Source organism: Sorghum bicolor, chromosome 5, assembly GCF_000003195.3.
Source record: "Sorghum bicolor cultivar BTx623 chromosome 5, Sorghum_bicolor_NCBIv3, whole genome shotgun sequence".
NCBI classification, from domain to species: Eukaryota; Viridiplantae; Streptophyta; class Magnoliopsida; order Poales; family Poaceae; genus Sorghum; species Sorghum bicolor.
Genome location: NC_012874.2, coordinates 34420063 through 34492151, shown reverse-complemented (window position 1 = coordinate 34492151; position 72089 = coordinate 34420063). Strand labels below are relative to the sequence as shown.

Below are 72089 nucleotides of genomic sequence, written 5' to 3'. Positions count from 1 at the left end.
AGAAAGCACGGAAGATTATCCGCGACCTTGGCCTCACTTACATTAAGATCCATGCTTGTACAAATGACTGTGTGTTATTTCGTGGGCCGTTTGCTGATTTGGACACATGTCCAACATGCGGTGAGAGTAGATGGAAGAACAACGGAAAAGCTGATGAGAATGGTGAGTCTAGTGAAAGTGGTGGCGCAAAGAAGAAGCGCACTCCTTGCAAAGTTCTAAGGTATTTTCCACTTATTCCTCGACTACAAAGATTGTATATGTCCAAGAAAACATCATCATTGATGCGGTGGCACAAGGAAGGATTGGTCTGTGATGGGAAAATGCGGCACCCAGCAGACTCATTGGCATGGCAGCATGTGAATAAAAAGTATAAGAAATTTGATTCGGATCCACGTAATGTTCGGTTGGGACTTGCATCGGACGGCTTCAATCCATTTGGTATGTTGAATGTCAATTACACTTGTTGGCCTGTGATATTGATTCCTTATAACCTGCCTCCTTGGTTATGTTTGAAACAACCTTATTGGATGATGTCAATGTTGATACCTGGGCCTAAATCTCCTGGACAAAATATTGGTGTATATTTGCAGCCTCTCATTGATGAACTACTTGAGTTGTGGGTTACAGGAGTTGAAACATGGGATGAGAAGGAGAAGAAGAATTTTACTCTACATGCAATTCTATTATGGACAATTAATGATTTCCCCGCATATGCGATGTTATCTGGTTGGAGCACGAAAGGCAAGTTTGCTTGTCCGTATTGTCACAGGCATACTGATTACTTATGGCTAAAATATGGTTCAAAGCATTGCTATATGGGACATCGCCGTTTTTTGCCCTCAAACCACAAGTGGCGAAGGAACAAGGTGAGCTTCAATAATAAGGTTGAAACCAACGACACAAGAGGACGATGAGAATGGTGAGCATGAAAATGGAAATGTGTTACAGCAGGTAATACTATTATTCCACTATGTTCCAACTGATATTGAGCTATGTACCTTGAACTTTTGGTAAAATAGATTAAACAATTTACTGTTTTGTAGACTCAGCCTGGAAGTGTTGTCACCTTACAAGGAGATGCACCTACTCGTACTAGTAAAAATATTACTAATCTTAGCAAAAATCTTTTCCAAGAAAGCACTGCAAATGTGGCAGCAAATAAGACATATATCAGTCAACAACAGCTGTTGAATAGAACAAGAAATGGCAAAAGGAGGAAGGTAACAACTGCTATATGACATCAGCTACTTTCAACCTAAATTGTGCTCACTTTATCATGACTCTATTGTGGACAGTCCTGCACTAACACTACCATGTCATGAGCAATACATATGATTTGGGAGCAATTCTTGTTTTGCTATGTTATTAAATACAGAGTGCACACCAATCTGGAGTTTATTGACACATGTGTCTACATTTATCCTTGATGTCCCGTCATGCTTATAACACAAAACTAATGCAGCAATGGTTTCAAATTAATGTTTTAGTTATATTTCAGCATTCCTATGCACTCTTGTATAACTAGAAGATGTAGTGATACATTCAATATATGTGCTGAAAACTGCAGCTTCTACAGTTCTGTTTTCATGAACTATTCCATGTAAATTGCCTTATCTCTGAACTATTCCAAACTTGTAGAGGGTTTAGATATGTTTGTAGTCATGAATTCAGATAATCAGATAGCAAAAATGTGCATGAACTGTACTGATCCTGCCTAATTACAACCATGTTATATTACAATCTCTTAACTTTTTGTTCATGAAGTAATAAACATAAAATTTTCTAATATCCTAATATTATTACTTTGGCAGTAGGTGGAAAAGGTTTGAACTTCAGGCCCATAATCAAGTGAGGACATAGCCAAGGTGACAGCATGCATCGATGATACAAAACTCTCCAGTGATGCATAGATGTTAGGAAGTTGCAATTTCTAGAAACTGATGGAAAAATGAGTGCATTGTACACTTGTTTATAATTGTACCAACTATTTGTGAACATATTGGATGATTGATTATAGTTACTATATACGAGTGCAATTGCTTTTGTTACGGTTTATTGTTTTTGCAATGATGAATTGTTAAACCAAAAAACAAATTTTACTAGCATTGCAAAGAAAACCTATACCCACGACTCTCAATGCGTGGCAATATGGTATGCAAACGAATGTATTTACATTGCAAATGGTACTATTGCCACGACATTTCAACAGTTGCAATAAAATTTGATCTCCTGCAACGATTACAACTTTGTGGCAAATAACATTGTCGCCACGACATATCCGTCATGGCGATAACAAGCAGACTCTTGCAACGTCTAATATTACGTGGCAATTGATGCTTTTGCAACGGCATAACAAAGGTGGCAATAACATATCATCTCTTCCAACAAATAAAAATCATGGCAAAAAGTAATATTGCCACGCCACAGAGATTGTGGCAATAACATGTCATTTCTCGCAATGAACGCAATTTCGTGGCAAATTATGTATTTGCCACGGTCTAACAGTCGTTGCAATAGCACCTTACGCAACAACCTTATAGCATGGCAACAAAATTCTTTTGCAATGATAACAATCGTTGCAATTACCATCAATTGTTATGAAGCCGAGCGTGGCAACTGGTCATCTTGCAACGTTTGTGAATGTTGCAACAACATCCTATTGCCATGATTGACAACGGACATCTATGGTTGCAACAAATGCCAACACTTGCAACGAGAAATAGCCATCGGTTGCAAGTACTTCTTGCAACGTACTTTTTTGCAACCATTGCCAACGAATGTGATTTGGTGGTAACATCTACTTGTTGCAACCAAATTGGCTCTATCGCAACGTTTTCTCGTCCTTGCACAAGGGTTAGAATTTAGTAGTGTATGTCTAACAAATCATCATACAACATTGAATTAAATTCATCCAAACTTGAATTTTGCAAAATTCAAGATTGGGGGAGTACTTTACATAAAAACATCCTTTGCCATGTTGCTATGTTGGTTGTCCCTACCTTTGAGACATGCTCAATTTGTTAAATACTAATCACACTACTTCATCTCCACTTGAGTAGATCTCTATAAATGCTCTCATGGTACCTTTATTTGCTTTAGTATATGTCTAGGTTGGAGTAGTTTCATTTATCTCTTAATTAAGCATGGTGCTTAGTTTAGGAATGATGATCTTACTTCCAAAGGATTTTAAATTAAGCATGATGCTTAGGTTAAAATTCCCTCCTAAATCAAATTAGACATGGTGTCTAGGTTGATCTTTGAGCCGATAGTATGCTATAGTAGATATTGGATATTTTGTTGGACTAACCCCTGCAGGAAAACTTTCAATATCGACCTGGGAAGTCCTGAGATAAACTCACATTGGAGACAAAGAGAGAGACACATGAAGTTTAACAATTTACACAAGGAAGACATAGCTCACAAGAGATGATCCATGGAGGGTGCCACAAACAGGATGCACAACCGCTAAGAAAGGAAAGCTTCCACAAGGTGATACTGTACCATCACTCTTCAAGTAAGGTAACATCTTAAGGTACTTGACTATCAATTTTATAAGCTTCTCCTTGGTTTTGGCGTTCACATAAATAAAAGAGACAAACATGTATGATTTACAACTCTAGATTAACCAACCCAATAGATTCAACATGTTTAGTCCTTCCACCTTTGTGATCCCACACTCCTAATATTATGAACTAAAATGTTGCACACTCAATCTTTGGAAGATATATTTTATAAAAAAAACAACATAAATATAGATAGATTATCTTTCCATTAGGTTGAGCGATTTGATCTGACAAATGTTTTAAATGCTACACTCATGATCTTATTATCCATCAAGTTTGTCTTGCTCACTATGCTTAAGGTTAGAGAAGAACAAATACACTTTTGGTTCTGTTGGTGTTTTCCACCAACAGGGCCCATGCACTGGATCTCTGCCTTGTCTCTATGAGTAGGTACACTTCGAGCAAAATATGAAGGAGTTTTACAACTCCCAGACTCCACCAAAGTGAAGAACCTAGATCTATGAGCACAAACACGCTGGAGATACTGGACACTCATGCAAACACTGCCCTGAGATGCTTGAGGATGTAACTACTGGAGTAACCCCGTTGTGGAAGTAATTACTGACCTTCTGCCGGTCAAGAGAGACAATCTAGGAGGCCCCGTCATCCCAATCTCCATCGGCATGGTGGACTTCCTAGAAGCACTCTGTGACTTTGGCTCCAGCGTCAACTTTATACCTAGGGGAAGCCATTCCTGAACACCTCGGGAGCTGTCATCTACGCTAGTGCTGCCAAGATCAGTTTCTACATCAAGGGGACAAAAGAGATGTTTTCCTTCAAGAAACAAGACTACACAAATCCCAGAGCAATCCCGACATAAACCAAGGAAGAGGACCAACAGGAGGAACAAGAACAAGCAAATGTGTACCGAGTCAGCTAAGATGGTCACTGCAGCTCAAGGAGGTCAAGATCGTCAACTCAAGTCACCTTTCTTGATCAAGAAGGATGACCCTGGTGTCCCAAGCATCGAGTGCACAATCAACGGATATTCTTTTCAGAAGACACTCTACGACACCGGATCTAACATCAACATAATGGCCGCAGCCACTTATCAGCTCCTGCATGGAACCATGTCCCTACAACCAACATACATTCAGCTCCGGATGGCAGATCAGACATTCTGAAAGATTAAAGGTTATTGACATGGGAGAAGACGAGTACGATCCACCCATCATCCTTGGAAGACCGTTCTTTAGCACCATTAAAGCAATCATATACATTGGAACCAGAGAAGTCCACATGCACTTCCCCTCAGAGAAGGTACGCCACTGTTTTACTGACCCTAACTATATAGTTGAAGACTCTAAGCAGGTCGGGACAAGAAGGAGACGGCGCAACCGCAACCAGAGAAGGCAAAATCATCAACGACGGATGGGTAGACTATGAAGGAGAAGTTGTAAGGTCTGAAGACATACAACTTAAACAGAATTGTCCTGAGGCGACCGTAGCACCGAGTCAAGTGTGGAGAGAGAAGATAGTTATACATGAAGAGCAGGCTCCACCGGAACCACCGACTACGCCATCCAGCGAATCCCAGGACGATTGAGAAAACGGAGAGTCCCGTTCGGAGGACGTAAAAACACCGAACGCCCTGCCAAGAGGTAAACTTGGTAGTTATCTTTTTCCTTTCAATTATTTTAGTTAATCAGGTTCATATCATCTTGAAAATAAAATAAAAATGTTAAGTAAGCCCCATGTGAGTATGCTCATGGCATAAAGCCCATAAGTACATTCACTGTGGTGGCATAAAAATAAAATAAATATATTCCTGTCCTATAAAAATAAAATTATAAAAATAAATTTATGATCCTACTAAAGAGAGTAACATTTATTGAGGAGGCTCAACATGATAAAGGGTAGATATTTATGCTAACACTTAACCAGTTCCACAAAGCTTTGTTGTCTATTTGAGCTCCACAGAATTCAAGGATCAAAGAAGACTAGCAGACGGAGGACATCCTAATCGCTGTCAGCCGACATTCAAATACACCTCCACCACCTACTAGCTACATCAGAAGAAATTACGTCAAAATCCAGCTTGGGGGAGAGCACCCCCATTTATCGAGCTAAGTATTCTACTCACGTTTATACTTTACTCTAATAATAAAAAGATGCATAGTCATAGAAACCCAAATAAAGATTTTGTGCTTATATATATCTTTGCTTAGTTTGCTAAATAAATGAATAAATAAAGTCTGCTATGAACCATTATGATAAGCTCTCACATGGAAATGATGAATAGTTGCTCTGCCATGACTAGTTCTCAAAATTGAAATCTCTCTCTCAAGTTTAGGCCTGGCTGTTATTAATTTGCTCTAAACCTGAACTTGTGGGAAGAGTACTTGATCTGAAGTCTAAGTCGTTAACGGATATGATATGGGAAGGTTGAGCTGCTGTTTATCTGTTCCTAGAGATGCTAGAATTCTGGAGAATTTTATCTTTGAAAATCTTTAAAATGTTGCATGATGAGTTCCTGTATGATGAGAGTTTAAATTCCTACCACAGCCATATATACATGCTTGCTAGACTTTGAGCCACATATTTACTTTACTGCTTATGAGCATTGAGTGTGGTCAAGCTGTGTAGACCCTTAGGAGCTTGTCATGTGGTTAAATCAAGATTCACTTGCACGTTCACTCACACATGCTGCTTCTGCTCTGGAAGTACGCATCCACATATATCCACCCATTTCCATCCCCAGAACCACCCAAAAATATTCTACTCCTAATCCGGGAGAGAATAGCCAAAAATATTTCTATTTTTCCCCTATGAAATAAATGCTCAAGTTATCTTGTTACTACCACTTGCTATATTATCTCATGAGATGAGTGCTCTAATAAAAAAAAAGAGAAAAAATATATATAAATACGAGGAAATAAAAAGGGGCAAGTGCCCGGAACCTCAAAAGAAAAGAAAAAAAAGTGAGACGAGAGGTAAAAATGGACATGTGTCCGACAGTAGAATTAGGGGTACAAGATACCCACCAGAGAGAAAAAAGAAGAAGAAAATATAGAGCATCTCATTCTCCCCAAAAGTTTCAAAAGAGCAAGGAAGGTATGTATCCCCTCAAAAGAGCACAAGTAGAATTAGACTTTCACCATTGTTAGCACCATCATCACCATTGTTATCACCATTCATTCGCCACACATGCACATCTTGATTTGACTTATTGACTTGTTCTTCTGGATCCATGGTTTGATCATGCAATAAATGTCTTGTAAGTATGTATTAGTTGTCTCCCACCTATGAGCTCCAGATATCAAAAGCCTTGTTAGAGTAGGGTGAGAGAAAAGGCAATGTCACTATGCCTCATACCACAAATACCACATACTTTGAGAGAAGGCATACACCATTAATGCCTTGGTAAGGATCCAGAAATACCACAAAAGAGAGACTAGAGAGAGTCATACAAGGAATCTCTGAGTTTTATTTGAAAATCTACAAAAACTCCAGAGCTATAGCTGATCAAGAATAAGAGACATGGTGCTTGACTAGACCGTTCTATCTTTTAACTACTCAAGACAGAAGTGACGGTTACAAGTCCCATGGTGAAAGGTAAATGAGTAAGTTTTAAGTCTTAACAGTTTACTCTAACCAGAGATGAGATCTTGTTTAAACGCATGTGTATCTTTAAGTTATGAAACCACTGCAGAAACTCTTGAGTTCATCTTTGCTCAGGGATGAGCAAAGGTTAAGCTTGGGGGAGCTTGTTGACGGTCCTTAATGCTCACAATTAATCATCAACTAATCATAGAAAAGGATCCAAATGCAACCAACACCTAGTCTTAGGGTTTATCTGACAGAATTCCATGAGTTTTGGTGTTGGTCTATTTCTGTAGGGGGTTATCAGGAAATACGGAGGAAAGGCCCACACGTAAGGTTTACATAGAGATATTAACGTGCCGCGCAATTTTCTATCATCTAGAAGACTCCAGAAGCCACGGGAACAAAGCGGAAGACGAGAGGCCTCAGGGACAGGGCGCCCGCCCTAGTCCTGAGGGCGCCCGCCCACCTGTTCTGCCCAATTAGGGTACAACTCGAGGATCATGCTCCACCGACCTAATACTTTAAGGAAAACCACACGATCAATGTCGGTTTGATCCGACGGCCCAGATTCACTTGAAGGGACTATAAAACCAGACCCCCCCTGGCCCCTGGAGATCATACCTCTTCTACAGAATCAAAGTTAGGGTTTTAATTCTTCATCCAAGTAGAGAGGATCCCTCTAGTTCTTCTAGTTCTACCTCTAGTTCATCTAGATCTAGTTCTAGTTCATCTAGTTCTAGTTCTAGTTCCTCTAGTTCTAGTTCTAGTTAGTTCTAGTTGTAATCTAGAAAATAGGAAGAGAGAAGAGGAGAGCGGAGGAGGAGCCAGATCTGTCGGATCTTCCTCAACATTATACTTTTGCAGCATCTGGTTCGTTCTTCATCGTTCTCCAAGTTCTTCAATTCATAATCCTGAGTTCTCTAATTACTTTTATTTACATTCAAGTTATTTATTGGATTCCCGCTTGCATCAAGTGCTCTAGTCTTTATAACGCTAGAGTAGTAATTAATAGATTAGACGTGGTGTTTAGTCTTGCGATTACCTGGAATTGTACCCAATCCTGCGGATTGTTGTGGTAGCCTTAGGGTAGTGACAGCCCTAACGGTCGACGTATTCCACCACGTTCGGATCGGTGTTTGTAGGACCGTAGTCAGACCTTCCTAGCCCCCTTCTCATCTCTTTCTGTGGTTAGTGCTCTGATGTCCCGATATAGATAATCTTGAAGTAATTCTTGATTCTTAGATCAACTAGAGAACTCTCAGGAAACTTCTTCTCTTCCCACCAAAAATAATTATATAGTTATCCTTGGGCGATCTTGGATCTTAATTAGTACACTCACGTTCTCTGTGGAAAATCGATACTCTGGAATACTCCCGGGTGAAAGCTACATCGGTATCCGTGCGCTTGCGGATTTTTTCTGTTTGCGTTTAAAATACCCAACAGTCCCACCGGGCGTGCCAAAAGATGTGTTGATGCAAAAGCTGATCTGCAAACACAAAGGGCTAATACCCGATTCAAACGTTAAGGCGTGCCAGCCGATTTGACCTTACTATCGGCAAAGGTGATAACTCGAATACTTTGGACCCGACAACAGCGATGCGCCCGGATGACACGGCCAAGAGGTATTCACGCGGAACTTGAGAATACGCCGAGCTTAAGTCAACGAACTCCTAAGAACTCGTAATAAAAAGGAAAATATGACGAAGTCGTCGAAAAGTAGATGCTGGAATATGAGTAAAAACGTGTGTTTGATTGATTGATAGATGTCTCGATTACAAGGCCCTAGGGTCCACATTTATACCCTCCTCAAAGAGCTACAACCAGACACGACTAGAATTTGAATTCCAAATTTAAACAGAATCCGTGTACAAAACGATTTAAATAACTAAGGACAACATAAAACTATCCTGCCGTGACAAGCTGGGATACCACCACGGACCAATTGGCAACCTCCAAGTCTTTCTTCCACGTCATCGGCAGACTCCCCATTGGCAACGATTAATACTGGCCATCAGCATAAACACATCACCACCCATGGACTTAGCCATATTCAGCTGTCTCCTCATCGGCAACCACCCTTATCGGCAACTCTCCTGCAGACCAGTCACTATTGCCCTTTCTTGCCAGTCTACACTCTACCGATCCTGGGTACGTGTCCAACAACGGTGTCAATAGCTTCTCCTTGTCGAATCGGCGCAGGCGCTGCTTCACGGGCTTGGAGCCGGCTCGGATGTCCAAGGAGTGCTCGGCGACTTCCCTCGGTATGCCAAGCATGTCTGTGGGACTCCACGCAAATATGTCAGCATTTGCGCGGAGAAAGTCGACGAGCACTGCCTCCTATTTGGGGTCGAGGCTCGAGCTGATCCTCAACGCCCTGCCCTCAGAGGTCCCGGGGTCGAGGAAGACGAGCATGGTCTCCTCCGCCAGCTCGAAGCTCCCGGCGTGACGCTTGGGGTCGGGGATGTCCTGGTCACCGTCGCCGAGGCCGGTGAGGATCGACAGAGACTCAGCCAGAGCCTCGGCCTACTCGATGCACTTGATGTTGCACTGGTAGGCGTGCTGGCTTGTCGTGCTGACGGTGATGATGCCGTTTGGCCCCGGCATCTTGAGCTTGAGGTAGGTGTAGTTGGGGACGACCATGAACTTGGCGTAGCATGGTCGTCCCAGGATCGCGTGGTAGGTTCCTGGGAACCCGACCACGTCAAATGTGAGAACCTCCCATCTAAAGTTGTCGGGGTCCCAAAGCAGACGGGCAGATCGATCTGCCCGAGGGGATGGGCGCGATGTCCCGGCACCACTCCGTGGAATGGTGATGTGTCATTCCTCAACCGAGACTTGCTGATCCCCATGAGGGCCAAAGTCTCGGCGTAAAGAATGTTGAGGCCGCTACCTCCGTCCATCAACACCTTGGTGAGACGAGTCTCGGTGATGATGGGGTCGACGATCAGCGGATAGCTTCCGGGGTTGGGGATCCGGTCCGGATGATCCTACCGATCGAACATGATCGCGCTCTCGGACCACTTGAGGTACGAGGGCACAGCTGTGCTGATTGCGCAAACTTCTTAGAGTTCGCGCTTCCTTTGACTTGCGGTGAGGCGAGCCGCACGTCCCCCAAAGATCAAGAGGCAGTTCTTGACCTTGGGGAAGCCTTCCCCTTGAGGGTCGTCGTCCTTGGGGGGCTCTTCAGCGCCCTCCTTGGCTATGATGTCAGTGTAATACCGACGCAGGACAGTGCACTCCTCAAGGGTGTGCTTGGTTGGTCCCCTGTGATATGGGCACGGCTTCTTCAACATCTCGTCGAAGAGACCGGGGCCAGCAGGAGCCCGCTTGGGGTTCTTGCGATCTGCAGCGGCGACTAGGTTGTCGTCCGACTGACCCTGCTTCCCTTTGTGACCCTTCTTCTTTTTCTTGGGGTCGCGTGAGCCCAAGGCCTCGGTGGCCTCGGCCTTTTGTTTCCTCTTGGCCGTGCCGTCGGAGAAAATGGCACCAACTGCCTCTTCGCCTGAGGCAAAGTTGGTGGCGATGTCGAGCAGCTGGCTGGTGCTCATGGGGGTCTTGCAACCGAGCTCGTGTACTAGCTCCTTGTAGGTGGTACCGGAGATGAAGGCTCCGATGATGTCGGAGTCCGTGATGTTAGGGAGCTCGGTGCACTGCTTGGAGAACCGCCTAATGAAGTCTCGGAGGGACTCATCAGGCTTCTGCCGGCAGCTCCTGAGGTCCCAGGAGTTCCCAGGGCACACGTATGTGCCCTGGAAGTTCCCGACGAAGATCTTGACCAGGTCGGCCCAGTCGTGGATCATGCGCTCAGGGAGGTGCTCGAGCCATGCTCTGGCCATATCGGCCAGGTGGAGTGGTAGGTTGCGGATGATGAGCAAGTCATCGTCCGCTCCGCCCAGCTGACATGCTAGGTGGTAGTCTGCTAGCCAGAGCTCAGGGTTGGTTTCCCCCAAGTACTTGGTGAGGTTAGCGCGCTGTTGGAATCGTGTCGGGAATTTAGCCCTACGGATGGCCTCGCTGAAGACGCGGGGCCCGGAGGCTCCGGCGACGTGCTGCGGTCGTGGTCGGGGTCGTACCTCCCGCCTCGGCATGGCCGATAGCGCCGAGACTCAGCCTCGTCCCTGTCACACCGTTTGGCCTTGAGGGTAGCCCGGACGTTTGCGTTGGTCCCGACACGCTCGTGGACAGATGGGGCCTTGTTGCCCCCTTGCGGGTTAGGGGGTGGCGGACGCTGCACGGTTGGTGCCCTGTTTGGAGGGGGTCGGTCCCCCTAGCGTCTCGTGCCGTGGGACTGCGATGCAGAACTCTCGGCGTTCTGTACCACAGCTTGCTCCAGGAGGCCACGTAGCCCCTGGCGCACCCTCCTTCCCCCAGGAGTCGACGGCTCGGGCATCGCTCTAAGGAGGAGTGCGGCAGCCATCACGTTCTGGATGGCCGTGCTGAAGACTGGGGGGTTGTCACCCCCTTCGTCCTCGATGATGCGGCGGTTGACGTCCCTGGCACAGCGTCTAGCCTCGCCCTCGTCCCCGCGGGCGGACTGGTCTTGGACCAGGGTCTCGCGGAGTTAGCGGAGGCGTTCACGCTCTTCTTCGAGTCTGGCCTCCAGCTCGTTGAGCTGCTCGAGGTCAGGGCGCTGTCCTCCTGCAGGGGCTGATGCTGCTTCGCGGGCTCCAGGATGGGTCCCGGGAGTCGTGTTGGGAGGTGGAGTGGCGTTCCCCTGCCTAGAGGGTCCTGCACCCCCTTGAGCATTGGGGGGCGCTCCTCCGACCTCGAGGTTGAAACACTCTCGTGACGGGTCGTAGCTGCCGTCGTCGGAGTCGGAGTAGCCGAGGCAGTAGTTGCTGGCCTCCAGAAAGCGCATGAAAGTTTTCGGGTCGCCGCCATCGGAAAAGTCAGCGCCAGCCCACTCATCGTCGCCCGAGGTGGGATCCTCGGGGTCTGACGAAACGGGCGGTGTAGCGATCAGGTCCAGGGTAGACCTCAGGTGGTGCTCTAGAAGATCTACGTACGCACTTAATGAAGTGCTCGCGGAAGAGGCGTAAGTGGCGGTTGTGCTCTTGAGTCCCAGAGGGAGCTCAGGAGGCGTTGCGGTCTTTCCTCCATCCATGGGTGGAGGACGACGAGAAGTCGAGGCCCACTAGTCCCTCTTCGGAGGAGGGGGTGGGAGCCGTGCTTTGCCCTTTGACCGGGGCGGAACAGGAGGTCGCGATGATCCCCTGTTGGTCCGTGGAGTGGAGCTTGACGCTCCGCGGGCCCTTCCTCCGGTGCCTGTCGGGCCAGAAGAGTGGGTGATCTAGTGAGGAATATGCGGGGGGAGGGCCGGACGGACCCTCGCCTCAGTGGTAGGGTCAGAGATCCTAGACCTCTGACGCCCCCGCCGGGCACCCCCTGCATGGAGCCCCGAGCGCCTCCCACGCGCCGGCTGCAGTGGGATCGGCTCAGGGCGAGGTTCGGCGTCACCACGTGGTGGGAGGAGGACCATGTCATAGCCAGAGCCAAGCGACATGAACTCCAAACTCCCGAACATCATGATGGTGCCGAGGCTGAGTGGGTGGAATCCGTCTACCATCCAGGCTTTCCCCAGTAGGGAAAGATGAATGCCATGCAAAAGGCCCCTACCTGGCGCGCCAACTGTTGGTGTCTGGACTCATGGTCTAGACACAAACGAGTATAAGTATGCGTGACCACCTAAACCCGGATGGTGATGCAAGTGGAACACAGAGAGTTTATACTGGTTCGGGCTAAGGATGCCCTACGTCCAGTGAGATCGGGGGTCTGTATTGCCTTGCACCCAAAAGGTGCTTGTAGTAGGGTTGTACAAGCAGGTTGCGAGAGAGGGTTAAGTCCCAAGTCTCGACTTATGCATGGTGGACAGAGCGCTGGTTGCTACTGTGTGAGTGAACTCGCTTAAAGTTATGGTGTTTGTGTACTGCTTGATCGTGTGCTATGTGGATGAACCTGTCTTGGTTGTGAGCCCTGGCTCCCCTTTTATATTCTCAAGGGGACACAGGTTTTTACATGTGTGATTGGAGATTTTCTCTGCTGAATGGTGAAGCCACAGTCCCGACCCTGTAGAGGCTTGCCCATCTCGTTCTTGAGGCATGGCTGACAGCATGGTTGCTCCTGTGGAGGGTTACCGAGCCCTGTTGGAGTCGTGGGGGTCGGATCGGTGATACTGCAGCCTGTCGTGTAATAGTAGGAAAAGACTAACACGGACACTGGTTAATCTCTCACATTCCTCTTTTAGTGTGAGGCGGTACACCACAGTGAAAGAGGTAAGGTTACACAGTGAAAGAGGTGAGGCCACAGTGACCGGGGTGGTTGGAATAGTTGCCACCATGCCCTGCTGCGATATGGGAGTCACTGCGCCTGTCACGTCGTGGGTACGGCGCCGTGCGTTGGAAGCCTTGCTCTGTGATAGGGGATCGGGCGAAGCGGCGTCAGCGCCCGAGCCCTAGAGGGGTCGGGCGAGGCGGAACTTGCGTTCGAGGCCCAGAGGGGTCGGGCGAGGCGGAACTTGCGTCCGAGGCCCAGAGGGGTCGGGCGAGGCGGTGCTTGTGTCCGAGGCCCAGAGAGGTCGGGCGAGCCGGTGCTTGTGCCCGAGCCCTGGTAATTATGTATGGTTTGTTTTGTCTTTTGCGATTTTTATTTCTCTGATTTGGGTATCTTTTTTATGGTACCCAACAGTACGTCTTGCATCCAAACCATCGTATTTACTCTTATTAAGCCGGCTAAGCTAGGCAGGAAATCGGCCTACCAACGTGTCCTGTACGGCTTCTCACGGAAAAAAAGGTTCACTGTAGCAGTCCACGCCGCATCCCTGATTCAAGCATTGTTTAGTTTCAAAAATTTTTGCAAAATAGAAATAGTAGCACTTTCTTTTGTATTTGACAAATATTTTCCAATCATGAACTAACTAGGCTCAAGATTTGTCTCGTCAATTCCGACAAAACTGTGCAATTAGTTTTTATTTTCGTCTATATTTAATACTCCATGCATGCGTCTAAAGATTTGATGTGACGAGAAATCTGAAAAATTTTGCAAAATTTTTTGGCAACTAAACAAGGCCTCAATAGAGAAATATCTCCTCCCCTGCCCTCCCATCTTATCCTCTTTCTCCTTCCTCTCTCTCCCTCTCCTTCTCTCGTTCCCTCCCGAGGCGGCGACATGCGCGAGGCGGCGACGTACGCGGAGCTCGGCGGCCTCCCTCCCTTGCCTCCACTCCCGGACGATCGGTCCCTACGGCATGGCGTGGCGCGGCCAACGCGTGTGGCCCTGCGCGGTGCCCTGGCGTGGGCGGCCGTCACCGGCAGCCGCAGCCGCCCTCCCCCTCCGTGCGAGCTCCTTACAGGCTGCCGCGGCGATGTGCGTGAGGTGACGGCGTAGGATTAGACCGGCGGTGTCCCTCCCTTCCCCTACTCCCGCACGGGCGGGCCCCGTGGCACGACGTCCGTGGCCAACGCGCGGCCCTGTGCGGCGGCGTTTCGCGGGCGGCCACGGCTGTCCTCCCCCTCTATGCGAGCTCCTTGCAGGCAGTCGCGGCGACGTGCACGAGGTGACAGCGTCCCTCCCTTCCCCCACCCCTGCGCAGGCGAGCCCCGCGGCACGGTGTGGCACGACCGACACGCACGGCCCTGCACGGCGGCGTGGCACGGGCGGCCATCGCCGGCGCCGCGGCCGCCCACCCCCTCCGACAGTCGGCGCGGCACTGCTCTCCCTCGATCTGTCCGCTCACTGGTTTACTCCCCTCCCATCTCTTTCCCTCCCCTCTCTCCTGATGTGCCATATGCATGAACGAGGGCTCCATTTTGTCGTAGATATAGTGTTCTCATTTTCTCTTGTTGATCTACATGGTTACTGCATATTCTTGTTCTGTAGGTCGTGATCTGCTCAGTTTTGCTAGATATGAGAGCAGAGAGGTATTATGACCGAGATCTGAGCACATGAGCGTATCAGTGACATTTGTGTGACACCACTGTAGCGCTGGTGTTCTTATGTTTATTGTTTGCATTCCAGTCATGTGCAGTGATGAGTACGATTTCGTATTGTTGTTGGGTTCAAAATTGAGGGAATGGGCTACTGCTATGATTATTGCACCTGAAATTATGTTTTTGTTTCATGTGCTTGTCCCATAATACATGAGGCAATGGTCAATTGGATGATTCTGTTTCCTTGTATTCATTCCTGGCTGTTCTATTTTGTGCAGTCTTAATGCACCAATGAGAGCTACTGCTTATTATGTATTTAGTCACATACTATGCGGCTGGATTCACTCTTACTTATGAGATCCGTGGTTTTCATGCAATTACCTATAATGATTTGCCCCTTTGCGTTTTATTATCTATGATCATTGCCTGTGACGCCAAATTATATACTATCATTTCTGAGCACATGCCCTATTTCCAAGGATTACATTGCCATACACTTTGGTTGTGTATGGTCACTTTTGCCTCTGCTATTTCTTTGAGTTTTTGGGCATCAATTTTGTGCTTTCTTATGTTGTACTTGCTTTTATTTTGGCACAGTTAATGTTTCCGTTCACATTTTTAGCACCATCGATGATGCTTGCCTGTTGCTTCATAACAAGAAACATTGTTCATCCTTTTCTATCCAGTCTTGTGGTTGCATCAATAATCATAGTGTTCTCTTCAGACCAGTAGACTGTATATTTATTTGGTATGTAATTTGGACCAGCCTATTGCCATATTTTCCTTCGGTATGCATGAGATTAATTTTGGGTGCTATGGAGACAGCTGAAAGTCGCTGGTCTGTGGTACATTGGTTTGTGCAGCAATCACAATAAAATGGATATGTTCATAATTTCAGTACCATGTAAAACCTTCAGTTTCTATCTTCATCCAAGAGATGCCTACAATTTCTTTTCTGCATACTATACGTTCTCCCTATGTAAGGTAAATAGAGGCACAAAGCAATTTATACTTATACCTAATTGTTGTAGCTTCAACCATTCAACTTGCTCTGAATATCAATTTGCCTTGCTAATGTTGTGGGGTCATGAGGGTTAACTTTTCCATGCTACCGGCTTGCCAATAGTTTTAATTGGAGATTATATTTATTTTTCATTTACTGTAGGTTTACAGTCTAACTTTGCCACCTATTATGCTTCTATTGTCTAGAAAAGATCTTAATTTTATTTGTTAGGTCTTTGCAATGATCTATGCTTCAAATTGAACTATGTCAGTTTATCCTTATCTTTTTCTAGATGTGGTTTGGTGACTTCCAGATTCCTCTTGTCTAACCACTACTGGACCAAGGTAATCTGGGTTTTCTTTAATTCTTTATTCCCTTTCAATACCTATGTATGCAAATTTTAGTGCTCTTGAGGTACATGAACAACTTTCTTTTTCCTATAAAACAAAATTTAAGGCAACACACAATACAAGATATTCTTGAAGATCTGTCGAACTTGATTGCATCATCTTCAATTTATGTTCCCAATTCTCTGATTGGAAACAAACTAATGCTATTGGACCTTTCCTTAAATTATGTTGCAGACACTTTAAAACTCAAAAGAATAAACCCTAGGACGAGATAAGCACCACTATGAGTTCCTCTGAGGTTTGTTTTTTCTTCCCCTTTGTCCCCTCTTTCTTGTCGCTGCAAGGAGATAAGCAACATCCTCAATGTTTGTTCAATTTGATTTAGCCAAGTAGCAGACAACTCAGATGTTGCAAATTCTAAGGAGGGTGTTCATTTGGCCCTGAATCTTGTTCTGCAACTTTGACCATCCAACTTGATTTGGATACAATTTTGCCTTGCTAATATTGTGGACTTCATGAAAGGGTTAGTTTTTCCATGCTACTAGCTTGCAAATAATTCCAGATAGTTTTCAATTACTGTAGATTGTATAGTATAAATTTTGAAACTACTACACTTCTATTATCTTACGAATTTCTTATTTTTATTTCTTAAATCTTTGGACTAATTTACCCTAACAATTCTAAGTTGCTCCCCGTGTCGCCACCCCGGCCACGTCTCTGCACCTCAATGCCACCTCACCTCCTCCCCCTACCATTGGTCCATCGTAGCCTGATTGGCTGATTCCCTTTGTGTGGCAAGGAGCAGCCCACGTCGGCCTCCACAAAAACATCTAGCGCTCTCCCCACTCCTCATAAAAAAATAGCACGACCTCCCCATCCTCTCTCTCGAGCCCGAGGTGGACGTGACGAGACGACAGCGCCCCACGGGCGGTGAGGCCGAGGCAGGGGCGACGCCCACAGCCGGCGCAGCGTTAGCCCCCTCCTTCTCCGTCCATCGTGCGTTTAAGTCTCGGCAGTCTCTTCCCTTCCGTTCTCTCTCTCTCCCCATCCCTTCCGATGCGGACAGGGCGGTGGCACAAGTGGACCTCCACAATGGCTGGCACTTAGCACAATGACCGCCGCCCTTGTTCTCCTCCACACCCCCACGCGTGACGTACGGAGCGACAGCGGGCCCCAACGTGGTGGCGGCGGCGGTGGCGGTGAGGTGACCTAGGGTTTTGCCCCACCATAGGTGGCAGCGACCCTGGTGTGGGTAAAATACCGTCATAGATCTGACCTCGGCTCCGAATCGGCCGACACGCCAGCACGGGTGGTTGCCCATAGTCCAGCCCGATGTAACACAGTGCACTGTGGTTTGCTTGCCTTCTATGCCCCTCTACTAGGTTCGTGCTCTCTAGGTGATGCTGCCCTGTAACAGTTTTTGGCTTCATTTGTACCTTCATGATGTTTCGGAATTTCCTTTCACTGATACACGACGCTTGTGCTTGAGGATGTAGGGTTCTTTAGAGGTTCTGCTCAAATAGTCTAAACATGACTCATGCAGAATTTCTCACCTAGGTAATATTTGCAGTCTAATGCTGATTAAACAGTTGCAAATTTAAAAGCATTATCGTATTTTATTTCGTGGCAATATTTGCATGAGGACACCGTTAAAACGTGACTTTTGCTATAGACCACTAAAAAAACCTGTCTTTGCTAAAAGACATCCAAAAATTAGACAAATATGCTACAAGACACCAACCTTAGATCTTAACAGATAGCCACACGATATGACAAATATGCCCTTTTATCTTGTTCCTGAGCCACCGTGAAGCCTGACTCGGCTAGGAAAAGAAAAGACAGTAGCCAAAAATCAAGTGATTATTAGGTGCCCAGATGGTCAAATCGGAATGAGACGAATCAACAATCCAGACCCAATCCTGTGATGATTCGGCAACAAGCAACTTCACGATAAGGCATGGAGCAACAGCCTCCTGTGCGCGTCCGTCCATCGGTAGGAGCAGCAGCGTCCTCGCCAACGCGTACACGCTGCCGCCCATGCCGACTGGGGTTGCGGAACGGGTCGCCAGGGGACAGCCCCCATTCACGCAGCACCCAATCCTCCGAGAGGAACGCGAACGGGTCCTGCAGCAGCCGCCGTCGCACACACGGAGGCCACGGCGCCGTTGTTGCCGTCGTAGTGGTGTCAGTGGTAAGTGTGCCTGTTGGCAGTATGGGTGGCCACGATGGAGAGCAAGGGCGCGGAGAGGGAGGTCGGGGCTAGAGCTTGCAAAGGCCATGGACGACGGCGAGGCGCTTGCCGGGCTTGCGGGATCACAGTTCGCAGAAGTCAAGCCACACAAGTGTTCTGGGAGAAGATAAAAGAAAAGGGCATACTCGTCATTTCGTGTGTCTATCTATTAAAATCAAATATAATAACGAGTTTAGTGTCTTGTAGCATATTAGTTCATAGTTTGGATGTCTTTTGGCAAAGACAAACTTTTTTAGTGGTTTGTAGCAAAAGCCACATTTTAATAGTGTTCTGTGGCAAATTTTGCCTTATTTCTTAGATTATTTCTATTTGTCAGTGTCAGCCAACCAACACATGTATGTACACATGCTTACACATCTTCATTAAACACCTGCAAATCTAAAAGCATTATCGTATTTTATTTCCTGGATTATTTCTATTTTTTAGTGTCAGACAACCAACACAACTATGCATGCTTACACATCTTCGGTCAGGTAATAAACTTCAGCTTTTACTTACTCTTAAATTTACATATTTCACAGTACAATAATTAAACATCTGCATTTCCAACTTTAAAATACTATGTACACTATTTCTACCTAATGGAAACAACAGGGTTACATGATCTTACCCACACACTTCTTTCTGCCTATTCTTCAATATTGTGTTCTTGGGAATTTGGAGCACATGTTCCTTCTGCTTCATGCTTGCTGATGCTCCTTTCCTCTATGCTATGTGATGTAGGACCTCAACCAAGAGGATCTACGCAGACTAATAAGATAGGAAGGTGTGTTGGTGAGTTTCTTTCATTTTGGTTGTTGTGTCTTTCCTTCATGTCTTTTCTAGATGCACAGAATGGTGTGAATCAAGATAGCATTAGCCTCTGTGCAAAATAAATTTCAATTGATTAGAAATTTGTTTGGTCCCATCAATGATAAGTAATCAATACATATTATCCATAGGCATCCACATGACCCTTTTTCTATCTTAAATTTTTTCACATGTGAAGTGCTTTCTGATTCTGATTCTGTATTACGTCTGCTGCTAGGCTCACTCATGTTTTCCCCTTTGTTGCCTTCAAGCAGGGTATGCACAACAGAGGACCTACAAATATGTCAGCAGCTCCTACTTATCCCCGTAGGATCTAATCTGACCTACTGACCATATACTCAGTATAGGAATTCGATAAAAATTGATCTTCCCTTTGGGAGTAACGGTTTTGATTTTTAGGATATATGGTCGATGTGGTCTTACTATGGATAACAGGGACAGATCTAGGTGCCGCAATAGATACTATATATTTGGTTATGGCAATGAGAGCCAGGATGGAACACTCGAATTAAAAACAGGTCTATCTGGCCATTCAACAACCAGAGATTGTTCCATTTTCTTGTTTTTCTGAATTCTGAGTAAAGATCCTTTCCTCGTTTGGTATTCTGTTATGAATGTTAGGTTAGTTTTCTTTGCCTCGTATGCAATTCATAATAAAATTTTAGGTGAATACAGCTGGCCTATTAGTTAGCGTTGTTCAGTATGACTGGTGTTGTTGATTTGAGAAGACTCTACAACATTGGCAACATGACAATTGGAATGGTTCCTCCTCTGCTAAGTTCCACATGTCATGGACATTCATAGCAATATACTCGAGCACATCATCCTAGAGAACAATGAAAACAAGCCTTCCCTGCATAGGTGAGTGAAAAGTCTTTTTGTGCCCAAGGTTCTAGCAATTTATAGTGCTAAGAAAATAATCCCTCTGGATGTGGTGACAACAGTGCAATGGATATAGGCTTCTAAGTTAAATATTCTTTGCTTGGTTTACGACCACTTGACTATTATATTCAACCCATATTTTGGTATAAGCATTCAGGTTTATTAAAACCAAAGGTCCATTCTTAGTTCTTAATTTTTTCCATACTTAATTACTTCATATCAGTACTACAGAATTATCTTAGTGAATACCCCTGCCCCCACAAATACTTATGTCATATAGTCAGATGTATTCTAGCCTTCATGGATAACTGATGATTAGTGATAGCTACACATCTCTATGCTGCCCTTGCAATGTTTCCATGAAACATATATTTAGAGCATTTAGTCCTTTGGTGCATGGAAAAAGAAAGAGCTGTAGTGAAACAAACATGGAGGTGGCCGGTCAACTTATTAAAGTTTTTGCCTTTTCTCTACTCAAAGCACTTTTGCTGCTTGGTGCAGGTCAAGCAGAACTTAAAATGACACTGACAAGATTACCTGACAAGCTCAACTGAACCCCCAAAGTTTTAATAGGTCAGGTACCCTTGTCCACTGAATTATAGGTGGTAATTTCTAATAAGTTTCACTTTAGTTTTCTGCTACAGGTGTTAGTACTTGCATCTCAAGTTGCAAATACAATTACTGTAGTGCCGCTTTAAAGTAATAGTAGTTGGTATTTTAAAACTCCATGCAACAGTATTTGTATTCTGACCTTTCAGGATTAGGCGCATGGTTAAGTGTAGAATGTTCTCTTATAACACCGAGTTGTTGAGTTCTTGTTTGGTGCTCCATGTGAGTGCTGCATAATGCTTCTTCAATTTTGAAAAGCGTAGTTTTGATCACACTATCACATCACACTATATCGAAAAATACAGTTTTCCATCTATTCTGAACAAAGTTGCTTGTTGTTGTCTTAGTGAGCTCACCTGATGTGTCCCAGTATTGGTTCTGATTGCTGCAGTTTGCTACGTCTGAAGCTCATAAAGTACCATTTGCATAAACAAATCTGAGGATTAATTACTTCTTACCTATTCATTTTACTGACAAAAATAACACTGACTTCTCCATTTATGTTCTTTTTTCCTAAAAAATGAAATTATTTTCCACCTTGAGTATATATATTGACTTTCCAATGCTTTTGAAGTTGCTCTCATGCCTCATCTGTTGCATTCATGTAGGCAAAATCATAGAATTAAAGACACTTAAAATAAACAGGACGCTGTTTTGTGCTTTGGCCCTTTACACTTCTCTTATATGTATTTCAAATTTACCCCTACAAACCAAAGGTTCACCCCATCCAGCCAGCCGGGCCACATCGTCCCCAAAATCCCCCATTGGTCCACCTCAACCTGGTTCCCTTTGCTCCCTTCATGTGTGCTCTTTTCAGGATGGTGAAGTTGGATATCACAACCTCAGTATATTGGTATGCCTTATGTCCTGAGTATTGTTACTTGCCACTTTGCTTTGCTGTTTCCTTTCAAAAGAAGAAAATGTGTTGCATTATTTCTATTTCCTACAAGCAAGGTGGGTTTCATGTGTATCATCTACGTCGTGTGATCACGTCCCAATTTCATGTTTATTTCCACCTTTGGAACAATGGCATGCCCAACTGGGAACGAGAAAAGCGTCTCTGGGAAGAGGAGCAGGAAAAGGAATGGTCTACTGTTCTCTCTAAGAACACAAAGAGATCGATCAAAAAAAGCAAACAACAAGCTTGTCTCCTTTGCGAAGCATTTGGTTCAGAAGGCTCCGTGCAAGCCAGCGCAGCCGCCCCCTAGTTTGATCCAATTTGGTTCTTTTCTCGCTACTCTCCCTTTGGAGCCTGAAATCGGAGTGATTTCTCTTCTGTTTGTTGGGGACAAATTTGATTTCCATCTTGATAGTGCTCGTGTTCTTCGCGGTAATTTGCATGAAGATGCTACGTGCAAGGTGGATTTCTGGGAAACTGACAGATTGATTACAAATTCAAATTCTTCTATGGACCCCTTGGGCTGCAGCCGTTGCTTGCATACTGGGCATGTCCGCTCACTGTGCTTGGACAAAATTAGATGTTGGGCATGCTTCAACTATGGTCATATCCAAAGGCAATGCCTCACCAGGACCCGTACCAAATTAGTATGGATGCTGAAGGAAACTCCAACAAATCTCACGGTTTGCCAAAACATCCAGAGGATGGACTCTTTGCCTTCCCAAGCTAAGGAACAGCTCCATCCCCAATCTATCTCACATCAGCCTCCGCCGCTGCACCCTCCAGCAGGAAAACCCAATAACTCCACCGTTGACAAGGACAACAGATGCATCTTTGCTCCTGGGGCTGGCAGTTGCATAGAACGACACCTGCAGATACCTGTCCCAACCTTGCTCAAGCCGATCATCATTCAAATGTCCGCTCTGTTTGCTGAGCAGAATAAGCCTTACACTCCTAGTGGAATGGAAATTGTGTCGTGGAAGCCAACTGCAGCAGCTCTTGCATTACAAGTGTTTGCAACTTGTACTGAGTGCCATAGATTGCAGAGCCAGGAGCAGCAGAACTCCCATCAGAATGCAACCACTACCTCTGATCAGGGTTTTGAATTTGAAGCTCAGGCATCTCAGCCAAGCCCATCTATGAAAGTTTACAAAAGATGCCCAAGGACCAGAAAGACTATGGTTCTCCCAACAGTGGCATCTGTTCACAACCCTGATGCTCCGGTGGTGGACAAGTCAGTCAGGCGTAGCACGCATCTGAAGGCTGCTAAGGCAGGCTTCTCCTACAGGCTAGACAAGAGCCCCACGAAGAAGCACAAGGTTACTGGCCTACAGATCAATATTGATGGAGAGGCACGTCCAGTCGCCATTGACACGCTTCAATCCTGGGGAGTCAAATGCGGTGTCGATCCAAACGAGCTCACTGAAGAGGCGCTGATGCACGCGCCGACTGAAGACCAATCCCCACCCATTGTTTCCAATGAATAATCGGTCATGGCAAATTTTGTGTTGGAACATTAGAGGGCTCAATGATAGTAACAAGTGGGATGCAGTCAGAAACAAAGTGGAGGAAAGCGCTTGTGCTGTCTTCTGTCTGCAAGAAACAAAAAAGCAAGATTTTGACAGTGGTTTCATTCATAATTTTGCCCCACGGCGTTTTGATAAGTTTGATTTGTACCATCAGTAGGTGCATCTGGGGGCATCCTGTTAGTTTGGAATAGCTCAGTTCTTGATGGAACGGTACTAGATAAACAACGCTTTTGTATCACAATGCATTTTGTATCGAAACACAGCGGCCAGTCCTGGAAACTGACATCAGTTTATGGTCCTTGTACTGAACAAGCAAGATCTGAATTCCTCTCATGGTTCAAAGGACACTGTATCAACCCAGAGGACAACTGGCTTTTCATGGGAGACTTCAATTTTTACCGCTCACTTGAAAACCGAAACAGACCAGGAGGAAACCCTCATGATACTTTCCTCTTCAACAACGCTATCGGGCATCTTGGTCTAGTTGAGCTACCAATAAAGGCAAGAGCATACACATGGAGCAACATGCAACAGAATCCACTCCTAGAGCAACTTGACTGGTTCTTTACCTCTTTGAACTGGACGAATGAGTTCCCAATGACAGAAGTAATCCCTCTAGCCAAGCTGACGTCATACCACATTCCTTGCAAAATCATGATTAATACCAGCATTCCCAGATCCAACCTATTCAGGTTCGAAAATTTTTGGACTGAACACAGTGAGTTCATGAATGTTGTTGCAAATTCATGGAACCAAACTGATCATCATCCCAATTCGGCCAACAACCTTGCTACCAAGTTCAAAAGGCTTAGATATGCCCTCAAGTCCTGGAGCAAAAGCCTCTCGAACCTCAATATCCTGATTAGTAACTGCAATGTTGTCATCCTTTTTTTCGATGGCCTAGAGGAAAGACGTGCTTTGTTTGACGCCGAACGTAATTTGAGGAATATAGTGAAGGCTCAAGCTGCCAAACTCTTGCACTACGAACGTATTTATTGGAAGAATCGATACACAGTAAATAGAATCAAATTGCGTGATGAGTGCACAAAATTTTTTCACGCCATGGCTACAATCTCCTGGAGAAGAAACTCCATTCAACAGTTAGTAAATGATGAAGGGGCTGTGATTAGTGATCACGCAGGAAAGGCAGATTTGATATGGAACTCTTTTAGAGGAAGAATGGGGATCACAGCCAACCCCACCATGGTTTTCAACCTAACACAGCTCATCGTGCCTAATGAGGACCTCAGTTCGCTTGTCACCCCTTTCTCACAGTCAGAGATTGATAGCATTATAAAGAGAATGCCCCCTGATAAGGCTCCAGGGCTAGACGGCTTCAATGGTCATTTCATCAAAACATGCTGGCAACTAATCAAGTCTGAGTTCTACCGGCTGTGTACAGATTTCTTTAGCGGCCAGGCAAACTTGGAGAGCGTCAATGATTCACTCATAACTCTTGTTCCCAAAACTCTAAACCCAGAGAAACTAACTGACTACCGACCCATCTCGCTTTTAAACAGTAGTCTCAAGATCCTCACTAAATTGCTAGCACACCGGCTGCAATGCCAAATCCTAAAATTGGTCCATAGGAACCAATACGGATTTATCAGAAGCCGCACAATCCAAGATTGCCTGGCTTGGTGTTTTGAGTATATACATCAGTGCAAACAATCTAGACGTGAGGTGATAATTTTAAAGCTCGATTTTGAGAAAGCTTTCGATATGATTGAGCACACGGCAATCCTCCAAATGCTGCAGCATATGGGCTTCCCACAGAGATGGATTGACTGGATTAACAATATTCTATCCACGGGTACCTCGGCAGTGATCCTTAACGGAGTAGCGGGCAGGAAATTCAAATGCAGAAGGGGTGTTCGCCAAGGGGACCCTCTCTCCCCATTGATCTTTGTCCTGGCTGCGGAACTGCTCCAAATCATAGCGAACAAAGTAGCAACACAGGGCCTCCTAATCCCACCGATCCCCCAAGCAAGTGCTGACTACCCCATCGTACAATACGCCGACGACACCCTGCTCATCATGTAGGCGGATGCCAAGCAACTGTTCTTCTTGAAAGCATTACTCAGAAGCTTCTCAGACTCTACAGGGCTCAAAGTCAACTACTCTAAGTCCCAAATACTACCGATCAATGTCTCACATGATAGAATGCAGATTTTGGCCAGCACTTTCGGTTGCCAAATTGGCACGTTTCCATTTACATATCTTGGTCTACCTATGGGCACGACAAAACCATGTGTTGAAGACTACACACCGCTGATGGACAGGATTGAAAGGCGTTTATCTGCTTGTTCATCACTGCTATCTTACTCTGGAAGGCTGCAGATGGTTAATTCAGTGCTCACATCAACGGCCACCTATGTAATGTGCACGCTCAAACTACCGATCGGCGTGATTGACAACATTGATAGAGCACGCAAACAATGTCTGTGGAGAGGCAATGACCCGAGGAAAAAAGGAGGGAACCTGGCTGCCTGGCCAATGGTTAGAAAACCAAAGAGGAAAGGGGGTCTGGGAGTCATCAATTTGCAGGTGCAAAATGATGCTCTCCTTCTCAAACATCTCCACATGTTCTATATCAAAGTTGATGTTCCCTGGGTCAATCTCATTTGGAGCAAGTATTATTCCAACAAGGTGTCACACGCCACCAGGGAGGTTGGCTCGTTCTGGTGGAAGGATGTACAAAGGTTGAGCACATTTTTCAGGAATATTGCCCGATGCAACATAGGTTATGGCACGACCGTAACCCTTTGGCATGATCTCTAGTCACGTGACGCTTTAGCACTGCATTTCCCAAGACTATTCTCTTTTGCCAGAAATCCTAACATCAGTGTTAGTGAAGCTATGTCGGCCGAAGATTTAGATACTTTATTTGTGTTGCCCCTCTTACAAGAGGCGTTTGAAGAACTTGAACTACTCGGTGAATTCTTGCAGTCACAGACCTTAGATGAAGAGAGTAGAGATACCTGGATATATCAGTGGGGCAACGCAACATATTCTTCGAGCAGAGTATACAAACTAGCCTTCCAAAACCTTCTAGAGCACCCAGTCTTCACTTGGCTATGGAAATCAAAATGCACTCCACGAGTTAATGTTTTTGCCTGGCTGGTTTTAGTTGACAGATTGAACACTAAAACAATGCTCCAGAGAAGGAATCTGTATGCAGAAAATAATGCAATGCATCTTATGTAACAGCAGGATTGATGAGGACCTAGATCACCTATTCTTTGACTGTCCTTTCTCTAAGAGTTGTTGGGATAAGATTGGTATGCAGTGGAACACGGGCCTCAGTTTGTACCCCAGGCTGGCACACGCGAGACAACAGCAAAACATCCCGTTCTTTATGGAAGTAGTGGTCATTGCCTCCTGGGAGATATGGAAGCTAAGAAATGATAAAGTGTTCAATAATGGCCCAGTCCACATTGACATTTGGTTCAGAAATTTCAAAAACCAGTGCCTCCTTCAATCCCTTCGGTTCAAGGATGATCTTAGATCAGCCTTTTGTTTTTGGCTAGATGCATTTAGTTAATTTCTTGTTGTATGTTTGTGCTCTTTTTTACAAAATTTATAAAATGAAGTGTTGTGGGGATTTCCCCCACAGTTTTTGCCTTCAAAAAAGATAGGTTTGGTATATAAATTTTTAGAAATTTTCCTGATGTCCTTCATTTGTGCAACTTAAGACATGCCTTTATACATCCAATCAAAACCACTTTATTTGTTTCCACAGGCTTACATAGAAGCTATAATCCTCTTCCATTTATTGGAGGTAAATGTATAAGGATTTGGTAGCCCAGGTCATGCCTGTGTCTTCAGGTTCAATAGAGCATAATATACAACTGTTGATTATAGGGCAGAAACAATTAGGGTTTGAGGGCTTGCCCTCGTCCAGGGGGTAAGGCCCTCCTTATATAGGGAGGTGGGATGAACTGTAGCCCTCGGATCAAACCGACCTTCATTAACGGAAAAGATTAAGCCTCAAAGTTGGTTTATCCACAATCCGCGAACTCGCTCCTAATTGGTTGAAGGGAGAGGGTGGGTGCCCTGCTTGCTGGCTCTGGCCTAGGCTCCGCTCGCCTTCTCCTTTGTTCTGGTGGCTTCCTGAACCCTCTAGATCATACTTGTCTACATGTTGGCTCATTTCTCTCTATGTAAACATGACATGTGGGCCTCCTTTGGTCATTTCTTGATCACCCCCTGCATAAATAGACATTCACAAAAACTTGTTGAATTCTGTCAGTGGACCCCCTATATCTATGTTGGTGATTGCTTTTAAGACCTTTCTCCATTATCTTGTTGATATAAAAATGATACTTATCTACCATCAACACTTATGAAGAATTTATTTTTCTTGCTATCAAACTTGATGCCATTCTTGTGAAGATTATTCATCATCTTGGTGGTCTTCTTCACCATGAGAGCAAGACTAGCATCATCAACTTCACCAACACTTGAGTTGTCATGAATGACCTTGTCTTTGCCTTTTGTTTGATGGCTTGCATTGAGAGCCAAATCTTTCTTCTTGGAAGATGAGCCATCCTCAAGAGTGAGATGCATGTACATCTCGTGAGCATTGACCTTTCCCAATATTTGAGTTGGTGTAGCATTGGAAAGGTCACCTTGATGAAGCATGGTGACAATGTGGCCATACTTATCAATGGGGAGGACACAGGATCTTTCTTGCAACATCGGACAGAGACATTTGGTTGAGTCCAAGCCCATTGAGTTCCTCTACAATGATATTCAAGCGAGAATACATTTCATTAGCACTTTCATTGGACTTCATCTCAAATGCATTAAGCTTGTGCATAACAAGATGATAGTGTTCCTCACGCTCACACTTGGTTCCCTCATGGAGTGCACAAAGTTCCATCCATAGTTCATGGGCGTTCTTATGGTTCCGCACACGGTTAAAAACATCCTTGCAAATGCCTCTAAAGATGTGATTTTTGGCCTTTGCATTTCATTTCTCTTGTTCCTCATTAGGAGTAGGAGAGGCGCCTTCTTTAGGTTTTGGGAATCCTTGAGTGGCGGTTTTGAGACATAGAGTGTTTTGTGCTTCTAAATATGATTCCATACGGGCTTTCCAATATGGGAAATCATCTCCTTCAAACATGGGCGGTGGCCCATCCCCATTAGACATCTTGCTCTAGGTGGTTAAGCCTAATTAATGAGCACTTAGCTCCAGTATCAATTGAAAGGATCAAGATGCCCAAGAGGGGGGGGTTAATAGGGCTATTCTAAAATTTCTTGCAATAATTAAAACCTAAGTAGCCTAGTTCACCCCTTGTACCTAAATGTGTTTCTATTTCTACCGTACAAAAGTTTTGCACCCTAAGTTCTAATCCTACGCTAGCATGGCTATTCTAAGAATGTAAATACATGAATTGAATTGCTTGAAAGTAAATGCTTAAAGTAAAGAGAGGAAGAAGAACGCTGTGATATTTTTTGAGGTATTGGAGAGTCTCCACTCCTCACTAGTCCTTGTTGGAGCACTAGCGCAAGGGTGTAGCTCCCCCTCAATCCGCGCAAAGATTGAGTGCTCTCTATGGGCTGATTCTTTATCTCCCTAATGTGATGAATTGCCCACAACTTCTCACAACATGAGTTGGGTCATCCACAAGCTCGACCGGATGATCACCAAGCTCTTAATCGCCACCAAGCTGTCTAGGTGATGGCAATCACCAAGAGTAACAAGCACAAGACTCTCACTTGACCATGACAAGCCTAATGAGATGGGTGGATGCACACTTGCTACTCCAAAGTACTAATGAGGTCCTAAGCCTTGGATTCTCAAATCTCAACAACCTCACTAGGCTCTTGCTCTCTCTTGCTCTCCAATGTGTTTCTTTAGCTGAACAAATGGGCAAGAGAAGCTCTATGGACAAGTTGGGCATGTATTTATACTCCCCACACAAGAAACTAGCTGTTGGAGGCAAGAGCACAAGTCTATGGGTGCACTGGACATTGTACAATGTGTCAACAGACATGTCCGGTGCATTGAAATAGGCTACAGAAACTATCGTGCTGAAGCACTGGACTCTGGCACGCGTCTGTTGCCAACCATAGGATGCATCCATTGCAATATTTTGCTTTCTCGACCTTTCTATTCTCTCATAGGACGCGGCTATAGGAGTGTCCAGTGCTCAAGAGTGGCGTCCAGTGCTCTTTCATGCCAGCATCCATTGCATCAATGAAGCATCATACAACTTCAAAATGAAAACTATCAAATAAGAAGATTGTTCCATTTGATCTTCGGGCCTTCCATGAGCTACCTAGTGCTAAGTTTGACAAGTGTGCATCACACTAAACCATTAAGCTTACCTAGGTCAAGCTACCCATCCATGCCCCCCTTTATAGTACGACCAAAGGTAAAACAAAGTCCTAAACTACTCTAAGTGTCTCTCCAACGCTAATCGACACTTAGAACTAGCTGTCCTTAACCTTGTCGTTCATCCTTTGAAAACCGAAATGATTTCCATCATAGGGGCATGAAAACCATTGATTGCCCGAATAATCATCATTATCGTGACCTAACTTAAATTGCCTCTACAAAACACACGTTAGTCACAATAATCTTATGTTGTCATTAATCATCAAAACCACCTTGGGGCCTAGATGCTTTCAAATACAAAGATAGTTAAAGGTAAAATCTGTTTTGAAAAGAGTGTTGAGGAGGTTGTTAATAAATATGACATTGAGAAAGTTTGGGTGCAGTTCAAGGGACTACCAAGATAGTTCAGGGAATTCCCAATTATTTGGCAATTGCCTCTATTCTGGGTGTACCTAGAGCTGTTGACATAAACTTCACAAAGGTATTTGGAAGATCAAGGATGAAGGTGGTGGTTCTAGACTCCAGTCTCATCCCAACTTTTGTGGATGCAGTTATTGAAGATTTTGTTTATCAGCTCCGCTTTAGGGTGGAGTCGGGTATGCCTAATGGTGAGCCAATTCTACTTGACTTGGGACTCTACCATGGAGGAAGAGGACCCTAAGGGTGGAGAGGGTGCAAATAGGGAGGCCGACCTAGAAGAAATGTATAGATGGTGACAATAACATGCAAATTGATGATGAAAAGGAGGGTAAGGCTCCTTCCTCTAGGAATAGCTACCTAAAGGTTCTGGCACTACTCAGTAACAAACTACTTAGCAACAACCTACTCAGCAACGGAGTGTGTCATATGGTGCTGTTGTCAACAACATCAAGAAGGGTGCAGCCATAAAACCTATGATAATGATGTTCCCCAACAACTAATGATCAATTGATTCCCAAGCTTGTGAATCCTATTAATGACTTAGACAATATTGAAAAAAATGAAAGGGCAGAATGGTGGGATAGTGTCTCGAGTGAGATCTAGCAAGAGGATAGTTGTAACTGCAGATCAGGATTTTGTGGAGAAGACAACAAAGATGAAAGCACGCCAGAATCTAGAATGTGGGAATGATAAAGGTAAAGAACATCACTCCTCTTTTTATTTTTCACGATGATTCATTTCTTTTTAATTTTTCAAAGTCATTAGGGATTTTGTTAGATAACAATGATAACGAAATTCATGAGTCTATTATTGATGGTAGATAACTTCTAATTTTAACCGTCAACTAGACATGAAAATAGACCTATATGTAAACACCTAGTAGATATAGGGTTATCACTAACAGAATTCCATATGTCATGTTTACAAAGAGAGAATACCATGAATTGCAACTCAGGAACAATCCAGAAGACTTGAGGAGGCTCTGGATCAAACGGGAGCCTAAACCGGCTCGGTAGCCGGGTGGGCGCCTAAGGGCATAGGGTGGGCGCCCAGAGACCTCAACCAATCATATTCAACCTTGCGGATCCTGCCTCCACCGCCTTTGAGGAGTAATCTTAGCCATCTATCAAGATCGGTTTGATCCGAGAGCTATGGTGCCTCCTATTGGGCTATAAATACAAGCCTGAACCCCCTAGCTCAATGCCAATTCTGAAAATAATTCATATTTTTCAGAGAGAATTAGCCAGAGAGGGGTCCCTCGAATGGATCTGTCTCTTTAGGGTTTTAGCAGCAAGTGAGATTGAGAGATTATAGGGTGGAGATAGAACGGATCTGCGGGATCAAGTCTCCTAACCTGAGGCTTGGTTCTAGGATCATTCGGCAATTTGACTTCTAATACTAGTAAGTTTATTGTTCTTATTGTTATTTGGTTTATGGGTTTACTCTTCGCTTGCGCTTGGGAATAGAGTAATCATTCGTAGCATAAGCGTGGTGCTTGAGCTAGGAATACTCGTAGATACTCCCTATTTGGCCAGATTTGTGGTAGCATTGGGGGGAAGTGACAATCTCCTTGTGTCTCTGTAATCCACGTCCCGTCAGAATGTAAGGTAAACGTGCCGGGATTAAGCATTTTCTGAGGTGTCTCTTTTCCTTAGGTGCCCCGTAGAACAATATCTACACAGCTTACCATAGGTTAGAACAAGACTGACGAAGGAGTTCTCTCTATATCGCTCATATCACACTATCATATCTTGCAAGCCCAGAGGTTAAGTATAAATTTAGGTTAGTCAGATGCACACTTTCTCCCAGTGATAAAAATATAAATAACGATACTCAGAAATATCTCCCGGGTGAAGTGCTCACCAATATCCATGCGCTTGCGGATAAGTCTCTATGTGCGTATCTAAATCAACATCTATGCACCTTTTAAGAGAGTATGGTTGCAATTAGTACATGCTAACAACTTAATAACAGATGATGCTTCCACGGTTTGTTCCAATGAGGATTATATAGACTGAGAAAACTTAAACCTTATTTGTTCCGATGTTGCTGAGAGGCTTGGTGATGGGAGTTGTGATCCTAAGTATCTACAAACTCTCATATCACACAAAAATAAATCTAAAAAAGGTTCTTGCCCAACAAGAAAAAAATCAAATAAACATCAGCCAAGATGAAAGGAATTTTCTAGAATTACAGTGGTTTTGCGGATCCAAGAAATATAGATTTTCTTCAGATTTAACATAGGAGAAAAACTTAGATTTTATTGCTTTATTAGAGACTGGTAGAGAAATTTCCCCCAAACCACTTTGAATAATATCTGCACACGCAGAAATTTTATGTGGCATTGCATGATTCCTAAAGGTAGGTCTGGTGGCATGATTCTTGGTATCCATTTGTTAACTTTTGACATAGGCCTTGTTTAGTTCCAAAATTTTTTGCAAAATAGGAATAATATCATTTTCGTTTGTATTTGACAAATATTATCCAATCATGGACTAACTAGACTCAAAAGATTCGTCTCGTCCGACCAAACTGTGCAATTAGTTTTTATTTTCTTCTATATTTAATACTTCATGCATGCGTCTAAAGATTTGATGTGACAGGGAATCTGAAAAATTTTGCAAAATTTTTTGGGAACTAAACAAGGCCATAGGTGAAATTGAGGAAGATGATTTATTTATCCGCTTTAAGGTTAGACACATAGAAAATGATTTTAAGTTTAATCTAATTTCAGGGCGCGGATCTCAAGACAATTGTCCATGTATGTTCTAAGGAAGCCTTACCTATTTTGATAGGTGGTGATTATAACATTATATGGAGTCTGGATGAGAAGAATAATAATTATAATGATAGATGACATTTTCTTTTCAATGCCGCCATTGGTACTCTTAATTTGAGAGAAATTGAAATGTCAGATAGAAAATTTAGAAAATTTACCTAGGCCAACCGCATGCATAATCAAACATTTGAGAAGCTTGACAGGATTCTCGTTTGCACAGATTTTGAATCTAAATTCTTGCATACCATTGTACATGCTTTGACTAGAGAAATTTCTGATCATACTCCGTTACTCTTTTCCACAAATATTCCATCCTCATCTTATCAATCTCAGTTCAAATTTGAACTAGGATGGTTGCTGAGAGATGGCTTTCGTGAAATGGTAAACGAGATATGGCAGAACACCTATGTTGATGGCTTATCAATAGAGAGGTAGCAAGCCAAAATCAAAAGGCTACGCCAACATCTAAGAGGTTTGGTAAAAAATGTAAGTGGTGCGTATAAAAAAGGAAAAGACAGATATTTTAAATAAACTTGACGAATTAGACAACAAGCTGAAAATCTTTCATTTTCTCAGTCTAAATTGGATTTAAAACATGTGCTAAACGAGAGATTGGCAGAATTATTGAGAGAAGTGAAAATCAAATGGTATTAAAGGGCTAAAGTAAAACATCTCTTAGAAGGGGATGCAAACACTAGATACTATCATTTGTTAGCGACACCGGAAAAACTTGTATTTTCCAGTTAGAGGATGGTAATACCATAACTACTGATGCTCAACTCAAAGGGCATATCACTAGTTATTACAAAAACCTGAGACTCAAGTTGAGGATATCCCACAGGTCAACAGGGAAATGAGTTTTTGACTGACTCATTCTCACAAGAGGAGGTGAGGGCGGCGGTTTTTCAAATGAAACATAATAAGGCACCAGGACCCAATGGTTTCGCACCAGAGTTTTATCAGGTCTTCTAGGAGGTGCTAAAAGATGATCTGATGACCCGTTAAGTTGCCTTAATTTTGGAACCATAATCTTGCTGCTGGAGCTTGGTGTTGAACTGTTTGTTGATCGTTTGGAGCCCTTGCTAGCAGGCTTCTCCTTGAGGTAGGCCAACGTCAACTGTGATAAAGATGCAAATACAAATCAGTTGAACTTTTGAATATTAAGAGGACCAAAAATTAAAAAATCACTAATTTCCTATATATGTCTGCAGCTTCAGGATTCATATTTTGCTAATGCTTCGGAATCCATATATGTCACCCCGTTATAAATTTCTCCAATGTAACATGCTACTTTTTGTCCAGGTCTCTCCTAATGTTTCTCAAAATTTGCCCCCAAATCTAATCATACTACAATATATCAATGGGACTTTCGAATACAAGTACAATAAGCTACTGTCTGCATAAAAAATCTTACTTGCTCTGTTGATGGTGGCCTTACATTCGTCACGATATGCCCCAAATACTCATACTTTAATGCAACATATCAGTGGAACTTTTGAATATGAATGCAAACGCCCTTGTCGCTCCCTTGTCTCTGCTGTCCTCGCAGAGCAGGAGATTCGCAAAGCGCATGGAGTCTAGGATGCCATTTACTCAAGCTGATTACAATGTGTTCATTGTCTAAATGCAGTTTTGGATCCAGGTGTTGAAAACATGACGGACAAGACCATCAAACACCAGTTTTTGATCCAGGTGTTGAATACATGACAGACAAGACCATCAAACACCAACCCATCATAGCAAAAGCTTGTAAAAGTTGCATCATCCAATGTTTCAGAACTTGGTATATATGGTATATTTTACCACTGTTAACTGATAGATAATATGAAAGTGTGTTTTGCATGCTGACAGATAATATGCTCATAAATTTAATTAGATAAAACCTACAATTTTTTTAAAAAAATATCATTTCATGATGTCCATCGAGTGAAATTTAACACATTGATTAAAAAATATCATTTCAAATTCTAGCAGACCAGACTTCCAGACATAAGTTGATATACATAGGTTTCAGATCTGAATTAAAATAGTACATAACATAATCTGGCATGAAGTTAATACAGATCCGAATTAATACAGGAGCACACATAACACAATGTAGCATAATACAATACATTGGTTCCAGAACTGAGCTTACTACTATGTTGCTAATATCTTACTACTATGTTTAAAACCACTAATTGCGAAATGAGAATAATCCATACAGATCAAGCAGACATGTGTCTATATATGGTAAATTTTTCTTACTCTCTAGAACTAGTTAATCCCCCCAACATGTGTACGTGCATTTTCTCCTCCCGCATATATGACGGGCCACAAGTTGATTAGCGGGTCTGTGTGAATCCGTTAACCAATGGACTAATCAGTTCTATATTTAGGCCTTGTTTAGATCTTTTTTTTAAATTTTAACACTGTAACACTTTCGTTTTTATTTGACAAACATTGTCTAATCATAGAGTAACTAGACTTACAAGATCCCTCACACCTGTGCACATTTAATTCTCCGTGCATATGCTGCAAGATTCGATGTGAAGGAAAATCTTAAAAAGTGTTTGGTTTTGGGGGTGAACTAAACAAGGCCTTACTTCTCTTTCCTCCCATTTGGACCAGGGAAAAAAATCAATGCCTCCACAGGCGGCGGCGATAGCCTTCACCCATAGGCGGAGCTCCCCATTAGGCACGGTGGGGTAGCTGCTCCACCTGCTGCCATTGTAGCACCATTAGTACCTCCTTTATCATCCTGCCCTCTAGCCTAGCGACCAGCAATAGAGCGACAACATTCAGCATATGTGGCGATGTGAGCAGCAGCCAGGCACAAGGAAAATTGAGTATGGAAGAAAAATAGACCCAATAAGCCTAGCCAGCCCAAGTGGAAGTGGCCCCAAACCTCTAATCCTGCTTATGACTCCTCCCTTTCGTAGTTCATTCACGGTCCCTCCACGGTACGCAGCACGCCGACACACTCGAAGTCAGAGAACGGAGCTTCGCACGCTCACCCCACGTCGCGCCGCTCGTTACAGCTGCTCCGGCCGACTAGCTCCGAGCTATGTGGCACCCGCTCGCTGCTCTAGCGCTTCTGCAGTATGCAGGACGCTCCGAATCTCTAGTATAGGTGGATTTAGTGGGCGAGGTAGGCGCTAGCCATGGGCATGGTTGTGGCCGTATCGACGAAAGTTGGTCGGAAGTGCACTTTTGGGTATACCCATGGTAGTAGATTATCGGCAGACAGGTGCGCAAGCTATAAATTAGATGGTGACGCAAGACATAGACAAGAATTTTATCCAGGTTCGACCGCCGTGAGGGCATAATACCTACGTTTTGAGTCTGATTGTATTGATATGAGGTGTAATGAGATCTCTGTCTTATCCTCTAGGGGACCTCTGCCCCTCATTATATATCGTGAAGGGATAGAGTTACAAGTAAAGTATTCTATTTGGTACAATATCTTCTTTTAGCCTTGTGGACTTGTGGTGCACGCGGACCAGCGTCGTGCGCCGCACGTCTTCATCTTGTGGGCCGGGCCACCTCCGATGGTGCGGCCCATATTGAGCCACGAGGGTATAGGGGTTTATACCCCCACAGCTAGTCCCCAAGCTCCATGTATTGTGATGTGACCGCCATCTTGAGCTTCTTTGACCAGTGAAGCTTGACATCTCCGACCAGCGGGGAAAATCGCTCGAATAGTTGCGACAGTAGTTTGGAAGACAGTCGACCACTATTGACACCAAAGAAGCAGATTGTCCGAATAATGCATTGTGTTCTTGAGAAAAAAGATTTCTTTCTTGATGAAGTGTGCCCACTTTACTTTTCTGAAAAGTATAGGCTTTCAAAAAGCAAGCATATTCACCGTAAGGTGAAGTGTGCCCACTTACTCACCGAGCCTGGTAGTAGGTGACATAGACACATGGTACCAGGGTCTAAAAATAAAAGTCTGCGTTCTAATACTGAAATGCATCATCAGGTGCATCGTATCGATGTAGTCCCCCGAGCTTGAAGTATGAGCCTTGTAGTAAGGTCTAAAAAATTAAAATCACTCCTCAGTTGTATATGAGTCCAATTCATATGTAACTGAAAAGAGCAATCCCCAAGCTGTGATCGAAAAGTGATCGAAGCAAGCTCCAGACACAACGTAGAGACTGGTCGATAGGTCCTCGAGTGTGGTTGGGAATGTAAACGTGCTCAGTGGTCGGTACAGTCCCCGAGCATAGCGTAGAGACTGGTCAACAAGTCCCCGAGCGTGGTTGGGAACGTAAACATGCTCGATGGTCGGCACAGTCTTCGAGCAAAGCGTAGAGACTAGTTGACTAATCCCGGAGCGTGGTTGGGAAGGTAAGCGTGCTTGGTGGTCGGAGAAGTCCCCGAGCACAGTGTAGGGAATGGTTGACGAGTCCCCAAGCGTAGCTTGTTGACTGGGCCAAACTCCTAAAAAATAAATATAGAGAATAGGTAGTATATGATGTATAAATAAACTCTAGATAAAAAATCAACACTAGTGTAAGATTTTAGCTTTTATGTTATATTTAAAATTAACACGAGTAGTTAATTCATCCTACAGCTTGTACCAGCTTTGGTCTGGACAACAATCTAGACCATGAGGTGTGGAACCTAGACACGTATAGAATTGCTAGCCTTGCCGGAGAGCTACTGCCGACCACCTAGAACGTAGAGGGCGGATCTTGTGCATGTGTGGAGAGGAGTCGGAGACAGTGCCAGCTCTGAAAAACTCCTTTGGACGAAAGTCTGTTCGGTGGCGACAAAATTGTCTGGCCCTCAAGCTTTCTGATGTGTTGTCATAAAGGTGGTCGCGGTTGTCATAGCGCTGTTCTTCGCGGTGATCATTATTGCAACATGACAGGTGGTCAAAGCAACTGTGCTAAGCAACTTGGTCAATAGCCTGAGCAGATCGGTGTCGTCGATCTGCCTCCCTTTGCAGCAGGGAAGCGGCAACGCATTGTCGGCATGGACGGAGACATCGCTGGAGTGGTCGGAGCCGTAGCCAGCGTGATCGAAGCCGTAGCCGATGTTGATGAAGAAGCGATCGACACAGATCGGATCTGCGCCTCCTCCGTGGTCGTGTCGGCGAAGTTGTTGAGGTCGGTGGTCTAGGTGATCTGGCCGATGGTGATGAGTCCGTTCGCCACGGCCATTAAGTTGGGGATGATGACCATCTGGCTTGCCTGGGAAGCTGTACGCACGGCCCCTACCCAGCGCACCACTATTGACGAAAGCTGGTCGGCAGTCTACCTTGGGGTATACTCACGGTAGTATATTATCGGCAGACAGGTGCGCAAAGCTACGAAGTAGATGGTGATGCAAGACACAGAAAAAGATTTTATCTAGGTTCGGCCGCCGTGAGGGTGTAATACCTACGTCATGCGTCTGATTGTATTGATATGAGATGTAATGAGATCTCTGAATTATCCTCTAGGGGACATCTGCCCCTCCTTATATATCGTGAAGGGATAAAGTTACAAGTAAAGTATCCTATTTGGTACAATATCTTCTTGTAGCCATGTGGTGCACGCCGACCAGCGTCGTGCACCGCACGTCTTTATCTTGTGGGACGGGTCACCTCTGATGGTGCGGCCCATATTGAGCCACGAGGGTAGGGGTTTATACCCCCACAGCTAGTCCCCGAGCTCCATGTATTGTGATGCGACCGCCATCTTGAGCTTCTTCGACCAATGAAGCTTGACGTCTCCGACCAGTAGGGAAAATCACTCGAATAGTTGGAACAGTAGTTCGCAAGACAGTCGACCACCATTGACACCGAAGAAGCAGGTTGTCCGAATAATGCATGGTGCTCTTGAGAAAAAAGATTTTTTTTCTTGATGAAGTGTGCCCACTTTACTTTTTTGAAAAATATAGGATTTCAAAAAGCAAGTATATTCACCGTAAGGTGAAGTGTGCCCACTTAGTCCCCGAGCCTGGTAGTAGGTGATGTAGACACATGATACCAGGGTCTAAAAAGAAAAGTCTGCACAGAAATTCTAATACTGAAATGCATCATCAGGTGTATCATACCGATGTAGTCCCCGAGCTTGCTGGAAGGCAAAGTATGAGCCTTGTAGCAAGGTCTAAAAAATTAAAATCGCTCCTCACTTGTATATGAGTCCAATTCATATGTAACTGAAAAGAGCAGTCCCCCAAGCTGTGATTGGAAAGTGATCGAAGCAAGCTCCGGGCACAACGTAGAGACTGGTCGACAAGTTCTCGAGCGTGGTTGGAAACGTAAATGTGCTCGGTGGTCGGTACAGTCCCCGAGCATGGCGTAGAGACTGGTCAACAAGTCTCCGAGCATGGTTGGGAATGTAAACATGCTCGATGGTCGGCACAGTCTTCGAGCATAGCGTAGAGACTAGTCGACAAATCCCTAAGCATGGTTGGGAACGTAAGTGTGCTTGGTGGTCGGAGCAGTCCCCGAGCATAGTGTAGGGAATGGTCGACGAGTCCTAGAGCATAGCTTGTTGACTGGGCCAAACACCTAAAAAATAAATATAGAGAATAAGTAGTATATGATATATAAATAAACTCTAGATAAAAAAATCAGCACTTGTGTAAGATTTTAGCTTTTATGTTATATTTAAAGTTAACACAAGTAGTTAATTCATCCTGGAGCTTATACCAGCTCTAGTCTGGCCAATAATCTGGGGCATGAGGTGCGAAACCTAGGCACGCATATGATTGCTAGTCTCACCAGAGAGCTACTGCTGACAACCCAGAACGTAGAGGGCAAAACTCGTGCATGTGTGGAGAGGAGTCAGGGATAGTGCCGGCTATGAAAAACTCCTTTGGACGAAAGTCTGTTCGGTGGCGACAAACTTGTCTGGCCCTCAAGCTTTCTAACGTGTTGTCATGAAGGTGGTCGCGGTTGTCGTAGCGTTGTTCTTCGCGGTGATCATTATTTCGACATGACAGGTGGTCAAAGAAAGTGTGCCAAGGAACTTGGTCAATAGCCTCAGCAAATCGGTGTTGTCGATCTGCCTCCCTTTGTAGTAGGGAAGCGGTGACACGTTGTCGGTGTGGTCGGAGACATCGCTGGAGTGGTCGGAGCCGTAGTGAGCGTGATTGAAGCCGTAACCGATGTTGATGAAGAAGTGATCAACGCAGATCGGATCTGCGCCTCCTCCATGGTCATGTCGGCGAAGTTGTTGAGGTCGGTGGTCCAGGTGATCTGCGACGGTGATGAGTCTGTCCGCCACGGCCACGAAGATGGGGATGATGACCATCTGGCTCGCCTAGGAAGCTGTACGCATGGCCCCTACCTGCCGCGCCACTGTCGACGAAAGCTGGTCGGCAGTCTACCTTGGGGTATACCCACGGTAGTAGATTATCGGCAGACAGGTTCGCAAGCTACGAACTAGATGGTGACGCAAGACACAGATAAAGATTTTATGCAGGTTCGGTCTACGTCCTGCGTCTGATTGTATTGATATGAGATATAATGAGATCTCTGACTTATCCTCTAGGGGACCTCTAACCCAAGGGACAGAGTTACAAGTAAAGTATCCTATCTGGTACAATATCTTCTTGTAGTCTTACGGTGCACACTGACCAGCGTCGTGCCCCGCACGTCTTCATCTTGTGGGTCGGGCCACCTCCGATGGTGCGGCCCATATTGAGCCACGAGGGTATATGGGTTTATACTCTCATAGGCCGAGGAGAAGCCGAAGGAGAGCGAGAGGGAGGAGTAGGCCGAGACCGAGGTCTTCAAATTTACAGGTTTTTTAGCTCAATGTTGGATTTTGGTCTTTAATTAGGACACTTTTTCTCGTTCAATGGATTTGTTGAATTAATGGACTACTATCTTCAAATGAGAGGTACCATCATCAATTCATGTTTAAATTTGTCATAGATTAATGTATGTTCTTATGATATCATTAGAAAGTTGTGTTTGCGATGCGCTCCACCTAAATTTTTGTTTGAGCTCCGCCACTGCTTTCATCGTAGTCCTCCCCCGTGCCGCACGGAAGGCGCTCCCCACACAGATGCGCGCATCCCTGACCGCGACGGAGCCACGACGATGCCATGGTCCAGCCCACATGGCTATGGCGTTGACATCCTCCACGAGGCATAGTTGCAGATCCATGGTGGCGGCCTCCCCATGGACCTCGTGCGGCGGCGGCGGCCACTCCGATGGCATTGTCTTCTCCCAAAGAGCTGAGGGCTGTGAGCAGATCCAGTCGACGATGGTGATGGCACATTCCTCCCCCTGGCTGGCGGTGACTAGGTAATATCCGGTTTTGTTCATTCGCGCGCTATGCCTCTTAATCTTTTCAATCCCATTCAACAAAGTTGGGAGTAGCACGGATCTCATACATTTTTTATTCAGCAGGCATGATGTGCCCGATGCAATGGCTATGTTGAATCTGCTGTGATATTGAACTTGTTGTGCTTTGTTTCGTTTTTGGATCAGTGTATCCGGTCACTCTCCAATTAGCATATCTATCTATAAGCAATACCTAGAGGCCATCATGAAAACGATCGTGAGGACTTTAATCATCAGGGAACCAGATGATGGATAATGTTTTGCTTTCTGCAAGGGATTTGATAATCTCAGAAGCACAAGACGTATATACTCCCCCTATCCTGAGATAAGTGATGTGTTTTTTATTTCCAGACATCTTATTTGACTGTTTGTTTTATTCAGATTTTTTTTATAAATATGACTTATTTTATTATTAGAGATACTTTAATAATAATTTATTTTATAATTTACATAAAAATTGTGAATGTTAAAAACATCATTTATTTTAGGACAAAGAGTAGCATGGATCTTTGTATCGATCTTTGACAAGTAACAAATTCAGTGCATCATCATTACTGAATCAGTGGACATCAAACCATACGAATCAGGCATAAAAGGAGTTTCCTTTAGTCTTCCACCTCTAAAAAAAGAAGCATTTTTGCTGTATAATCTCTGGCAAATCGGCAGCGGCTTAAACCATCCATTCACCCCAAGTTTTGTTAGCACAAAATGGTGTTGGCTGAGACTGGAAGAAATGTGTCAAATGGACAGGCATTGACCGGTCCATCTCATTTTTCCTATTGCGCCATCGGCTGTAGCCAATGAGATGTGAACAAGTGCTTCTAAAACTAATACTGGTACCATGTGCAATCTACAGGTTTTGGGCTTTGACAGAATCCAACACAGACACTGGTTTTTTCGGCATTAGTTTGTGGGCATGGAGCATTAAATATAGTTAAAAATTAAAATTAATTATACAATTTGCCAATCGTGAAATAAATCTTTTGAGCTTAATTTTATGATTAGATAATAATTATTAAATAAAAAACAAAAATACTACATTATTAAAAAAACAAAAAAATTAGGAACTAAACAAGACCTTTAGGTGATTGGATATGTCCCGCCTGCCTTTCCTACAGTTGCAGATTTGATAACTGAACAAATGTCTGTGGTGGGCCCTTCTTGGCTTGTTGGTATTGGGACAGTTCTTCTCCCCATGGATCAGGATTGAGTCGTCAGTTTCAAAAAAAAAAAGGATTGAGTCGTCAGGTCTTGCAGAGCTACGCCCAGATCGTTTGAACCGGATATTCCGTCCCAAAAGAATGTAATTATAAGATATAAATGACAGCCAAACTGATTTAAGTTTGACCAAATTATAATAAATAATATTTATATTTCTAATTAAATTTATTATAAAAATATATTCTATAACTAATGTAACAATTTTTATTTTGCATCATAAATGTTAGTATTTTTTATATAAATTTAGACAAAGTTTAAATTGTTTGATTTCTTGAAAAAACGAGAATTGTATTTTTTTGGACGAAGGAAGTATATATATTCAGATACTAATTATCTATATAAATATTAATATATATATTTATATATGTGTGGTTTAAGTTGAAACAGTTTTATTGTGTTCAATTTAAGTCACAACGGCTATTTGCACAGTGAAGCACTGAGAGCAACTATCGTGAAAAACTGCAGCCACGACATTTGATTTTTTAAAAAGTGAGAATAACAATCTTTGTAGGATGAAGAGAGCAATGTCTTATTTTCACCACACATACACATCTAAAGTGTAGGAGATTTAATATGATATAATAGCTATTTTGGTCCTTGAACTATTACTTAAAACTCAGTTTCATCCATAAACTTTCAAAATGGTCGTTTTAGTCCTCAAACTTAACTTTTAGGCTCAGTTTTAACCTAGCACTACGAAGATGATCGCTTAAGTCCTCAAACTTTGCATTTTAGACTCAGTTTCATTCATATAGTGCATTGCGATCCTTAAAGTTTTATTTTAAACTCAACTTTGTCTATCCAAAACAAAACATTATATTTTAAGCACAATATCATCGTCCATGAGTTATCAAAATGCATTTTGGCTCAACTATAATAATATAGGTATATCACCACCTGCGATTTGAGATGGACAATCATCATTAGTTACAATTGTCCCTAACGTCGTCCCTACTCTTATAAGGTAACATAAAAAATAACAGTTTCAAATTGTTAATGGCCACTAAAGAGTTTTTCTATAAATATCATTTTTTATCTCCAATCGCTGGTGGTGTTGGAGCTAACTAGGCGCAACAATGCAGTGTTACACGTAGAACGATAGACAAAGTTGAGTTAAAAAAAGATTAAAGATCAAAATACACTTTTTTGTGAAGAAGATCAAAATACACTTTAATATAGTTTATGGATGAAATTGGACCTAAAATGCAAAGTTTGAGGATTAAAATGATTATCTTCATAGTTTTAGAATGAAACTGAGCCTAAAAATAGAGTTTGAGGACTAATACGGCTGTTTAGAAAGTTCAAAAATGAAACTGAGGCCTGAAGTAATAGTTCAGCAACCAAAACGGCTATTTTTCCTTTTAATATATGAAGGGAAATTAGGTAGGCTTCGTGTCGTGGATGAATGTAATATCGAGTTACTGTGACATGGAAGGGAAAGCCTCTTTCCGTGTAGACATGAACCTACGAGATTTTTATGTTTAATCCTTTAAAAAAGATATTTTTTTCACTTTCACATCTGTTTTTTAAAACTAACTTTTTTTTGCCACACTAAGCTTCGTGGCATGCGGCTAACTCCCTGCCACCCCGCATGAACTGGTGTGCCATAGCAAATGTGGCTCGATAAGAAAAATATAATGATAAAGTCCATTCTTCAATATAGAGAAGTCGACAAATCTAATTTAGCGGCTTTTAAAACTAGCTAAGCCGCTTTGTGCTAGATAATTTCTCAAAATTCACATTTTCTTCATCTAGACTCTGAATCAAATGATTGTTTTTCGGTTGTCTCAACGAGAATAACGCATAGTAGAGTCCACTATACATTTTGACAAAGTGTTAAAAGCATCTTTCATGTTCTACTGGAAGTTGTGGGGTCAATCCATTTTGCCTACTTTGCTATCAACAACATGATTGAACCGTGTCCATACGTAAGCAAAATTTACCTAAAATATGATTATATAAACATGGAAAGTAGACGGTTCAATTCACATCTGTTTTGTCCCGTCGCTTCACATGTGTGGTAATTTACTCAGTAATGAAGCACGCTCGCTTAAATTTTAGGTGGGCAAACAAGCAATGGCAAATGTAACTAACTCGGGCTTCTCTGGCGATTTTTTCACATGGAGAAACAAACAGACCACAGGTGATACATATATAAGAGAAAAACTTGATAGAGCGGTGGCTAACCCAGGATGGCGAGTGAAGTTCCCGCTGATGCAAGTCAGAAATGGAGACCCTTACCACTCGGATCATAGACCAGTTGTGGTGTTAACAGAGATGTTCCCCTAGAGGAGACTTGTGGGGGTGGGGGGCTTTAAATTCGAGGCAAGCTGCGGGTTAAGGAGGAGGGATGTCGAAGGGTGGTAGAGGAAGCTTGGGTGGCTAATTGTGGTGGAGAAGCTAGGATGTCGACATGAGAGGGGTTGCTGCGAGCCTGAAGGACTGGAGTGTGAATGTTCTAGGCGATCTAGAAAAACGTTTAAAGAAGGCAAAAAGGAGTTAGAGAGATGGAGAAGGGTGGAGATTAGCGATGACTCAGTTAGAAAAGAGGCTGTCTGGAGCTTTGATAGGTTGGAGGAGCAAATAGATCTATATTGGAGACAACGAGCACATGTGAATTGGCTGCAATATGGAGATCGAAATACGGCTTATTTTCATAATGCTTGTTCGGCTAGAAGGAGAAGGAACAGAATAGGAAATCTTGAAAAGGAGGATGGGGGATGGGTGATGGAGGAGGAGGAGAAGAAGGGTTTTATTGCTAACTATTTTTCAACCCTTTTCAGGTCTAGTGTGAATGACGATGGGGAGCGCAGTAGCTTCTTGCTGCAGTGCAACCCATTGTTAGCTCAGGGATGAATAATTTGTTGATTGTCGAGTACACAACTGATGAAATAAAACAGGCATTTGAGGCTATTGGAGACCTCAAGGCCCCTGGTCCGGACAGAATGCCGGCCATTTTCTTCAAGAAATATTGGGATATTGTCGGAGAACAGCTGATCAAGAAAGTACGAGCTGTGCTGGAGGGTGGCCGAATGCCCTAGGGTTGGAATGATACAATTATCTCTTTGATCTCCAAGGTGGAAAAACCCCAGAAGGTGACTGATTTGAGACCCATCAGTTTATGTAACGTGGTTTACAAGGTGGTGTCAAAAGTCCTCGCCAATAGATTAAGGGCTATCCTTCCTGAGATTATAACCCCAAATCAGAGTGCTTTTGTCTCGGGTAGGTTAATATTAGATAACATCCTAATTGCTTACGAGATAACTCACTACCTGGTTAATAAAAGGGAGGGTAATATGGGCTATGCTGCCATTAAGCTAGATATGAGCAAGGAATATGATAGGGTGGAGTGGAATTTTTTGAAGGCAATGATGCAAAGGTTGGGGTTTCATGACAGGTGGATCTCTCTGATCATGAAGTATGTTACAACAGTCAGGTATCAGGTGAAGGTGAATGGGGATCTGAGAGCCAAAAACAGGGTTGCGGCACGGGGACCCTCTTTCCCCTTACCTCTTCCTTTTATGTGCTGAAGCATTCTCTGCCTTGTTGAGAAAAGGGGAAGAAGATGGTTTACTTGCTAGAGTTAAAATCTGTAATGGTGCACCAAGCATTTCGCACTTGTTGTTCGCCGATGACTCATTAATCCTGATTCGGGCGAATGAGGGGGATTGCAAGCATCTATAGAATATTCTCCAAATATATGAGTCTTGTTCAGGGCAAGTCATTAGCAAAGGTAAATCTGCAATTTTATTCAGCAAGAACACAAAAGTTGAGCAGAAGAGAATGGTTTGTGATCTGCTGCAGGTTACTAAGGAAACCATGACTGAGAAATATCTAGGGCTACCAGTGCATGTGGCCTTTGTGAACTGACTGTTTTTTTAATAGATTGAGAACAAACGGAAGGATAATCCAGAATTGGTTAGTGAAGGACTATGGGCACTGTCATGTGGCCCAGATCTGCGAGTTAAGACATGTGCTGCTTGCAAGGTTAATGGAGTGCGGTATAGCACTGTGGATCGTGAGAAGTTTCTCCAAACACAAAATAGTGGTGTAATGACACCAGGTTCCCATAATGGGATGGACATAGATTTTTATGGAGTCCTTAAAGAGGTTATTGAGTTGGAATATAACTCGAATCTTCAAGTCCGTCGAACAGTGGTTCTATTTCGATGTGATTGGTTCAACCAAGATGGCAAGACGAGAGGCCCTCGAGATGATAGTTATTTCAAATCCATCAATGTGCAGTCATTATGGTACCAGACTGATCCTTTCATCTTATCTACTCAAGCTAAAAAATTTTTTTACCTGCAAGACACAGCTTTAGGTAAAGATTGGCGAGTTGTGCAGAAATTTGAACATAGGAATATGTATGATGTGGCTGAAAAAGATGAGGCCAGTCATGATGTGCATCAGGATGATTATGGTTCTGATACTGAGCATGTAGTGCAAGCAGGTGATGATAATGAGGTCATGCAGAATATTCAAGGTGGAGAAGCCACTATAATAGAAGGAAATTTAGAAGACCTTATAACAAGCAAGAAGCAACCTATTATCCATGAGGAGAGTGAGGATGAGGAGGAAGATGATACAGTACTACAGTACTGTAGTGATGGTGCCAATGATTACAATGAGGACATGTCCCTACATGATGAAGATGATGAATTCTAGTATGGACCAGTGACATGTCCCTAGACTACACTACTGTTTTGGTTATTTTGATAGATTTTTATTATGATTTTTTGATACATTTTAAGTTACCCAAACATTTTTTTTATTATGGTGACTATGATGGCCTGTTCTGTAATGATGGCATTTGTAATTGGTAAACTTATGTTGCATTCAGAGTTGTCTTTCTATTCCTGGATGACTCAGATTACTGTGAAAATCAAGATTTGCATGCCTGATGCAATTGATTCTTATGATCTCTGTTTCAATGATAAAAGTTGGTGACTGCACATTCATAAGCATCTGTCATTACAGTATGTTTGCCACATGCCCTTTCATAGTGGCTACTGGTAGCTGTAGAGATAGATTAAGAACATAAATAGGAAATTGCAGTCCATCCCAACAATACACTTTCAGAACAGTCAACTGCACAAGTTTTCCTTGATTAAATTCAGAAGAGTCAGGGTACAAATCATGTTGGTACACATGACAACAATACACCTTCAGAACAGTCAACTGCACAAATTTTCCTTGATTAAATTCAGAAGAGTCAGGGTACAAATCATGTTGGTACACATGACTTACAAGTCATTAGAATGCACTTTACAAATCATGTTTGCTACACATGACTTAGAAGTCATCATAACACATTGTACAAGTCTTGTTTCAATTGCTAATAAGCACTACCACACCAACACTGCCCAGCTTCGCAGCTTCTCTGTCTGATGAGATACATCTGTATCTTAGCTTCCTTCCTCTCCTGCCAGCAGCTTTGTCCCTCTTCCTGCAGTCAAAATGGGATTTACTCTATTATTACATAGTGCAGGCATCACAAGGTAGCAGTCTAGCAAATCAGCAATTGACAACAATTTGTCACCACTGGAAATAAACTACTCACGTAGTTTCAACAGGCCAGGCTGACCTCCATGCTCTTGAGCATCTCGTCGGTGATCTCCATGCTGACCCTTGGGCCAGGGGACGACCCAAATCCGAATACACATCATTTGTAATTGGATCAAATCCGAATACAGATATCCAAATAGTTAGGGTTCGGTGCTAAATTTCGTAGAGCAAGAAGGGGAGAGAAGAGGCGGTCGTACATGGCTCTGGGCTTTCCGCTGGGGGGCGCAGAGCTGGCGATAGGGCGCGGACAGAGATGTTGCAGCCGTGGGGTGCTGGGCGCCTGTTCAAGCAGCCAAATTTGCTTCTAAGGCTGGTGTCATCATTAGGGACAAGGTTCCTGTCCTACCTCATTGGAAGGAGTACAAGAAAGATGATCAGCATTACAAAAACTTTGTGGGAAAGCTGTCTGTAAGTGCTTTATTGTTTATATGGTTCATTTGCATGTCTACTTAACCTAAATTGATTAACTAATTATTCAATTGGCCGATGACTAGGGGCGGTTGGCCATCAATTCTGAAGACAAGGCAACAGAGGAAGCTTGCATCGATATGCTACGCTCTGGGGTGCGACAGATGCGTTATCGACTTAAGAAGAAGTACTTCATTGGTATACCAGCAAATGAGGTTAGGACAACTTCTCCAGTTGCATGCATGACTGATGAACAGTGGAGGGGACTAGTGGCAAAGTGGACTGATCCTAAGAACATGGTATTGATATCTTCTCACTTTTACTTTCTCATTCAGTTTCAAGTGAATCAATTATGACATGTTCATTCATTTGTAGGAATCAAGTGAAAAGAACAAACAGAATCGCAATAAAGTCAAGTATCACCAGGCTACAGGTTCTCGCAGCTATGTGGCACACTTACATGCCTATGTGAGTAAAGAGTACCTTGTACATGTATACACTAGACAAGTTATTCTGCATTTGATCTCACAAATATTTGTTGTAATTCATTATACCTTGTACATGTAAACACTAGACAAGTTATTCTGCATTTGATCTCACAAATATTTGTTGTAATTGATTATACCTTGTACATGTAAACACTAGACAAGTTATTCTGCATTTGATCTCACAAATATTTGTGTAATTGATTGTCTACAAAACAGAAGCAGAGGAGAAACAATGCTGAACCAAACTCAGAACAAAATCAAGACATTGATGCGGTCGAGGCCTTCAAGACCTGCCATACCAGCTCCAAAAATGGCCTCAATGAGCTAGCAAGAGAAGCAGTTGTAAGTCCCAACATATGTTTTGTTGTGCCCTTTTGCTCATCAATAGGATAACATGTCCTTTTCAATCTTTTTGTATTGTGTCTTTTGCTCAAAACTTGTCAAAATCTAACATAGATATGAACTTGCTAAAAAGTTAAATACTAACTGAAGGTTGTTCTTTTTTTTTGGGAAACATTCAATCATAAATTATATACTACATTAAAACTGCAATGTATCAAACAATGAATGGCTAAATGGGTTATTTTATTGGATGGAAGCAACCTAATTGCAGCCAAGTCTCTAAAGCCCATGCTTTTAGTTATCCTCATGTGCAACCTATTTGTGTATTATCTGCTAAAGCAACCTGTTTTCGCTATATTATAAGGCTACCTACTGACAGATGCATACTACCTGTTCAGTAAAAAACTTTGGAACCAACTCATTAGTGATCCCATTGCTTACATTGCATATTGTGCTTTTGATTCTATGAAATTTCAACTGAAAGATGCAGCTTCTTATCATGGGAAACTTAGCTACCTTACTGTACAATTAATGGGCCTATCTGCTTGTCATTTTTGGAAAGGTTAGTGTCATGTTGGAGTGGTAATATTTTATCCTTCAATTAATTCTGGTCTGTTAATACTTGACAGATGTTGACTGCAAATGGTCCTTGCTATTTACATAATATTTTAACCTTGACTTCCAAACTACATTTTACATAATGTTCCACATAACAAATTAGATAAATTGTACTACAACCTATCTTGTCCATTTTGTTAGGTTTCCTTCTACCTCTCTATAGTCTGTTGTCCCTTCTAGTTGTATTCAGTAAATTATCAAATATGCATTATTTTTTGTCAATGCAGCATAGGGTTTCATAATTAAAAGTACAACTGTTCTGATATTTCCTTGGTCCATGCTGTTTTAGGATAATATGGAAGCTTTGAGGGCACAACCTGTTGCTGAAGGCGAGACAGCAGCATCAAGCGTGCAGGTTGTGTCCCAGGTGCTCTCCCAGAATAGCTCAAGCATTTTCCTGAAGAGTGTTGGCATGAAACCAGTGGCATCCTCCAAATCATCATCAACCAATGAAAGCGAGCTTCGAGAAGAACTAGCAGCTCAAGCTACAGCTGCTGTTCAAACTGAACTAGACGAGCTCAGGAAGAGAAGTGAAGAAGCTGAGGAGAAGCTGGCGAGGACATAAAGGCAGATGGAGGAGATGAAGAAGCTAGCAGAGAAAAACAACAAGGCAGTGGAGGAGAACAATGCGCTGCTCAGGCGTATCTTGTCCCTCAATGCTGGGTCTTCGACATGAGCGCTGCTGTTAGCTGCTATTCTGCTAGTCTGCTGGTTATTTTGTGTATACAAAACTTATGTTGCTGCTGGTTGCCAATTTTATTGTTAGCATGTTATGTTAATTAGACCTGAGATGAAACTAGTAGTTGGAATGTTATCTCCAGAATGTGAACTGAGTTCAATGGTCACTGCTTGAGTTCTATCATTATTTCTATATTAGTAATGAAATCAGTATGCTGCATCTGTGATGAATATTTTTACTTGTCTGTGACGAAATTATAACAATTCTGTGACGAAACCTAATGGACACGTGGCCCAATAAAACGACACGGGAGCACCGACGTCACTGCCACGCAAGCTGCCACGTGCTTGGCCACGACAGAGGACACGTAGACCGACACGTCACCTACCACGTGGACAGACACGTGGCCTGCCACATCACCTGTCTCGTGGCATGCCATGTCATGTTCCACATCACCTGCCACGTGGCATGCCACGTCACCTGCCACATCAGCAACCAGCATGGTAGACGGCGTCTAATCAACTATCAGACGGCACATTATGATGAAAAAGTGACTACAACAATGACGAAATCACATCATCACAGAATGAATACACATCTATGACGACGCCAAAGTCGTCATAGAATACATACATATCTATGACGAAAACATGCATTTCGTCATAGTAGTACAAATGTGACGCTCATTCCATGACAAATTCTAATTCGTCACAAAGTCGTCACAAATGGAATCATGTGACCATTTTGCTGTATTCAGTGACGAAAGGGTACCGTCATTGGTGAACACATACCTAGTAGTGTGGGCAAGTCCAAGGTGAATACTTTTGCTTATCTGAAGGATCATATTTGGAAACAGATGCAAGGCTGGAACGAAAAATTCCTGTCATGGGCTGGGAAAGAGATTCTGATCAAAGCAGTGGCTCAATCTATACCCACCTTTGCTATTGGTTGCTTTGATCTCTCCAAAACCCTGTGCGACCAACTTGGGTATATGATCTACCGGTTTTGGTGGAACCACCAGGAAGGGAAGCACAAAATACACTGGTTGAGCAAGGAGCAAATGCTTAAGCCGAAAGAGGAGGGGGCCTTGGGTTCAGAGACATCCATCTTTTTAATATGGCCATGTTAGTGAAATAGGGTTGGAGATTGTGGCAGCAACCTAACTCCCTCTACGCTAGAATCCTAAAAGCAAAATATTTTGCAAACTCCTCTGTGCTGGAGGCGAAGCCAAAATTTGGTATGTCATACTCCTAGAGAAGTATCCTGAGCGGGCTGGAGGTGGTGAAGAAGGGTATGATATGGAGAGTTGGTGATGGTGAGGGGATCAAAATCTGGTCAGACCCATGGATTCCAAGGGATTTCTCCAGACGACCGATTACCCCAAGGCATCATTCACTTCTAATAGAAGTTAAAGATTTAGTTGACTCTTACACTGGAAACTGGGATGCTGAACTAGTTCGTGATACTTTCTGGGCCGAGGATGCTAATCTCATCCTAGCTCTTCATATCCATCAGGGCCGAGAGAATTTTCTTGCTTGGCACTTTGATAAGCATGGTGTTTTCAGTGTGAAGAGTGCATATAAAGTAGCTCGGGAGGATCGAGTAAGGTGTGCAAATAACGGTGGCAACCAGGGGAGCAGTAACGGGAACCAACAAAGTCCGTAGAAAGCAATCTGGAAGCTGAAGTGCCCGAACAAGATAAAGCACATCTTTTGGCGATTTGCTCATAATAGTCATCCTTTGCGATGCAACCTGGTGAACCGAGGGATGAAAATTGATACCCAATGCCCAGTTTGTAATCATAACAATGAAGATGGTGCTCATCTTTTCTTCAAATGACAGTCTGTTGTACGTCTATGGGGATTGTTGGGATTGGAAACTGAAAGAGCTCAGTTGGCGCTGATTCAGTCTGCCCAGGAAGCAGTTGAGGCTATACTAAAGGCCACAGAAAAGAGAAAAACCTTGATGATCATCGCTCTGTGGTTCACTTGGTCTGAGGGAAATGCAATCTGGGAGGAGGGAAGACGGAGATGCTCCCAACTACTCGCGAGATGTGTAGAACAGTATGCAAAGGAGTATGAAATTTCAACCACCATTGACACTCATCTGAACCAAATCCGGCAATAGAGAAGATGGGTCAAACCACTGATGGATACCCTGAAACTCAACTGCAACGCTGCTTTTTTGGTGGAAACACACAGTGGCAGTTGGGGTGTGATCATCAGGGATGCTGATGGCGAGGTCGTGAACACTGGAAGAGGGAGGGTTAATCACCTCCGTAACCCTTTCCATGTGGAACTCATTGCATGCCTTCAAGGGATTCAGCTTGCAGTGAACATGGGCATAGGCCACATCATTGTTGAAACGGATGCACAGGAAGTTGTCAAGGCCGTGAACTCCAGGGAATATGATGATTCAGCTGTGAGTCACCTGATAGAGGAAATCAAGTCGCTTTTAGGATCAAACTTTCTTAACCATGAGTGCGTTTTCGTGAGTCGTGAATGTAATCAAGCTGCACATAGATCGGCGGCTTTGGGGTTCTTATGCACTGAGGGTGAGGATTTAGTTACTAGTTCCTTATCCGAAAGTGTATATGTAATTGTCGCTAACGATTTGTGCCAATGAGTAATGAAAGTTCCCTGTTTCAAAAAAAAAGGTAACTAACTCCATGATGAGAAGATGAGGTTGTGGGCTCGGTGTGGTCCTCCCTCATCCAAGCAGAGGGCGAGAGAGAAGAGGCCGAGAGTTTGGGACAAGAACGAGCGTTAGTGGATTTATTTAACTGTGAGAATTGCATTCTTTTGAACAAAAGTTTAATTGAGTTAAAATAATATCAACGTTGAAGACTCTAATTAGATATATTATAAAAATATATTTCATAATAAATGTAATAATGGTTATTTAATATGATAAAATTAATGTCTTTTTTATATAACTTAACCAAAACTTGAAATAGTTTGGTTGATCGATGTTCTAAAATTGTACCTTTTTGAGATAGAGTACATACTCTCTCTATCTCCAATTCTCCATCCATAAAAAGATGTAATTCTCATTTTTAAGGACTCAAATGATTTGAAGATTGACCAAAGTTATACAAAAAGTACTATATTTATGATGCAGATAAATATTAATAATATTATTTATAAATTCAATTAAAGTTGTTTTTTAAGATTATTAATTAAAGTTAAACTAGATTGGCTTGCATAAACCTTGTAGGCGCATCTTATTGTAAACGAAGGGAGTCATAAGGCAGGTAAGTTCGTTTGGCGGATAAATTATGGTTGAAAGTTTTGTTCGTTAGTTTGTGTTGTGAGAGAAAAATAGTACTTAATGCTTGCCTCCTTGTATTTGGTGCTGACGGCCAGGGAGGGCATCTGATGTACCTGTTGTACTTGTACGTCGCGTATGCCGGACCGATTGCTTGTGAAGGGTGCTGCAGGCCGGCACTCATGTCGGCCAAGCACCACGCGCGCATGCGCCGCTGCTGGACGTACTAGGGCCTTGTTTAGTTCCGAAAAGTGAAAAGATTTCGGTACTGTAGCACTTTTGTTTGTTTGTAACAAATATTATCCAATCATAGACTAACTAGGATCAAAAGATTAGTCTTGTGATTTACAGCTAAACTGTGTAATTAGTTTTTGTTTTCGTCTATATTTAATGTTTTATGTATGTGATACAAGATTCGATGTGACAGAGAATTTTAAAAACTTGTTTTCAGGGTGAACTAAACAAAGCCCTAGGCCTACTACGCGCACGCAACGGCCGGCCGGAGGAGATGCATGCATCATCATGCGTATGGCCGCTCTAGCTATGGCCTGGCCTCAGCCCTCAGGGCTCAGGCAGGCAGGCAAGCAGAGGCTGGCAATGCGCGGACCATTATTTTGTCTCGTTTACGCGGTGCAGCTAGCCAGCCAGCCATCCGGTGATCGATCGGCGACACTGCCGTGCCGTGCATGTAGCCCGCAGCTGGGCACAATAATGTTTGTCCCCTGCCACTATGTTGCGCGCAGTCTTGCTTGTGAGTGCAACAGGGAACACACAGCTTTGACTCCCCAGTTGGACTAATTTGGGCCCACGTTTTAGGAAACTGCTAGCTAGGCCTTGTTTACTTCTACCTAAAATCTAAAATTTTTTCAAGATTTCCCGTCACATCAAATCTTTAGACACATATATAGACGAAAATAAAAATTAATTGCACAGTTTGGTCGGAATTTACGAGACGAATCTTTTAAGCCTAGTTAGTTCATGCTTGGACAATAATTACCACAAACAAACGAAAGTACTATAGTGTCGCGAAATTTTTCGCTTCAGAAACTAAACACGGCCCCAGTATATTAAAGGGCTGTTTAGTTCCTGAAAATTTATGCAAAATTTTTAAGATTCTTTGTCACATCGAATCTTGCAGCACATGGGGTATTAAATATAGATAAAAATAACTAATTGCATAGTTCACCTAGGCTTAAAAGATTCGCCTCGCAAATTATAGGCCTGTAATTTGCGAGGCAAATCTTTTAAGCCTAGCTAGTTAGACTATGATTGAACAATATATAATTATCAAATACAAACGAAAGTGCTACGGTAGCCAACCAAAAAAAAATTCACCAACTAAACAGCCCCTAATTAACTGGATTGGAAAGAGAACAGATCGAATCATTTTCTGGGTTCTTTTTCAAAGTTTGGTTATCTAACACTAAAAATCAAAATTCATATGACTGTGTGCAATTTGTTTTTGGGTATAATTTCAGTCGGTCCTTATTGAATTGACCAATGAATTTACACATACGCATCCAAAATTCCACAAAAATCAAGCTCGAGGACTGACCGGCTGCCTGAAGTTAACTGCACTATTTTCATAGTTGGTCCATAAATAGAGTTGAATGTGCAAATATCGTTTCCTTCTCTCGACCAATTGTTTAATTTGCTAACGTGCCAGGAAGGTGCCAAGGAAATTTAGCAGCAGCCCTCCTCAGAAAAAAAAGAAAATAAATTGCCTCCTAAACCTAGTTGAGCGAGCACCAACACTACTTCTAGTCCTTGGTTAACATAAAGGAAGAGGGAGAGGAAATTTCTTTTTGTGATCCAAAGCCAAAAATGGCACAAAATGAGGAATTATATGGGAGCTGGAGGAGCACACCACGACCAGCAAGGGAGGCATGGTGTGAATGTGGGTTGAGCAAAATTTGGTTGTGGGTAGGAACTAAAAAAAGAACCATGAGAGTTTTTCTAGTCTCCAAAGTGGAAGATGATTACATATGATGTTTTGGTTCTTCTTGTTCTTTATTTGTTTGACTTTCAAGTTTTTTGTTTGCTTTTGTCGAGTTTGGTGGCTGCTAATGTTTCTAGTGGACGATCTATTGCTTTCATATGAGGTTGAGACTTGAGAGGGACATGCATGGAGATGGTCCTAGATTAGAAGCTAGCAACCACCACTGATATTGGATCCTTCTCCTTCTCCTCCTCCTCCACTTCCTTCTTATGCTCCTTCTAGGGACAGACTTAGACTTAATCATCGAGATCAGTTGACCCCTATAGACTTTTGAAAATGCTATACCAATTGACTATTAACTAGTATGTTTAACTCATGATACTGAAGCTAACCCTAGTGGTTTTATTGGCTGGCACAACCCTTAACTTCTTCTTCTCTTTCTCCTCCTCCATGTCCTTCTCCTTCTTATAACCTTCTTTTTCTCTTATATTGGTCTTTGCAAGACTGATTGAGAACACAGACATGAGTAATGTCCCTTGCATGCATTGTATCGGAAGTAACAGAAGCATGTCACATGTTATAATCTGAGTAACTCATGTTGAAATGAATACTTGGTGGATGTAGTTAGAATAATATTACCGATACATATGTTGTATATTGTATGTTGTGTATTATACATGTTAGTTGGCGATGTGTGTCATGAATACGATTTTTTGAAATGAGCTATAACTCAACCATATTTTCCATTTGGACTTTAAACATATCATTGTCGAGCTCAAATGGAAATTGACTATGGTTTTTCCTTTATTATAAGTACTAGCTCACAAAGAGATCCACCATAATAACATTTCTACATGCGGTTTATTAAGAGACTCCCATGTAATTATTTCTATAGGCTATTATTAGACTTTAATAAACATTCTTTACTGCCATTTCATAAATCACAACATGTGTTTTTACAACCAATGGTCATGTCACATGGTTTCTACAAACTAATAGACACTATTAAAAGCCGACTATCAAAATACTTTAAAACATCATCATTGTTGGGAGTTAGCACAAAGGTGGGCCATCCACTTTGGTGACAGACCGTCTATATAGCCTTTTCAAGAATTGTTATATTTGAAGAAGACTGAAGACTAAAAACTAAGATAGATCACCAAAGGACAACGACACGAAGAGCGTCACCTACAATGGCGGAAAGATGCTTCAAGCCTATCTTGAGCAGTCACCCAAGCCTCCAAAAGTGTTACAAAAGAGTGCCACCCTCGTAGTACTGAGGATCACTTCAGCGTTCGCCGATGCATGCTCTTGGAGTTGACTTTGAGTTGAAGACAAAAAACAACGAAGGACACAACAACAAGGGTTTTCATGTGAGGGCTTGAATGAATTTAATGTCACGGGATAGTGTAATTCCTTTTGTAACCTCGATTATCTTGAGAATATAGTTGGCAATGGTAGGCCTATGGCATTTTGTAATAATTGTAAAAAAAAATGACCCGTTAACTCTTCTATATAAATATGGGCTATCTAACTATTCATGTTTTCCCTTTCCGACTTTGTTGTGAGCAAAGTTCTCCAGCTCCACCATGTCGAAGAAGCTTTGAGATTTTCGATATCCCAACAACTTTTTTGTAGTAGTGATTCTCTTTGGCACACATTGAGTAGTAACGCAAAAGCCTAAGGTCCTATTTGAATTGTAGGATTTTTTTTTATTTGCCAAAAATTTTCACTACGAAATTGGGTTAGTTGTTTTGAAATTCTTGCATTACAAACTATCTCCAAAATCAAACTAATTCTTATAAAACTCATACACTCCAAACTATGCCTAAAGTAGAAATTGAAGAACAATAAAATAAACAAATTCAAATTCCACGATCCAATCCACTGGCCCACAGGACTCTGGTCCCACCATAAGAACATAAACATAACAAGGAAATAAGGCCTTGTTCAGTTACTAATTTTTTTGGTTTGAGATATTGTAACAGTTTCATTTTTATTTGACAATTATTATCCAATTATAGACTAACTAGGCTTAAGAGATTTATATCGTGACTTACAGGCAAACTGTGCAATTAGTTTTTATTTTTGTCTATATTTAATACTCTACGTATGTGTCATAAAATTTGATGTGACGAAGAATAAAAGTTTTTGGTTTTGGGATGAACTGAACAAGGCCTAAGTATATATAACCCTAATTTTGTGCGAGAACAAGGGGTAAGTATATTTAACCCTAATTTTGTGCGAGAACAAATAAGGTAGGGAGAGAGACGTACAATCAGAGAGGGGATCCCAATAAAATAGAAAACTTAAAAAAAAACTAAAAGCTGGACATTTAAATTGGAGTCCTTGTGCCACCGGGGCGTGGCGACAAGCCGCAACGCGACGTGCTCCTCCCCGGAACAGCGCCACCCAACCACGCCACGAGCCGACGACCGCCGCCGCCGCCGCCCGCCCCGAGTCCGTCCAGCACCTTCTCCTCTCTCGCTTCTTCCTCCGCATTATTCTCACGCGCTCCTCCCATCTTCCTCGGCACCGCGAGAAGAACCCGTCCGCCCACCGCGCGGAGGTGGCCGGCCGGCTGACGCCGGGTTACGTTCGGCAGCAGGAAAACCGTTAGTTGCTACTACAAGGCGGAGAATGGAGGCTGCGGCAGCGGCTCCAGCGCCAGCGGCGGACAGGGACCCGGCCGCGGAGCACCACCACGGGTGTCTGGCCGTCAGGACATCGCTGCCGCGGTGCGCCCTCGGCACCGGCAGCGGCGGCGGCTCCTCGCTGCCTGGATCTTCCGGTGAGTTCAACGCCTCCTGACTAATCCCCTTTGTGATTTGTCCCCCCTTCTCTTCTTCCGTTTCGTAATTCAATCTAGCTAGCTAGCAGCTTTTTCGTGTTCTCTTTATTTTATTTTTTTACCGCGGTTTTATTTACTGTCTTGTTGGCGTTCTTGAAGCGGCGAATATTCTCCTCTACGGTGTGGGCCTCGCCGTGCTGATGACTTCTCAATGATATTCCTGTGTTCCTGCAGAGTTCATTCATCAGTTCGTCTTTTCTTGCACTCTTTTCAGGAGCTGTTGTAATCCTTGCAGGGGTCGGGACCGGTCCTTTCCTTTTTCATTTCACGACTTTTGCTGCATTTGGCGTTCTTTTCATCTTTTGGGGCCAATGTCATTTTGCGGCGTATTGATGTTAGCACCTACTTACCCCTATTGGTAGCAGGACGCTGCGATTTTCCATGTAAAAAAAAAAGTCGCACTGCATGTGCCTCTCAATATTGTACTTCCTCTGTACCCATAAAACAAGTGTAACTTTAATTTATTATTTTTATAAAAATATTTATCAGAAAATAGTATAGATAATTTTTATAAAAATATTTTTCAAAGCAAATCTATTTATATAGTTTTTTTATATTTTTAAATTTAACAATTTAAAAATTATTGATGATTTATATTCCTAATGTTTAACCTAAATCTTGTTAAAAAAACTTATTTTATGAATATAGAGGGAGTACTTGGTGTCGCTTTTGGCCACCATTTAGCGGCCTAGGAGAGGCAGGATAAACCTAGAGGAACTAATCATGGTTCTTGTCCTTTCTCCTTTTTCCAGAGGCTAAAGCATATTCTTGGGGCCAAAATATTTGTACCCAGTTTTGTTTGAAGTTATAGCCGGCCATTAGTTCCCACGGTAAGATGTGAAACTTTGTTGATTAGTAAACATGGAAGTATAGATTATTGTCGATGTCTCCATGTTTGACAGACTGACAGGCCGCGTTGATCCCATAAGAATATTAATTAAAAAGAAAAACTCGTACCGTTGCAGTGTCAGTCTTGCTTAAACCTGACAGTGGGTTAAGATCCAAACCGAACCCACGCCAATCCAAAACATATATATATATATATATATATATATATGAAAGTCAAATCCAAACCAAATTAGACCATGACTTCAATCATCCACGCCAAATCATACCACTTATGCGCTAGACCCATTAAAATACATTTCCAACACACCATTTCACCGGCACCTCATGTTATTGTTTATATTTAGCTATAAACAAAAGCAAAAAAATAAATAAATAGATAGAATAAAAAATTATTGCAAACTCTATTATTTACAGCCAAACCAGTTCAGCCCACTTTAAAGGGCCCAAACCAAACTGGCTCAACTGCCCTGTTTCAGTCCAAACCAATACAGCCCAAAAGTAAAACCAAACCAAAAAACCCGGTTTTAACCCAAACCATTGTCAGGCTTAGTCTTGCTTGTATTTTTCCTCATTTTTTTTCTCTTTTATTTTTTCCAATTTGTGTTGTAGTGAATCCTAGCAATATTTTTATTTTTTAGGTTGTTATATAACATTTCAGTCCCTGAAATAAAATTTTCAGAGTTTCTGATTACTCTATCGTTTCCATAGTGTTCAATGTTTGCCACGGTCACACGGCAGCATTTTCAGTTGTGCTCAGAGTTGCAAGATTCATCTGTTGCCATCCTATCCCTTTCCCTGCTCATTTTGGTACTAAATGATGGCGACTTTCTGCCTCAAAGATACACATCAAACACTATTTCGAGAACAAATTCTGAACAATCAGCTCAACAGCAAGGCAAGCCAACAGTTGCTTTGCCTTTTGGACATGGCTTTGTTGGGCTCACACGTCTCTCAGCGGTGGGAGGCATCGGATTTGGTAGGAAATCTGGGCGCTGATAGATCCACTGGCAGATGTGTTGGGCGATGAAAACAGTGGTTGGTGAGAAACTCGGCTGTTAGGATTAAGAACATTGTCATGTACTGTAACCTCATGTTACGGGTGGTATCAGTTTGGTAGGATTCAAAAATACTTGCTATGTCTTCATCCTATCATGATAGATCCATTTCAGTAAATAATATTAAGAGTCTAAGCTAGTATTTAAGATGGCTTACAAGGCTATAACCCCATTGTGTGTGTAGTGTCAATAGCTCTGAGATCCCTGGCCTTGAGGATTTTTTTTGGCTCTGGGATGCTGGGGCAGCTAGCACTGTGGGCCAAAATTGCCAGTTCTGATATTCCTCCTCTGTCTCAGCTCACCTTTTTTTTTCTTTTTCCTTTTACTTTTAGTCCAGTACATATATAGATATATGCACAGCTGGTTTTGTGTTTGCTATTATGCGAAATACATGTTTCATGTTCACTGATCAAGTGATGTGACGTGATTGTCCTTGTGCAGATGAAGCGTCATGTGGATCACCGAGATGGATAGGGAGAGGCCTCTCTTGTGTGTGCATCAAGCGAAAAGGCACATATGAAAGAATATGCATGAACCTCACACCAGTGCAGGTAACAGACTAACAGTAAATTACTAGAATTATTATGCAAGAGTTTCTACGATAGCAAGTGACCACTCAAAAGGACTTCCAAGGGCTTTTCCCTTAAGCTATTATTAGTTTATTAAAATCCAATGAGTATTTGCTGGTCCTGTGTGATTTCAATGTACGATTTAAACTCTGAAGGATAGACATAGCAAAATAGGTGGTCCTGCTCAAAAAATTATCTGAAGAATGTCTTTTCGTATGCATCAAGTATTTTTGTCCCAAATCCTTAACTGTATCCATATCACATATTGGTTAAAGGTAGTAAAGCTAACGACTTTAATAGGCAAGCTACTTAATGAGACTGAAACTACTTGTTATTCTATTCTGAATTGCTGGTAATTTGTAGGAAGAAAGGCTTCAGAGATTGAAGCATCGCATGAAGGTTTACTTTGATCCATCTAGACGAGATCACCAGGTGAGATTTCTACGGTAAATATTTCATTCAATTGATTAACTCTGCACTAGCGCTTGTCAATATAATGTGGGGAGTACTGAATTGCATAGGACAATTGCTCCAAAAAGAATTGTATTATTTTTCATGATTTAAAATAGAGTATAAGTAAATACCTTTCTTTGCCGCTGGGAATCTTGTGTTTTCCTGGACAACTGCTCGCATTTGTACTTAACAAGTTTCTATACATGCATCATTACTTTAATAATGCTACTTCTAAGAACTGAAATCATTAAATCAGTCTATGTACTTGGCAGCATAATTTTGTGGTATTGAGTCATACATATATGATGGCAATTAGGAACTAAACATAATCAGTTTGGCATTAGTTTCTATACATGGATATTTATGTTGTACAGCATAAAAATATAATTATGCACTACTAAATCATGAAAATTATGCATATACCAGAAATCAGCAAGTACACATTTCTTTTGCAAAATGTTACAGCTGACTTCTCAGCTTGGCTGTAGTTTTTGCACCTGGGTAGTTATGTCTGTTTATTTTGCTATCTCACTCAACTACTAACAATGACAGGAAGCCCTGAAAGCTCTTTGGCATGCAACATACCCTGATCAAGAACTTCAAGGTTTGATATCTGAACAGTGGAAGGACATGGGTTGGCAAGGAAGAGACCCATCAACTGACTTTAGGTACACAATGACTAATCCGAACCAAAATTTCTCAGAGTAACTTTGGAAGTGCATGCAGCTTTTAGTACCAAATCAAGTGACGTTTGAATACATGTGTCAGAGGTGCAGGATTCATATCTCTGGAGAATCTTTTGTTCTTTGCCAAGACATTCTCCGTAAGCACTATGTACTGGTTGTTTCATTATTTGAATGTCCTCTAGTCTTGCTGGTGAGTAACAATCTTATTTTACTTCCACAGGCCTCATTTCAGAGACTTCTAAAGAAACAGTGTGGTAACAGAGCCACATGGGAGTACCCATTTGCAGTTGCTGGTGTAAATATTACATTCATGATCATGCAGATGCTCGATCTCCAGTCAAGTAAGCATTGACCCAAACTCTCCAATACCAACTGGGTATGGTTGTAAAATGTGATTTTCTGAACACAATGTTAATGTTAACAACAGCTAAGCCAAGAACATTTGTACGAGCCATTTTTATCCAAATGCTCTCAGGTAGGACTGTTACAGTTGACTTTTTCTGTCTTTTGCTCTGACACGTGAAAATACCATCGGTATCCAACAACTTGCCCTTGATTTCCTTGTCCCAGAGGATGAGTGGGCATTTGATCTGCTCTACTGCGTTGCATTTGTTGTGATGGACAAGCAGTGGCTGGACAAGAACGCGTCTTACATGGACTTCAATGTACGTTCTGCATATGCACATTTCATCCTATGTTTCAACTCAAAGTGCAAATCTTCTACAGATCTCATGTTTGTGATGCCACTACCAGGAAGTGCTGAAGTCGACAAGAGCCCAGCTGGAGAGAGAGCTTATGCTGGACGATGTCATCCGTATCGAAGACATGCCATCATACAGCCTGCTTTGCTAGTAACCAAAATACCGAATTCGCTGCAGAACAGAACTGAGCTGATGGTTCAATTGTATAGGACCTCCCTTTCTCTGATTTCTCGGAGAAATTTTCTAGCAACAAAGTAGAGTGATGATGTACTGGTATCATGCTGAATTTGGGCCTCTGTACTCTGTAGACAACTCATCTGCATATTTACCATACCGAATTAATATTGCCGTAATTCGGTGCTAATGATGATGATATGCATATTCTCAGAAGTGTTGCAGTGCTCCGTATTTGTCTATACACTTGTCAGCTGTCTAATATTGATCCCTTAGATGCATTTGATCCATCCATTATTCATTTATTCTCCTAGCTGCATCATCTTTTCTGGGGATTGTCACAAAGTTGCAGCAGAACTTCACTTAATGAGGACAAAGCCCCAACCGGGCAACTAGACAAGCACATTCCCTTGCGGTGGTGGTGACTCTGGTTGCTCCAGTGACCCATCACCATTAACTGTGCTTGCCCCAGGGATCTTAGAGAGCCGCGCTCCCTTCATCTCCTTCCTCAGCTTGTCCACGTCCTGCCACCTACCAGCCTCGGCATACAAGTTGGACAGTACCACATACACTCCATGGTTACTGGGATCTAGTTTCAGCATCTCCACCGCTGCCCGCTCCGCAATCTCAATGCCACTGTGGTTCTTGCAGGCCGTCAGTAGTGCTCCCCATATCACGGTGTCCGCCTCACATGACATTCCCCGTATCAAATCCTCTGCCTCCGACAAGAGGCCGGCACGGCCAAGGAGGTCCACCATGCATCCGTAGTGCTGGATTGCTGGAGTGATCCCAAAGTCCTTCTCCATGGAACTGAACAGCCTGCGGGCCTCGTCCAGCAGTCCTGGGTGGGAGCACGCTGAGAGCGCCCCGACGAGTGTGGTCGCGTTCGGTGGCACACCCTCCTGCTGCATCTGCCTGAAAAGGTTGAGTGCACGCTCTCTGTGCCCATGGTGCGCCAGCCCAGAGATAAGAGCGTTCCATGCACCCGTCACGTGCCGCTCAGGCAGCCCGTCCAACACTGCAAACGCCTCCTTGATCGCACCATTTTTGACATACATATCGATCAATGCCGTGCCGAGGATGGTGCTAACTGGCACACCCCATGCCGTCATTAGGTCGTGCACGTGACAGCCCATCTCGAGCCCGCCCGACGCTGAGCGCGCGCACGCTGACAGCACAGATGCCAGTGTGGCGCCACAGGGCTCGAAGCCCACGCGGACCATCTCGTCGAATGCTGCCATCGCGTCTTCATGCCGCCCGTTCTGCGCGTACGCGGAGACCATGGTAGTGTACACGGCCGGATTCCGCTCGGGCAATTCATCGAACACCCTGCGCGCGGCCTGGAGGCGGCCTGCCACAGAGTAGCCCCGAACGAGGCCATTGGCGACGTAGGCGTCGAGGAGGACCCCGTGTCGGACGGCGAGTGCGTGGAGCTGTTCAGTGACGGGGAGCGGGAGCGGAAGGCGCGCGGCGGCCTTTAGGAGGAAGGGGAAGGTGTGCCGGCCGGGTGCGAGGGCACCAGTAACGCGTAGGCGGGAGAAGAAGGGGAAGGCGGCGGCCGGATCAGGGGAGGAGGCGAGCACGCGGAGTGTGGTGTTGAGCATGAAGGAGTTGGGCGCGCAGGGGAGGGAGGAGAGGAGCGCGAGTGCGGCGGCAGCGGGATCCGGGGAGAGCGCCGCGTAGGCGGTCAGGAGCCGGGACGCGGCGAAAGCGTCCTCGGCGAGGCGGCCGGAGACGATCATGGCCGCGTGCACGCGGGCTAGGGCACTAGGTGTGGCGCAGCGGTCGGCGAGGAGGGAGAGATTCGGGCGGCGGCTCACGCGCGCGCCGACGGCAGCCGCGACGAGCGGCGCCGAAGGCATATTTGGATCCTGTGCCTTGGGAGGTGCCGAGCGGAAAAGGCAAAATGGTAATCGGTGTTAGAAATCGACTTTTTGTTTGCTCACAACGCACTCAAGAACACATAAAGATGGAGAAAAGAGAGAGTTGTTTCTGTTATTTCACTTTCTGATGATTTAGGCCTTGTTTAGGCCTTGTTTAGTTCGTAAAAATTTTTAAGATTCCTCGTCACATCGAATCTTTGGTCGCATGCATGGAGCATTAAATATAGACGAAAATAAAAACTAATTGTACAGTTTACCTGTAATTTGTGAGATGAATCTTTTGAGCCTAGTTACTCCATGATTGGACAATGTTTGTCAAATAAAAACGAAAGTGCTACAGTAGCCAAAACCTAAAAATTTTGCAAACTAAACAAGGCCTTACAAAGGTGAAAGTGACCCCTATTTATAGAGGGGTATGATGAATACATATAGAAAAACTACAGGATTTGAACCCTTGAAATTCCTCTCCTTCATTAAATTTGGCCACCATTCAAAGTCTATATTCACATACTGTTTTTGACTTTGATTTTCAACACTCCCCCTTGGCCAAATTTATGTTATGTGTATGCCTCGTTAAAAACTCCCCCCAAAAATCCAGTGAGAAAAAATGGTAGGAGAAAAGAGTACATCACACGCATTGCTTATGCTGCACCTGTTGCCTCGTTAAAAACCTTGCATGAGAAAACCCAGTGGGAAAAACTCATCAAGGGAAAAAGTGTACAACAGTTGGTGTTTAGGTCGGTCTTCAGGACCGACTCGTGATCTTTAGGACCACGGTCATAGATTATGTCTTTGGGGCTGGTCTCCCCCTAAACCCTGCAACTCTCTAAGCCGCCTCATACAAATTCCATGGATGCACTTATAGAAGCTAGAGGCGGGTAGAGATTTCGTGAAAAGATCTGCGAGGTTATCGCACGATCTAGCTTGCAGGATATTTATCTCCCCGCTCTTCTGGAGCTCATGGGGATAAAAGAACTTTGGAGCAATATGCTTCGTGAGATTGCTCTTGACATAACCCATGTGCATCTGTGCAACACAAGCCGCATTATCCTCATAGATAATGGTGGGGGTGTTAGCGACGTTCAAACCACATGACTTCTGGATGTGATTAATCATTCGTCGCAACCAAACATACTCTCATGCAGCCTCATACAGAGCGATTATCTCTGAGTGGTTGGTCGATGTGGCAACTAGGGTCTACTTTACAGACCGCCAAGAAATGGCTGCACCACCACAGAGAAAGACAAAACCAGTCTGTGATCTGGCATTATGTGGGTCAGACATATAGCCAGCATCCACATATCCCACCATGGTTGGAGCTTGGTTCTTCGGGAACCATAGACCAAGGTCTTGTGTACCTTGTAGGTACCTCAAGATGGTTTTGACACCAACCCAATGTCTCCTGGTTGGGGCAGCACTGTACCTTACCAACAGATTTACTGCAAACGCAATATCAGGCCTAGTGCAGTTTGCAAGGTACATCAGTGCTCCAATGGCGCTTAAGTATGGAACTTCGGGTCCCAATACTTTCTCATCATCGCCCTTTGGTCTAAATGGGTCCTTATCCGCTTCCAGGGATCGGACTACCATGGGGGTCTTAAGAGGGTGGCACTTGCTCATATTGAATTTTACTTTACCCTCTTAGTATAAGTGGACTGGTGTACAAACACTCCTTCAGGGAGGTGTTCGAGCTGCAGGCCCAAACAAAACTTGGTCTTGCCCAAGTCTTTCATCTCAAACTCTGCCTTGAGGTAAGCCATTGCTTCCTCAATGTCCCTTGTAGTCCCGATGATGTTCAAATCATCGACATAGACAGATATTATGCAAAATCCATCATTGGATTTCTTTATGAAAACGTAGGGACAATCATCATTATTGATGTAACCTCTCTGCAGGAGAAAGTTACTCAACCGGTTGAACCACATCCTTCCAATTGTTTCAACCCATACAACGACCGCTGCAGGCGGACGCTGAACATGTTGCGGTTTTAATTCGGTCCAGGGATCTTGAGTCCTTCAGGGACTCTCATGTATATTTCTGAATCAAGTCACCCATACAAGTATGCGGTCACAACATCCATCAACTGCATTTTCAAATTCAAGTTAGCTAACATAGATATAAGATATCGAAACGTTATGCCACTCATAACAGGAGAGTAAGTCTCATCATAATCGATGCCGGGTCTCTGCGTGAACCCTTGTGCCACTAGCCTCGCTTTGTATCTTACCACCTTGCCATGTTCATTCCTCTTCCGGAGGAAGACCCATTTGCATCCTACAGGGATGACCTTTGGAGGTGTTGGGACTATAGGCCCAAAAGCCTCTCTTTGGCAAAGCGAGCGCAACTCGGCCTCAATTGCTGCTTTCCATTTTTCCTAGTCCGAGCGCTTCCGGCACTCTATCATGGACTTTGGTTCTGGAACTGGATCCATTGAGTCAGCAATTTTTGAGGCAAAATATATGTCGACAATAGTGGTCTTTCTATGATACGACTCTCCTGATTCCACATAATTAGTAGCGATCTCCTCATGATCGTCCTCCCACTCATCGTGATTTTCCATAACGATTGAGTTGGGGCGTTCCGATCTTCCAATGCGATGATGTGCACGCGACGCATTGGGATTTCCATCTTCAGGATGGTGTCCTTCAGGGACTTCCTCAACTTCAGGTTGAGTTGCCACTTCTGGGGCATTCTCAACTTCGGGTCGAGCCTCTTCAACTGATTCTTCAAGTGGTGCAAGTGTCTCAGACCGTCGCTTCTGCGGACGTCTCCGCGGGACCTTGTCCTGAGCACCCAGCGGTCTCCCCCTCTTCCTAGGATTAGGGGAGACTGTAGAGTTGGTAGCCTTCAGGGGTACCTGAACTCTCTCCGGCGCATTTACTGCTGGTATATGCGACCTTGTCACCCTTTTGTGATCAGTGAAGGCATCTGACAGCTCATTTGCAAGACCTTGCAAATGAATAATTCTCTGAACTTCCAGTTCAGATTCGCTAGTGCGTGGGTCTAAGGATTGATTCCCCGATGCATTCCATTCAATTTCCTGGCATTCTTCTGTATGCCTATCTCCCCCTAATGCTGGGAAATGGTCTTCATCGAAGACACAATCAGCGTACCGAGCCGTATGAAGATCCCCAGTCATAGGCTCTAAATATTTGATTATGGACGGAGTCACATAACCAACATATATCCCCAACTTCCGGTGGGGTCCCATTGCAGTACGCTGGGGTGGGGGTATTGGCACGTACACTGCGCAGCCAAATATTCGCAGATGGGAAATACTTGGTTCTTTCCCACGCACCAACTGTAAGGGGGATGCATCATGGTATGCAGTTGGCCTGAGTTGGATCAGTGCTGCAGCATGCAACACCGCATGGCCCCAACAACTGGTTGGCAGCTTACAATTCTGCAGCAACGGCCTGGCAATCCACTTGATCCTCTTGATCAAGGACTCAGCTAGACCATTTTGTGTGTGGACATGTGGTACCGAATGCTCTACCTTAATGCCTAGGGCTAAGCAATAATCATCAAAAGCTTTCGACCTGAACTCACCAGCATTATCCATCCGAATGGACTGGATGCGGTTATCAGGGAAACTTGCTTTTAGCCTGATTATCTGGGCAATGAGTTTTGAGAAAGCATGGTTTCTAGTGGACAACAGGTCGACATGGCTCCATCTGGTAGATGCATCAATCAGTACCACAAAGTACCTAAATGGGCCCGACAGGGGCAGGATAGGTCCACATATGTCACCTTGTATCCTTTGCAGGAACACAGGTGACTCATCCCTAATCTTCAGGAGGGATGGTCTAGTGATCAGCTTCCCTTTTGCACATGCGGTGCAAATAAAATCTTCAGGATTTGGGAAGCCTCTGACATCATGGCCAGCAGAATTGTTGATGATTCTTCTCATCATTCCCAACCCAGGATGACCTAAGCGGTCATGCCATATTCGAAATGATTCTGTGTTTCTGAATATGGTCTTCATCGCAACGTACTCGTCTGTGGGCTTTATGTACGTGTAGTACAAACCCGTTGGCGATGAAGGGAACCTTTCCACCACTCGCTTTCGGTACCCGTCGAATTTAGTGATCAGCAGGTATTCAGCACCTTGCTCGATCTCGGTTTCTACATGGAAACCATTCACACAGACATCTTTGAAGCTCAAAAGCGTGCGCTTTGAGTCAGGATACAATAGTGCATCCTTTACAAAGATTTGAGTACCCATAGGGAGAACTAGTGTGGCACTTCCGGTGCCCACAATATGAGCATTGCTTCCGGCAATGGTCATAATATTTCCACTTTTCTTTGTTAATGTTTGGAAATATCTAGTATCCCTCAGTATCGTATTGTTGGTACCACTGTCCACAAGACAGAGTTCCGCTTCTGCCATCAGGTCCCCACAGATTCTGTTAAATACCATAAAGTAAAAACATGAATTTAACATAAACATATATTATCATAAAGACAACATTACATAATTCCTGGGAAACATTACAACAGTTTGGAGCATCTACTACATTACAAATGCTCCTCAGGAGCATACATGACCAAACTAGTACATGTGGACATCGCTAACATGACTCTTTGGAGATTACTGTAGGTCTCCAAATATATCAAAGTCATCAAGAAGGTTGTCCTCACTCTCGTCCATTCGGACGTCTCTACTTGCACCGACGACCCCGTTGTCGTGCTTCTCAGGCCGAGCTTCAGGCTTAGTGAGGAAGTGGGACTCATGCTGACCTTTATTCTTGTTTTTGCTTTGCTGGTAAAGGTCAACGAGGTGTTTGGGGGTGCGGCAATTACGGGACCAATGCCCCTTTGCTCCACATCTATAGCAATCGCCTTGCTCTTCCCCACTGTGGTCACCTCTTTCCTTCTTGGGGTCGAACCTACCCTTGGGCTTTCCCTTTCCCTTGACCTTGAACATGGCACCCTTCTTCCCCTTCCATTTTCCCCTTCCATGGCCCCTTTTGCGGTTGCGAGAACTCTCAGCAACATTGGCATGTGCTTCAGGCACAACTATGGAACCAGTAGGCCGGGCAGAATGATTGTTCATGAGAACTTCATTCTGTTGCTCGGCAACAGATAGTACTTTACTCAACTCAGAGTACTTAGTGTACCTTGAGTTTCAATACTGTTGTTGAAGTACTATGTTGCCGGGGTGGAAGGTGGACAAGGTTTTCTCGATCATATCAGCGTCAGTGATCTTCTGGCCACATAGACGTAGCTTGGTCACAATCCTGTGCAATGCGGAGTTGTATGCTGCCACAGACCTGAAGTCTTGGAAGCGTAGGTTGATCCAGTCTTGTTGTGCTCTGGGGAGCACAATGGTCAGCTGCTGGCTGAAGCGGTCCTTCAGGGACTGCCACAAGACTAGCGGGTCCTTCTCCGTCATGTACTCGCACTTCAAGTCAGGATGAAGGTGGTGTCGGAGGTAATGCAACGCCTTCGCCTTGTCCTGTTTTGTGCGCTCATCCTTGCCAGCTTCAGGCTGGACAATGGTATGATCGAGGCCCATGCCATCGAGTCTGATCTCGATGTCGGTCGTCCAAGTGAGGTAGTTGCTGCCATCCACGGCGAGCATCTCGAAATCCCTCTTTGCGATGTCTGACATGCCTGCACGATTAATGCGCAGGATTAGTAGATGTCGGTGCTTAATCTTCAGGATTACGACTTAATATAGTCTTCAGGACTATATTATTTTTCTAGGTGTAATCTTCAGGATTACTTTGCAATTAAACATAAAGTATTGCAATAAAGTAAAGAGTAAAATACACCAGCGGCCCTTTAAGTTGTCGTCCTGTGCCACTTTGGTCCATGAACTTGCAAACGCGAAAAAGAGGCCCCTAAACTTGTCAGCATGTGCCACTTTGGTCCATGAACTTGCAAACGCGAAAAAATGCCCTCTGAACTTGTCGACGTGTGCCACTTTGGTCCATGAACATGCAAAGACGAAAATAACATCGGCTGCATGGCACTGTTCTGCCACGTGGCCGCCTCTGGTAGGCCATGCATGGCACCGTTTATGGTGCTGACGTCAGCAATGATGTCAGCACTTCTTTTTTAATTTATGAAATTGATATATTTTTATTCGTAGCGTCAAATATATCAAATAATATATCAATTTGTTGCATTTATTAATTAAAAGAGATAATTTTAAAACAAGCAAAAAATATTCATTTTCTAGGTTTCATATTTTTCCTAGGCAAAGTACACATGAAGAGGCTACACAAAATATTTCATGAATTTAGCATTTCATTAATAATTAGTTATGAAATAAATAAATATTTGTTGACGCGTTGAAAGATCCTTTACACGTTTATGGACCAAAGTGGCATAGACCGACAAGTTCAGGGTCACTCTTTTACGTTTGCAAGTTCATCGACCAAAGTGGCCCAGACGGACAAGTTCAGGGGTCACTTTTTCGAGTTTGCAAGTTCATGGACCAAAGTGGCACAGGCTGACAAGTTAAAGGGCCGCCAGTGTATTTTACTCTAAAGTAAATATACGGAATTAAATGCAATAAATAGTTGCAGAAAATAAATAATGACAATAATAATAATAAATAAATAAATATGGCGGACTTCGGGTCGCGCATAATTCACGGGCTTCGGGCCGTGTGTTTTATTATTGTTATTATTATAGTGGGCTTCGGGTCACTATTTTGCGCAAATAATAAAAATATGCGCTGTATCTTAAATGGGCAATTAGGCCAAATTCACCCTTTATGGGCCGGCCATATCGACCCAATCAATCGTGACCGTCCATCGTCCAGAGGTCATATAAATAGGGAAGGTAAACCCTAACCCCATCCATTTCTCTTTCCCTTTTTCTCTCTCTTCCTTATCCTCTTCTTCTTCAAGAAACCAGGGAGAGGAGAAGATGTACCACCAGGAAGGTGGCCATGGGGAGGGCACGGGGCCTGCCTGCAGCCGGCCCAGGGCATAGGGGCGGCGGTGCCCGCGGCCTAGCGCGTGGCCCGCCCGCGGCCGGCCTGGCTCGCGGCGGCGCCTGCGGGTTGGCGCATGGTCTGCCCCCCCCGGCAGCCTGGCTGGACCAGGCTGCCCTCGGTAACCAAGGCCTGCCTGGGGCGTCCGGCTCCTCCGGTGGCGCAGCCAAGGTAGCGGCCAGCACGGCCCGGCCAGGGAGGAGCGCGCG

At 43.6% G+C, this 72089-nt stretch overlaps 2 protein-coding genes and 1 long non-coding RNA gene across 5 annotated transcripts; 2 read left to right on the top strand and 1 right to left on the bottom strand.

Moving 5' to 3' along the window:
* On the top strand, positions 16794–20037 carry LOC110435307. The gene is made up of 3 exons (XR_002452955.1): positions 16794–16910; positions 19362–19412; positions 19703–20037. It is a non-coding gene; the product is annotated as an uncharacterized LOC110435307 (long non-coding RNA).
* LOC8155635 (ELMO domain-containing protein A) lies at positions 58059–63264 on the top strand. 3 transcript variants are annotated; one of them, XM_021461626.1, is made up of 9 exons: positions 58059–58501; positions 60907–61016; positions 61398–61466; positions 62040–62155; positions 62256–62310; positions 62394–62514; positions 62601–62648; positions 62744–62838; positions 62927–63264. In XM_021461626.1, the coding sequence occupies exons 1-9, from the start codon at positions 58351–58353 to the stop codon at positions 63023–63025; spliced, it is 864 nt and encodes a 287-aa protein (XP_021317301.1). In that variant the 5' UTR covers positions 58059–58350; the 3' UTR covers positions 63026–63264. The 3 variants fall into 3 exon arrangements, with proteins under 3 accessions (XP_021317301.1, XP_021317302.1, XP_002489147.1); XM_021461627.1 differs by lacking the exon at positions 58059–58501 and adding an exon at positions 60419–60449; XM_002489102.2 differs by lacking the exon at positions 58059–58501 and adding an exon at positions 60495–60736.
* LOC8155325 (pentatricopeptide repeat-containing protein At5g66520) lies at positions 61789–64958 on the bottom strand. The gene has a single exon (XM_002489085.2). The coding sequence runs from the start codon at positions 64908–64910 to the stop codon at positions 63441–63443; it is 1470 nt and encodes a 489-aa protein (XP_002489130.1). The 5' UTR covers positions 64911–64958; the 3' UTR covers positions 61789–63440.

Bases quoted from the DNA above. Each gene is read 5' to 3' on its own strand.
- LOC8155325 (XM_002489085.2), bottom strand. From the start codon at position 64,910: ATGCCTTCGGCGCCGCTCGTCGCGGCTGCCGTCGGCGCGCGCGTGAGC.
- LOC8155635 (XM_021461626.1), top strand. From the start codon at position 58,351: ATGGAGGCTGCGGCAGCGGCTCCAGCGCCAGCGGCGGACAGGGACCCG. The intron at 62,156-62,255 runs GTACACAATGAC...TACATGTGTCAG, and splicing joins GACCCATCAACTGACTTTAG to AGGTGCAGGATTCATATCTC. The intron at 62,649-62,743 runs GTAGGACTGTTA...TCCTTGTCCCAG, and splicing joins TTTTATCCAAATGCTCTCAG to AGGATGAGTGGGCATTTGAT.